The 71,666-nt window shown below is 45.2% G+C and overlaps 2 protein-coding genes across 2 annotated transcripts in view; both read right to left on the reverse strand.

Annotated features, from left to right (window-relative positions):
• NKX3-2 (NK3 homeobox 2) overlaps positions 1-3,985 on the reverse strand; it is a 7,074-nt gene extending 3,089 nt beyond the window's left edge. Inside the window, exon 1 of the mRNA XM_053402816.1 lies at positions 2,798-3,985. Coding sequence (XP_053258791.1) covers positions 2,798-3,317 — 520 coding nt within the window. The 5' untranslated portion in view covers positions 3,318-3,985. The remainder of the gene's footprint in view (positions 1-2,797) is intronic.
• A 16,367-nt stretch (positions 3,986-20,352) lies between these two features.
• On the reverse strand, positions 20,353-59,230 carry BOD1L1 (biorientation of chromosomes in cell division 1 like 1). The gene is made up of 25 exons (XM_053402134.1): positions 58,865-59,230; positions 55,407-55,531; positions 53,810-54,000; positions 51,763-52,389; positions 51,335-51,484; positions 49,009-49,178; positions 47,682-47,796; positions 47,359-47,503; positions 46,025-46,100; positions 40,092-45,678; positions 38,625-38,692; positions 37,291-37,360; positions 32,822-32,895; positions 32,396-32,480; positions 32,140-32,219; positions 31,256-31,340; positions 29,736-29,803; positions 28,903-28,978; positions 28,790-28,824; positions 27,146-27,194; positions 26,188-26,216; positions 24,723-24,807; positions 24,112-24,301; positions 21,757-21,897; positions 20,353-21,661 (listed from the first exon to the last, which is right to left on the reverse strand). The coding sequence occupies exons 1-25, from the start codon at positions 59,135-59,137 to the stop codon at positions 21,553-21,555; spliced, it is 8,703 nt and encodes a 2,900-aa protein (XP_053258109.1). The 5' UTR covers positions 59,138-59,230; the 3' UTR covers positions 20,353-21,552.
• Between the last annotated feature and the right edge of the window lie 12,436 nt (positions 59,231-71,666).

Consider the following 71,666-nt stretch of genomic DNA (forward strand, 5'->3'; position numbering starts at 1 on the left):
AATCGCCCGTCCCTCCCAGGGGACACCTGATTCCCGTCTCAGTGAGATACCTGTCCTCCGGCCCTGCACTCAAAACGGGGCTGGGGTGGGTGGGCTCCACCTACAGCGCCAAATAGAGGTCACCCCCCCCATCGAGTTCAGCGCAGGGCGGAGAAAGACTTTCTCTTTCACTCACGCAGGAAAGTCGGCAACTGGACTGTCGCGGAGTTAGGAGGGAAGCCCCAGTCCCGGCGACCCGGCAGGCAAGCCCAGTTGGCAAAGCAGGCAGGGAAAGGCTTCGGAGAGCCGAGCCCACTCAAGGCCACGCCACATCCGGCCACAGGCGTGAAAACCCCAAAAGAAGCAACGGCGGTGGGCCTAGAAGCATTTAGGAGGATCTGCGTCTGTGTTTTACACGGGAGTAAGCAGCACTATTGGGCTCGTCCCCAGGACAGAGAGCAAAATACTCTGGCACAAGCGGTTTCAATGGCTGCAGCTGAATTATTGTTTTGGTTGACCTTGCGAGTCTCAATACGGATTAACCGAAGTATTTAGAGCTCCGTTGATCTTAAAATCGTGCTCAGTACTACGTAGGGCTTAATGAGGTTGTGGATCGGACCGGCCAAAGTATCCCTTACATGAAATTTAATTCGCCTCACGTGACTGGAAATCCTGGAACCGTGCAACTGAAAAGGGATTTTAGCCGCCTCCCGCAAATAAATATCACTTGCTTGCTTTCCCACTAATCTACGGAGGCGGCTGCCCTCCCCTTCTCCCCGCGGCAATGGATCCTCATTCAGAGGCACGATCCTGCCTTATGAAAGCTGCACCTCAAAGCTTACATTAAAAAAACGAAAACAAAAATTCGGGACGCAAGGCGGCGAAGTTAAGCGCAGGAGTTCCACGCAAAAGTCTGAAGTATGCGCGCAACTCCGCTTAAGAACTGACTAGGCTCGAAAGCCCGCAGCTTGGGCTGGATCGCGGGGTTACTGCTCTTGTTTTTAGGGCTATTATTCCCGCCCTCGAGGCTGAAATAAACTTGCTTCTCCTCCGTTCCTGGACGTCCATGCCCGCGGGTCCTTTTGCTCCCAGACCTCGCCCGGCCTGCCAGCCTCGGTTCTTCCGCAATGGCCACCAGGCCAACAAGCGCCCTTGAAGGCTGGGAAACTGCCTGGAGTAAAACAGCCCTCTGCATGGTTTCCGGAGTAGGCCGGAAGGAACAAATTGACTTCTTTTTTGGGGTGGGGTGCGGCTCTCAGTAATGGCTCTGCCCCGAAGATGCTGCTTCTTCCCGCAGGAAAGGCGCCCTATAGCACGGCCCCCCCGGGCACGTGGACTAGGAACCGGGTCTCCATGTAAGTGGGTACCAGGCAGTGGGACTCCTCGCCCCGGATTTTGCCACCAAATTCGCATCCTTTGGATCGCATCCCGAAGTCTGCGTCCAGAGAAGCCGCCTTGGGGTTGAGGAAACGAGGAGAGTCGCCGCTTTCAAGCGAAAGTCTAAGAGGCTCTAGGCCAGTTGCTCTCTGGGACGGAGGGCCTGCAGCCTGCCTCCAGGTCCGGGGCCTACAGAATATGGCGAGCGGGTGATGGACTCACTGTCTAGCCTAATGCTGCAGTCTTATCTGTGCCCGCTTAACCCCACTGAACTGAACGGAAGCAATTTCTGTATAGGATTTCTGCCTAGGGTTGTGCTGTAGACGAATTAAGTGAAATGCTATGGATTAAAAAGAAACAGATTTCTATATAATAAAGTTGGGAGTGGAGTTCGGGAAGATGGGATTATAAAGGTCCGCATCACCGTAATTTTAGTGGAGATTAGCGCTTGTGTTTGCAGGACTGCAAGAGACACGGACAAAGTAAAAACGAAAATAAATAAGCTGCAACTTTATGCTCCAGTGTTTTAAAAGTGCTCCAGTGTTTTAAAAGCAACTGGCCCTAAGCTTTGAATAACCAAGGCGCTGAAAGGTTTCATTTAAAATGTAGCAAGGTGCGAGACCTGAAGATCGTGACCTATTTAATTAATATTTTTAAAGAGATTTCTCTTTTGGGCGGAGGGGGGTTGTGGCCTTGAACATCAATAGACTCTGCTTGTAACGTTGAGATGCACTATTTAAACAAAGGCAATCGTAAAATACACTTAAGCCTTCGGGACGAGAGCTACAGTAAAAACTTCTACTCGCCTATTGAGGACATGCACGGCGCTTTTTATGGAGAAAGCAGTAAAAAACACGACTCCCTGGGCCACAAGCTGGAAGGGTCCAGAATTCTGTGGCCTCAGCCCGAGTTTGTCCACCATGAGCAGCAGGAGAGAGCGAGACGCAGTCAGTAGTGCTAAATTCTCTTTCCCATTCGGGCAAACAACGCACTCTTACGCGCGGGCGTTCGGGACCAAGTCTAAGTGCACTGCAGTGGGCCTTAGATCCAGGTGTAAGTGTGCAAAGGACTGCAGCGTTAAAATAGGAGTTGGATCGTTCCCCCTACAGCATGTTTCCTAGGGCAGGGATCTTCTCGCTCAAAGTGGAACTCTAAAGCGGCCCTAACAGGCTAACTGGCGTCTCCCGATCAGTGGGGCAGATTCGTTCCTTTGGCACACGGAGAGTGCGTGTTTCTCTGTGTTAACACGCGATGATTTAGGGTGGATATTCTCATCCCCCCCGCCCCTGCCCTGCAATTCCAATTCGTGCTTAATAGGTGCCGCGGAACTGGCATTTCCGGGAATCAGCTCCTGCGAGCAAAGCGCCTTGGGTTGGCCATTTTAATCCGGATTTCAAAAGCGCAAACTCCACCCTGGGACTCCCGCGTAATCTCTGCGTACCTGAGATTCGGGCTGAGAGCTCAATGTCGCTGAGACCCTCCGGGGACCGTTCCTGGAGCTCCTGTCCCGGCGGCTCCCTGCCCGAGCCCTCCGACAGCGACCGGGCGCCGGAACCAGAGGACTGCCCTTCTCGTGGCCTCCGGGAGGCCGCGGGCGATTTGCTGCCGTCCTCGTCGTCGTCCTCTTCGTCGTCGTCGTCCTCCTCCTTGTCGCCCTCTTGCTCCTCGCTCAGGACCGAGTCGGAGTCCCAGACGGCGAGTCCGGGAGCCCTGGAAGCCGCGGGGGCCAAGGCGGAGGCAGGCTGGTGCTGCTGCAGCGCCGCGGCCAGCGCCGCGGCTTCGTCGCCGAAGAGCCTCCAGCAGCAGGCGGGCGCCACGTCGGGGCTGGCGGAGGCGCCCCCTGCGGGCGGCTGCAGTCGGCCTTGCAGGAAGCCCCGCGCACCCCGCTCTTCCTTTTTGTTGAGGATGGCCTGGATGGAGAAGGGCGTCGGGGCAGGGGTGCTGCTGCTGCGCACCGCCATCGGTCTCCGGCCCCCGCCCCTCGCCCGCTCCTAGGGCGCCTTCTCCAGCGGGAAGCCTCCCTTCAGCTGGGCGAGCGCATCGCCTCTCCTCGGGCTGCAGCAGCAGCGGCGGCGGCGCCGTCGGGGCCCCGGGGCGTCCTGCGCGCTCTTCCCATAAAGAGCCCGGCAGGCGTCGGGTCTGCCTGGGGCGCTCGCGCTCGCGCCCGCTCGGCGCGGCTCCTCAGGCTCCGGTCCCCCCTCGGCAGGCCCTCCCCGTCGTTCCCCTCCACCTCTGTTTCTTTCCTCTCCCCTCCTCGGCCTTTTTCAGGCGAGCCCAGCTGTCATTCCTCTCCCGTGAGTGACAGCTCCCGGGCCGGCCTTTCCCATTGGGCAGGGCTCTGCCCCGGGAGCCGCCTGATTGGCTCTCACCGCAGCCCGAAGAAGTTGTTAATTTTTTCCAGGCAAAGCGATCTGGGCGCGAGTTGGGGGTCCCGGACCAGCGCTGCCCGTTAACCCTTTCCCAGCCGAGGCACCGCGCGCTGGCTTCGCTGCCTTTCGCTCCGCGAGAAAACTATTAGCTGCAGCTCCCTGTGCTCACGATCCTGTACTCGCTCAACTTCAGGGAGACATACTTCTGAGTAAGCGGCGAAGGGACGCGGCTGTCAAACTGCGCCGAGGGAAATGTCTTTTGCAAAACGAACCAATCGCGCGCGGGGGGCGGGTGGGGAGGGGGCGAGATCTGCCTCGAACCTGGGGAAACTAATGGAAACCGTTTAATTTCCCCCTCCAGTCGAGTGCAACGTTTTTTCTAGGTTGCAAACATTTTCTCTCCCTGTGTAGCTTTGAAATGGTTGATTTAATGTATTTCTGTATAATCCCACCTCGGATATGCAGTTAGGTGCTTCGATATTAAGATGATGGGCCTTCAAATGTTTCCCTGTTAGGCAATTTTATCAGATGAGGTCAGTTTTGTCGTGGCGATGATGTTATATCAAAGATGAATTTCAGTGAATTATTTTTAATCAGTTTTGCGACAGCTATTTCCCCCGTCATGGATAGATGATAGATAGATCCTTCCAGCGTGGTATTCATTCGTTGCATCTGAAGCCCCTGCTAGCACAGTGAAAGAAAAAAATTACCATAGAGATGATTAACTGGACGCATCATTAGTAATCAGAGAGTGTCTTTGATTATTGATAATTCATGACAAGGCCAATAGAGAAGGAACAAATCTCGCTCTTCCTGCTTCCTGGAAGCATGGAAAGCGACTTCTGCAAGCCGATGAAAACTCCAAAGTCCTGCGGTACCTTAAAGGCCAACAAAGTCAGAGCGTGATCCGGATTCCAATGGGGAAACTTAAGAGCAACTTCTCACGCTGAAACCAACGGGACGCAACTTTGAGCTCGATTCTGAACCTGAGCTTTCATAATAAGAGCTTGTAAACCAATTAAAAAACAATAATTCTTAATGTAGCTCGTATGGCGATGGCTTTCCTTCTTTACACTCCCTGGAGACGCAGCTCTTCTGTTTCCCATTCGCAACCCGGGGCAGCTTGGCGACTCTCAGAGAACTTTCCAAGTGTGTCGAGTACACGCGTTACGAGAAAGCCAGGCGTTGAAATAAAGTGATCTGGTCCCGGGGGAAATGCTGGTTTCGCTCGCTTCAGCTGCCCAACATTTCTCAAAATGTGCAACCATTCTCCGACGCTTGTTGCATGCAAACAGATCTGCAAAGGAAAATCATTTTTGCGAGGTCTCTGCGGGGACGTGCAGGAAACAGACTCGAGGTGGAAGAAGCCCAGGGGAAGAAGGCACAATCGATAAAAGCCTGCGGGGGGGTGGAGAATGCAAAAAGTAGGGGCGACAGGGATGGGGGATGCGACTTTTGGGGTGTTTCAAAATGCTGCACGCCTAAGGAAAGTTGGGGGTCAGCTTGACCTTGGTGTGTGAGAGCAGCAGCAGCAAAAAAAAATGCTATTCGGGGGCTCCATCTAAAGGAGGGCAGGGAGCAGGCGAGGGGTGTAAATACGCACAAATAGGAGCAACTCCAACCAGGGGCGGGTCAAACTAAACTGCTTCACCCGCCCCGCGTCCATCTTGGACCTTAGGCGATCCACTCCAGAGCCGTCCTTCGGGCCTGTCCTGAGCCCTCGAAAGGCCTCCCAGAGGCGAGGCGCCAAGCGCCTTTTCCTTCCCGCTCAGGAGGGAGCTGCAGGCGGGACCCCGGGCGAGGCCAAGGTCCCGTGGAGCTAAGAGTCCGGCCCTTGTGAGGGGCCCGGGCAGCCCAGCCCCGAGGACAGGGCAGGCGACCGCCAGGCGGGCAGCGGAGCCCCAGGCCCAGCTTCACTCGCTCCTTCTCGCCGGGCGAGGCGGGGGCGCCATTTTGTCCGCGGGGCGCATGACAAGAGGGGAGCCTAACCGACCAGGTTCCGCGCCCTTTCCCTGCAGAGCGAACCGTCGCTTGAAGGTCGCCGCGGGCTGCCGGGGAAGGCGGGAGAGTCGCCCGAAGCCCCGGAGGCCGCGAGGAGAAGCCTGGCTGGCAGGCGGCGCGGTTCAGGGCTCAGGGAGGCCTCTCCTTCTCGTCCTCTGCCCGCCGCCTCTCGGTGGGCCTCGGCGGCTTCGGAACTCGCCCAAAGGCCCGGGCCCCGTTTGCGGAGGGCACCCAGTCAGTTATTCAGGGGGCTGGAACGACAACAGCGGCCAAAGCCTAAAGTGGGTGGGTGTTTCGCTCAGAGGTCAACAAGGTGGGGATGAGAAAAGGCCCGACTGAAACCCGCGAGGAAGAGATGGCCGAGCCATCCCGCCCTCGCCTGCTCCTCCTCAGCCGGCCTTGACGTGACCGGGGAAGGGGTCTCTGAGGTGAGGCGCAGGCCCCGAAAGAGACGGAGCCCGCCCGCCTCAGGAAAGGGAACACCTCGGCCAAGAGGCCGCCTCAGGCTCCTGGCGAAGCTGCGGCTCGCTCTCCGCTCTCGCGCTGGGCATGGTCGCCTCAGAAAGGCTCTTGCAGGGCAGGAAAAGGTTCCCAAAAGGGCAGCCCCAAAGATCGAGAGGCGCAGCCCTGACAGGAGAAGAGGCTTCTTTTAGTGTTTTGTTTAGTGGAAAAGGCGCGCGAGGGAGGTGTACAGAGCGAGTGGATGGGCGCGGAGCTCCCCGTCGCCGCCAGTGGATCCTCCTCGATCGCCCAGTGAAGCTGGATCATGCTGGGAGATTTAGGGCCGGAGAAGGGAAGCGCTCTCTCGGAACTCGGGCCCTTGTGAAAGGGAAAGGGCCGGCTTTGAGTCCCGAGGCCAGTCGCTGAGGAAAACCGCGCGAAGGGGCTGCGGGGCTCTCGGGTCCGGCCGGCGGGCGGGCTTCCCAGAGGCACCTGGATGGTGGTCAGCTGTGGGAAGCAGGCCGCCTCCCAAGAGGCCATGTTCTCTTCTGACCAGCCCCGTCGCCCGTCTCCGCCATTCCCTGCCAGCAGCCTAAGAAGGAGGGGGAAGAGTGGGGGGCATCGGGGCAGAGCCGGCAGAGGAAGATGGCCTCGCCCCACGCTTCGTGGCACTGGGCACGCGGGGACTTGCTCCCGAGAAAAACGTGCCTCGGATCGGGTCACCTTTGTTGGCCAAGTCGGGCGGGAGAAGGAAGATCAAGGCCTGCCGCGTGGAGAGGGCCCACCCCAAGGTCGCACCCACGACAGCCCAGAATTTAGGCAACCCAGACTCGCCTAAAAAGACACGCGAGCCAAACACGTTTGGATCCCCATTGATTTCAATGGGGGAAGACGCTCATCTGTACTCGAAAGAAAGCCATATAAGAAATGCAACTGGATGGATTTCCTTCGTTTTTGTAAACGGCTTTAAGAGGGTTTTTTAAAAAACAATCAAGCTGGGTATATATAAACAAATTTCTAGCCCGCCCTTCGTCACACACGTGATCCCAGGGCTGGGTTCATCAACTACAACATCTAGAACAGGCACCCCCAAACTCGGCCCTCCAGATACTTTGGGACTACAACTCCCATCATCCCTAGCTAACAGGACCAGTGGTCAGGGATGATGGGAATTGTAGTCCCAAAGCATCTGGAGGGCCGAGTTTGGGGATGCCTGATCTAGAACAAATAGAACAAGGGCTACTCCTGATTCCCAATGTTTGGTGACCCAGAATCCTCCTTCCGCCTTAGCAAGCGTTCATCACTGCAACCTTAAACGCCTACTCAGCTCTATCCTTGCAACCAACACCACCCGCAAGGCTTTAGTTTTGGCGTGTCCCAAATTTTGGTGTCAAAATCACACTCGCTAAATGCAAGGAGAAATCATTTCCCGGCAACAGGAGCAGGCGGTTCCAGCGATGCCTTTCTTCCACAGCTCAGCGATAGAGCAGGTCCCACCAAACCCAACCCCCAGCACCTCCTCTGGAGCCCCAAAGAGCCGCTGCTAGGTCGTGTAGACTTGTGCGGGGAACCTTTGGCCGGTCATCTGTTGCCAGACTCCAACTCCCATCAGCCTCAGCAAGCATGGCCATGGTCACAGATGATAGGAGTTGTAGTCCAGCAACGTCAGGCGGCCGAAAAGGTCCCCCACACCTGGTGCGTGTAGACAATACTGAACTAAATGGACCAGTGGTCTGACTTCCCTTGAGACGCACAGAGGTGTATCCGTTTTTGACCTTGTGGATTTGGCTGCTCCAGCATGACTTCGGACTGGGCTGTTATCAGGATGCTAATCCATAGCTAGAGGACGGAAGAGGAAGCTAGATCCGACCTGGGTGTCCGCCTCCAACCCTCCCCCTCTTTCTTTGAGCCAGGGATGCTCACATGGCAAGGGAGAAGGAGAGACATGTGGCCGTGAGCATCTAAGGCTGCACTCTACTCGCGCTTTTTTCATTGGAGACTCCCATTGACTTCAGAGAGATTTACTCCTGCGTAAAGGGGCATAGGAAGGATCCAGCTGCACAAGGTAGACTTGAAGGGAGAGGGGAAATCTCCCATCAGATTCCCCCCCTCCTTTTTTGTGAAGATCTAAAGCGGGAGGGTTCTTCTGGCACAGTAACCTGGTGGTTTAGGTACGGTGCTGGCATGGATGAGGGCCGGGCTGAAAGGGATGAGACCGTGGGTTAAAAATAGTCCTTGCTATCTGAGTCGGCAGGTAGAGTGAAAAGGTAGCTCTGTCTCCCCACCTCCCGGTCACTGGTCGCTAACTGCAGGGCTGGCAGGCGGAAGGCGCTGAAGTGCCTGGGCGTAGCTAAGGGGAGGCAGGGAGGGGTCGCTGCAACACCCCCCCCCAGTCAATAAAAAACACATAGCTATCTGAAGTTCTGCCCACCCGCAACAAAAATTCTGGCTATGCTCATGCTGAGGTGGGATGTGAAGCGCATGAATTGCTTCCCATGCAAGTAAGGAAGCACTTGATCTGTGTCCGTCCTCATATATTTCCATACCCTCCAACGTTTCCCCGATGAAAATAGGGACGTCCCATTCCAGAATGGTAATTTTAGTATTTATACCCTACGCATCTTACTGGGTTGCACCAGCCACTCTGGGCAGCTTCCAACACAAATGAAAACACAATAAAACACCACACATTAAAAAAAACATTCGCTTTACAGGATTGCCTTCAGACGGATCCAGGGTCGGATAACTCCATACCCTCCAACATTTCTCAAATGAAAATAGGGATGTCCTAAGGAAAAGCGGGACGTTCGAGAATCAGATCAGAAACCGGGAAATCAGGGACGCCCCTGGAAAATAGGGACACTTGGATGGGGGAATATCAACCGCGCATATAACTCAACTTGTTTCGGAAGATCAACCTTTTTAATCCGAGCAGACAGCCGAAACACTCAGTACCCAATGAGTGTATTTGGAAAAAAACAGCCCGTCCCCAATACATAGACACAAATAGATATTGTGCGCCACCTAGAGGCATATGGCTATCACTGCCTTCTGAAGCGGAGTGGGGCGAAGGATAACACTGGTCAACAACAAATTTGTTGTCTGCATTTTTTCAGCTGATTTAGGACGAATCTGATGCGCTGAATCAAAAAATCACATTGGTTTTGCTCAATCAGGTCAAGTTTTTGAGCTATAGCCACATGTCGGTTTTTTACGTTTTTGTTCACATGTACGCTTGTGTGGAGCATTTTAGAAGTTGGTGAAGGTAAAATGCCATGTCGAATAATTGTTTTGATTGGAAATGATTATTTTAATGACAAGAAGTATTCAGGTCCGATAGTTCTGGGTGATTATGTCAAAAAGGGATCAGTTTGAAGTCATAAAACCTCGAAATCTTCCATAAATTGGTGCTCAGCATTACACGAAGAAGGACTGGCCTGTGCAGGAGGAATTGGTGCCTTGCAGAAAAAGGAACGTCATCAACGACCCTCTGGTGGACAGAGACAGAATACTCTTCCCACCGCTGCACATCAAGCTCGGCTTAATCAAGCAGTTCACCAAGGCTCTGGACAAGGACGGTGACTGCTTCACTTACTTGTGCCAGGCTTTTCCAGGATTGACCATGGAGAAGTTGAAAGCTGGCATCTTTGACGGTCCTCAGATCTGTCAGCTCATCAGAGATCCAGAGTTCGGAAACTCAATGAACAAAGTGGAACTGGAAGCGTGGAAGGCATTTGTTCTGGTAGTGAAGAACTTTCTTGGCAACAATAAAGCCAGAAACTACGCAGAACATGTCAACAACATGCTGACTGCTTTCAGAAACCTGGGCTGCAACATGAGCATCAAGATGCACTACCTATTTTCACATATGGACCAGTTTCCTGAGAACCTGGGTTCAATGAGTGACGAGCAGGGGGAGAGATTCCATCAGGACATGAAAGAGATGGAGACCAGGTATCAGGGTCGCTGGGACGCAGTCATGATGGCTGACTACTGTTGGACTCTGAAGAGAGACCTCCCTGCCGCTGAGCATTCCAGGAGTTCCAAGAAACAGAAGTTCAAGCCCTGAAGTTTGAAAAATGGTGAAGCAACATGCAATTTACGTGTACTTACCTTTATCAATGCCCACCATTCAGTTTACAGTAATCAATGTTTCTATCAGGTAATCAATATATGTTGTTGGAAAAACATTTTTTTCTCTTAAAAACATATTTAGGATGATATTTGTTGACAAAAATAAGCTGATAATGCCACAAAAATGTAATCGATTTTGTCACAAGATCTGATTTTTTAAAAATCAACATAGCACAAAAACCTGACCTGATGGAGAGAAACGGATGCCATTTCCTGATTCAGCAGTGCAAAAATACCCTAAATCAGTTGTAGAGATCTAGACAACATTCAAAAAGTAAAAAATTGTTGCCCAGTGAATAGAATCACAGAACTGTAGAGTTTGAAAGGACCCCAAGGGTCATCTAGTCCAACCTTCTGCAATGCGGAAATCTCAACACACGGTCACCCACGCAATTTGACCCTACTTAGCTTTTGCAAAACATGCTAGCAGTTTTATTGCTGCACCACTAAGATGGGATATTACCTTGCAGCTGATAATTTCTATTTCAACAGCATTTTAGCTATTAAATAAAGGACTGGGAAAGTTCAATGTTCTTTTTCGTTCAACTGGCTGCTTAGTAGCAGAATCCTATCAGTGTCTGTCCCTGTGATGCTTCCTCTCAATTAAGAGACAGAACTTCAGTCTCCTGAGGAAATCAATGTGATTTAGAAGTTCTTAAATTTAGCTGGATTGTGCGCTTATTAGTTGGATTTTTAAATAACTTATTGGACTGATTGGACAATGTCAGTTGCTTAATCATCTGCCCTGAAACAGGTTAATTTATCAATTAGATTTAAATACAGCTGCATATTTGTCAACACAACCTTCTTGCACATTCACTATTGCTGACCAGAGTAAGCTCAGTTCTTTGGTATTCCAGGGAGCTGACAGCAATGAAGAAGTTGTGGGGACAATTGAATATCCAGCTTAATGTAGATTGTGGTTGCTTGTGGGGAAGACCTCAATACAAGTCTGACTGAACATGGGCAAAATCCCCTTGAAGGCAAGGCCAATCTTGTCATGATGATGACAACGGCAAAAAAGAATGCCAATAAAGGCTTATGGTACCTCAAAGACTACCAGATTTATTTGTTTTTTTAAAATAACACATTTTGTTATGGCAATTTATGTGGACAAGCATACACTTTATAAGATGCAAATAATGAAATTGGCATTTAAAGCGCCATGACATCTTTTGTTGTTTTTGCTGCAACAGACTAACACAGCTACTGCTCTGGGAACTGTTAGCCAAAAAGAAATACATCACCACCACTCCTGTGTCTGCTCTGTGCTGCCAAGTAGAGCTTTCCTGGATAGTGAGAAGCCTCCTATATTTAGAGCTCTTGGAGTGTGGTCTAGAACCCTTGGTAGCCTGCTGTGACTTGCTTGCTGAGCATTTTTCTAGAAATCACATCTGCTCTGACCTGGACTCTAGGTTAAATAGTAGCAATCCTTGTGTGTTGCCTGGAGGGAATGGGACAGGCTGTATAGCTCAGCGGTTCCATTCTAAACTGGCAGATTGCTTCCATGGTGCTGGAGATTTTCAACACTGTGCTATGATGTTCTACACGCTTCAGTTGTATCCATTATCCTTCATGCTTTTTAACATTTGTGTCAGGGGTCAGGAACCTTTGGTCTGCAGGCTCATGAATGGGTCCAATTTCACCCCAGTTCAAACCATGTTCATCTGCCCATCAGTTGACGTGAGGTTCAAAATTGTGTGGTGCACACCTGCTCCTTGCTTCCTAAAATGCTGAGCACAGGGCTGGTAATGTCCCCTGCACAGCAGCCCGCTTGCCATTGAAATGCTTTATAAATCCATCAAGGCTGTGTTCTGAGCAGGTAACTGGAGTCATTAACTGGATGGACAGGGACTAACAAATTTAAACTGACTCCAGTGGAAGATGGAGGTACTGTTTGGTCCTCCATAAAGATTTGTTTTATTTATTTTTATCAGGATGTTGGCCTCTGGGCCTTACAATATGGAAGCTGAAGAGTAACTAATGTTTCCAAGTAGTGGCATATTTCAATGGAGGCATTTGAACATTGTTGTCCTCGTTTATATAAAGAACACATCATTGGTACATATATGAAAATGAATATTTATTCATTATCATTGTTTCCCCCCAAAATGAACACCATCATTTATATTTTACAAATAACAATAATAAATTACAAAAGGAAAAAAACCTGACATTCAAAGATGGAAAGTCAATTTTGAGGAATCCATATTGTTCATTCATATTCAGATAGTTGAGATGTCCTGTAGCTCAGGACGTCTAAATGTCCTTTGCTGGTGTGGGTAAGGGGACCTGAAACATAAAAGTCCTGAAAGATTGCATAAAAATGTTCCACAGGTTCTTTTCCTTTATGACTCAGAGGTTGTGAGTTATTTTGTTGGCAATTGCTATGTACCAAACAAACGTTTTTATACCATAATCCAATAACTATTTGTTTGTTCATCTTCTACTATACCTTAATTTTTCAGCAATCACTATGGATTTGATTTGACTGCACCATAAATCCTTATTTAACTCCTCTAAATATTTCACTTTTCTTAATAGAACCATCCTGGCAGCTAACAACAGATATAGAATCAATTCTCTATCCAATCTGCCTCCATTTGGCCCATCTAATATCCCCAGTAATGCTAGTGAAGGGAACAGTATCAATGCTTGTTTTGTTGTTAAATTAATTTCTAGGAACACCATCTCCCAGAAAGCTGTAATTTAAATGATTTTTACCCTACTCTACAGGTGAAAAAGCAAGCAGAGTGGCTCAATTTAAAAAGTCTCTACTTTCAGGTTTACAGTCTGAAATATGCAAGACAAAAGGTAGAAGAGATGGAGTGAGAGAAAAAGCACCCATTTCATAGTTACAGCTACATTTCTTATAACAGTCCAGATGGAAGCAGTGGCGTAGCGTGGGGGGTGCCAGGGGTGCCGGCCGCACCGGGCGCAACATCTGGGGGGGCGCGAGTCCAGAGGGCCCAGCCGCGTCGTGCCCTCGGCCCGCCCCTATTGTCAGAGCGGCCGGCCAGCCTCCGCCTGCTCCTACCTTGCCCACCCGAGGACTGCGGCAGCGCCCGCCCCCGTGGCCACCTACCCCGCCCCGCCTCGCCCATTGGCTCGCCTCCCTCGGCCCCGCCTCTCTCCGATGGCCGCTGGGGGTGTCCTGCTCGGCGCCGGCACCTTTTTTCAGGAGGTAGGGAGGCTGGACGGGGAGGTGGGGTTGGAAGCGGGCAGAGAAGGAGGGGAGCTCGTAGCCAAAAGGGCTGCGCCGGCCGGCAAAGGGCCGGGGAAAGTTTGGAGAGGAGAAACGCACCGTCATGATTTCCCGGTGGAAGCGGCAAGATTAGGGATGGCGAAGCGTAATTACGCACGAATTTCGCTGGGTGAGAGCTTCGGGGATTGATCGGCGGAAATGGGAATCAATTGGAATATGAGAAAGAGAGAGAGAGAGAGGGACCATCATTCATAGGCATAGATTTGTAGGGTTAGGGGGCGCAAATCCACGGGTTAGGGGGCGCAAATTACTTGCCTTGCCCCGGGTGCTGACAACCCACGCTACGCCACTGGATGGAAGGGAAACACTCTGGGACTGAAATATTCAATAAAGGGCGGGTTATAAAACAAGCATCTCATGTAGCCAACCTACTAGAGTAGAAAGACTGCTGGTGTGTAATATGACAGTCCAAAGAAGAACTGATGGAATATCTGCCTAAAACAGGACGAGGGTGGTTCCACTGTGGCTCAACTGATCTAAATACTGACCACCCATAAATCCCTTATTTTAAGAAAGACAGAAATGACTGAATCAGCCATGGATCTCAGCTGTCCAGAGTCAGAGCTCTTACCGTGCAGAAGCCATAGAGAGAATCCTTCATTTTCTCCCACTGACACTAATGGCACTTGAAAGTACTGGATTGCTCCCTGTCTTCAAATGGTTAGAATATCAGGATTTCAATCTTTCTCTTCTTATTTTCCTTATTTTTTTAGGGAAAAGATCCTTGTTCATTTAAGAGCTGGGGACTCAAATACAAACATTCTTTATAGAGGTTTACAACCTCAGGGAAATAAATGTCTGAATTTTGCTGACTGTGCTGGATAAAACTGTTTTGTCATCTTTAAAAGCTTAAAGCCACAGCTGCTGGGAAGCAAAATAAAAGACATTTTTGTAACCTCATATCTGGAGCTAAAGATTGGGTTCTGGCACTTAGGATACTGAAATATATTCCAGCCAGCCAGCCCTGTAAATCCGCTTTAACACTCTTCTTTTTCAGCTCCCTCTCTCCTTCCATTCTCTTCAACTGAAATCTGATTAAAGGAAGTTGCCTATAGATGGCCATTTGGATTAGAAGTGGAGCACACATCATCATTGTCAGAAAGATGCATTTCCCAGAGGTGAATCATCTGCATCGTGGTGGTTTTCAACACCTTCATATTCTGAGTGTGTTTTCTATGTTTCATATGAAGCTACCATGCTTTGTGTCAGACGAGTCCATACAGTTTTGTCTCTTCTAGTTGGCAGTAGCCATTGGCCATGCTGCCAGGGCAGGGAATGCAGAAAGGCCTAGGTGAGGAGGGAGGGAGGGAGAGAGAACAGGCAAGGGCCAGGAAAGCCGTGGAGGACTGGGGAGGAGAACTTAGCAGCAAGCTAAGAGAGGCTGTAGCAGGGCAGTGGAGGCTGCCAGGGAATGAAATATGGGACTCAGTAGAAGGGAGCTTTCCAGAGGGAAATGACAGACAGAGAGAAGAGTCCAAGAAGGGGAAAGGGGGGCAGGGAGGAGGAGGAGGGGGAGAGAGACTGGTCAGAGAGAAAAGCGACACGCCGCAGAGGAGAGGCATCACATTCTGATTTCAGAAAAGCAGCCCAAACTCGGTCTGTAGGGTTTCTTCGTAAAACATACTCCACTCAGTTTCCACACCCCGGCAGGGTGATGAAAGCAGAACAACCTACTTTCCTTGCCTAGACTCATATTATATCACCCATGGGTGAGTGTGTGGGGCTCATGTCTCAGAATAATTTTTGTCACCAGCAAACAAGCCTTCCCCCCCTTTTTTAAAAAGATTCAAATAACCAATTTAGTCTCATTACTGGGAGAACTGAATTAAATAAGGATTCTGTTACTCAAGCATTCTGCACTTGTGTTTATATTTAAAGACATAATTGTCTCAAAAGAAAATCTTCCAGCTTTCTGCTTTCTTGGGGCATTGAGCCAGAATTATTTTTTTTAGACTTGAAAATGGTGACAGACTATTATGCATGTGATTGTTAACCATTACCCCTTTCCTGTATTTCTTCTTCCTCACTCACATTAATGAGCTTTGACATTTAGAGAGAAATTATTGCATCACATGTGTGACAAGTCACAATAAAACTCAAAACCTAATTGATCTGGCATTCCCCTGTAGTGTTCAATTGCTTCCTGGCACCTGGGACTGAAAAAAAGAAAGAAGGAAATGTAGATTGCCTGCACTGTTTAAGTGATGCGATACATATGTCTGAGCTTGGATAACCAGTCCTTTCAACTAATTTTCTCAACGGTGTTGAAAGGCAGGTTGTGGCTAAACTGTTTCCTCTCCAGGATAGGTGCATGGGGTATAGAGGACCCAAGTCAAGATACTTCAAAGTAAGACTGGTGATCTCTTTTTAAGTTGATCCGCCTTTTAACTGATTAGCCAATTAATTGAACTTCATGCAAAATGGTGGGCCATTAAAGTGATTTCCTTGTAGGCCTTGGTTGCTGCTTCTGTGGAATGTTCAAAACTGGAGGCGGAAACACATCCCTGTCAGTAACTGTCTGAAGACCTGCTCAGTTGCTGCTGACCTGGGAGCCAGTTACTTCCCTGAGTGCTGAGTTTCACCTGGCTCCACTCCTGCTATCCATGGCTCCTGCCAGGATGGCCCTCCTGCCTCTTCTCCCAATTGTTTGTCAGCGGTGGATTCCCCAAAATGAACTTTGCCTGTTTACATGTTACCAAAAATTCAACTCAAGTGCCTTTTTGAGATAAGTAAGCAACACAATAACAGCAAAAAACTACCCCCTCATTGTGGGGGGGGGGAAGCTGGGTATTGTTAATGCTTTATTTTTCATTCTCCTTCACTGTAACACACCAGAGCCATAAAGGTATGTGTGCCTTTAAGTCACAGGTAAACCAGCAGAATCCCTAATCAGTTCATATTCCCCAGCACCAGTTACAGACACGCTAGATGCCCACTCAAGTGGACAGAAAGCCCGGAGAGAGATGAATTTCCTACAGACTACAGCAACTCCCAACCCCTCCAACCCTCAAGCCTGCTCTGATGAAGGACTGAGTAACCTGAGGAGGCACAGCTGAGCAAGGCCAACCTTGTGGGAGATTGCAGTCAAACATAACTATGCAGGACTGCTAATTAGTGAATGAAGGGGTTAAGGACCACAGAGTTGTATTGCTAGACAGACTCAGCTAAGTCATGTTCCCTCTCCTCCAGAGAGGGAGGAAGTGAAGCCTTTCTCATTCCTCTCTTACTTTCTGCATCATGTAATCCATCAAGGAGGACATCTGTAAGCCTGCTCCCAAGCTTAGAGCATGTGTCTGGAACTATATACTGTATTTTTCTACCCAATAGAACTTTGCCTGTGTTTCTCCTTGCTACTAAATGACTGAAACTTTGAATCTGTAAGTAAAGCATTTTAAATTCACTTAACAGTGTGTGGCCTGCTCATTGCAAGAGGGGTGGAAAGAGGTGGGCTGCTGTGTGCAGCTGAATGGGACAGAAAGGTTTAACAACCTGCATTCTTAACACTTCACTGTACTGCTTATTTTTGTGTGTTTAATACTCTGCTACTGGGGCTCCCTGTGTGCAGGGACCCAGACATTTTTTTGTTCTCCCACACATGTGGGTCCACAGGGATTCGTGTATTTAATTCCCCACAAACCCCACCCTGCTTACCCACCCAGGTCTCAGTAACACATACCAGGTCAGTCTCCTTAACCACAATCAAATCGTGAACGAGAGAGCTCTTATTTAAAACCAACCTGGCATTCAAAAGAAGTATCGTCAGGGCTGAGGGCTGGCTAATACATCAATCACAACTCCTAGTTAGCGGCCACATATGGCACAACCCCCAACTGTGCTGTGTGCCCCTTGCTGGGTTTGCCCCTCTCATACCATACAGCCTTTTACCCAGGACCACTGCATTTGCCCACCCCCAGCCCCCGCTTTCTCTGGCTAATCCCATCCCAGAGGCAGAAAGCACTGCAGATGTAGGATAGACCAGTGAGAAGGTAGAGGCTGAGGCTGCAACAGATTCACAGGAGCCTGCGGGTCATACTGTATTCAGATTCCCTCCTCCCTTGTCTCGATCACACAGGGCAGTGCATGTAGCAGAGCAAAGAGCACAGGGCCCTCCTCCCCAATGGAGCTCAAGACTGCTGGGGAAACAGCCGGCCGGGGAGGAGACTTAGGGGGAAGTGAGAGGCACAGATCGTCAGTTCTGTCAACTGCTTTACTGGGGTCAGTCTTGCCCGTAGGTTTCTCTGTTTGTATTTCCTTGAATAAAGAATCAACTTTACTGCTCAAGTCTCTGTGCTGACTTGCATCAGAACCAGCCCAAATCCTGCCATACAATGCAGCATTTGAGTGCCCTGTCCCAAGAGACAGGAGCATGCAGCAGCTCTAGGTCATCTCTAAGAGGCCAAACAACTTAGGCACCTGGAGTTTCAGCAGAAGAACAAGAAACAGCAGGCCAGTAGGCAAAAGATGGTAAAGCTCACTTAGTGAAGCTCACCTGGGTAGCTGATGTGCTCATTTCCCCGTCTTACTGGGGGCAGGGTTACTTTGTGGCTTTCTACTTGCTTTGCATGTGCATGTATATGTCGGCTCCAGGAAACAGTGCTCAGAAATATGCTGGGTCAGATGTTACTTCCCCCAAACTGGTGTGTGGAGGATCTCCTAGCATCTGAACCAATCAAAGGATTAGCAGGGGGAGTGATAGATAAGGCCAAGCTGAAAACTGCAGGACTGTCTTAGTCTGAGACTGAGGATGAAACCTGTGGCTGCTCCCCATAATGTCACTAATCATCTTTATCTGCCATTTTTTTTATTAACAGTGCCGAAGAATCTATGACCATGATGCTCTCTGTTCTCGTCTGTTTGTGCATTTTTACAATAATCTACACATTAAGGGCACAAACCATCCAACACTAAGTGCCACTGAGTCCCTGTGATTTCAACTGAGGAGGAACACCTTGTGCTTCTCAATTTCCCAATTTTAAAGAGAGTTAAATGTCATTTGGATAGTGTCCTTTGAACATACCGTACTTTTCTCTCTATAACACACAGGTTTTTTCTCCTAAAAAGTAATGGGAAATGTCTGTGCATGTTATTGAGCGAATGTGTGGTCCCTGGAGCTGACTGGCCTGAGTGCAGGGGCAAAAATCAGGCAAAAATCCAATCGCGCGTCAGGGAGGAGAGACGCCTGAAGAGAGGAAGCTGTTGCTTTCCTGCATTCTGCCTCAGGGTCTTACTGCCCACCCACTTCTGTTTCGGTTGCTGTTTGCTCAAACGGAACAAAGAGCAGGGAAATCCCCTCCCCTCCAGGCAAGCAGAGGGAAAAGGAAAGGATCGCGTCCTTCCTTCTAATTCCACTCCGTGCTCCGGTGCTGCTGTGTCCAGGGAAGCATTTTAGGGACTTGCAGGCAGCCGGAAAACATTCAGGTGGGAGAGAGAGAGGGCTGGCTTGGGTGGGTGGGAGGAAACTTTTGCCTTCCTTTCCTCCCTCTCGTTTAATCCCTCTCCTGCATTCTTAGCCAGCTGCTTCTCTGCACACCCCTCTCGTGCTCCTTGTCCCTTCTGTGTTTTTCCTTCCCTCCCCACTTAAAACGTGGTTACAAAGCACGGATCCACAAGGATCCTCAGGCTCTTTGCATTGGGTCACCCCAAATTCATCATCAGATCACATTACATGTCCATGGCTACAGCCTGCACCAAAAAAATCACGCACCCACTGTTGCCTGGGGCAGCAATGGTGCAAAAACGTGGTTACAAAGCACGGATCCACATGGATCCCCAGGCTCTTTGCATTGGGTCACCCCAAATTCATCATCAGATCACATTACATGTCCATGGCTATAGCCTGCACCAAAAAAATCACGCACCCACTGTTGCCTGGGGCAGCAATGGTGCAAAAACGTGGTTACAAAGCATGGATCCACATGGATCCTCAGGCTGTTTGCATTGGGTCACCCCAAATTCACCATCAGATCACATAGCATGTCCATGGCTACAGCCTGCACCAAAAAAATCACGCACCCACTGTTGCCTTGGGCTGCAATGGTGCAAAAACATGGTTACAAAGCATGGATCCACATGAATCCTCAGGATCTTTGCATTGGGTCACCCCAAATTCACCATCAGATCACATAGCATGTCCATGGCTACAGCCTGCACCAAAAAAATCACGCACCCACTGTTGCCTTGGGCTGCAATGGTGCAAAAACATGGTTACAAAGCACAGATTCACAGGGATCCTCAGGATCTTTGCATTGGGCCACCCCAAATTCACCATCAGATCACATAGCATGTCCATGGCTACAGCCTGCACCAAAAAAATCACGCACCCACTGTTGCCTTGGGCTGCAATGGTGCAAAAACATGGTTACAAAGAATGGATCCACATGGATCCTCAGGATCTTTGCATTGGGTCACCCCAAATTCACCATCAGATCACATAGCATGTCCATGGCTACAGCCTGCACTAAAAAAATCACGCACCCACTGTTGCCTGGGGCCGCAATGGTGCAAAAACGTGGTTACAAAGCACAGATTCACAGGGATTCTCAGGATTTTTGCATTGGGTCACCCCAAATTCACCATCAGATCACATGTCTGTGGCCACAGCACGAGGCACAAAAATGATACATCCACTGTTTCATTCAGAATTCCCCCCCCCTTGTTTTCCTCCTCTGAAAACGATGTGTGTGTTATGGTCAGGTGCGTGTTATAGAGCGAAAAATACGGGTAACAAAATTTTCTTACCCATTGAAAAAGTTAATCCAGCGACTTAAAAAAAATACAGGACTCTAGTTTTGGGAAACGTTTTATAATTTATATATAAAAATTCAGTAAGAAACGAAGTAGAATATTTGACAGAAAAAATCACATTACAACAATAAAAGTCCCCAAAACGAAAAGAAAACAAATTAAAAAACATAGAATGCTGAATTTGGTTATAAAACATGAATATGAACATTTTAAAATAATCTCAGGTTATTTGGCAACTTACCACATCCTTGCAAGAGACAAATTCTGATAATAATTAAAAAAAACCCCAAAACTTTACATGAAACTGAACTTGAAGATTTGTTCTTGTGAGCGTAAAATGTAAGTATACTAATGATTCTGGCAGCAGGGCCAGGCTACATTCTCTTTTAATACTAGTATATAAAGTGTGAGATAAATGGTGAAGATCTTTAAATCCTGAAGGTGATACTTTAATTTCAGTGTTTCAATTGAAAAAGAGAAATACTGAGAGAAAAACATTTAGAAGCTTCAAAATGAGACAGTTTCCACTGTTTCAGCTGAAGGGGTCTAGTTCTATCTGAATGAACTCTAACTACTTTGACGCTGGGATAAAATTTACAGATGATAATATATTTCCAAGTGAATAGGGTGCATTTACTAAGCACTGTAAATGCAGTTTTTAAACTTTTACCATACAGAAAGCCACGAGTGTGAGGAAAGAAAGTAAAGTCTCCCCCTTATACTAATTCTACTTGACTTGAATACATGCAGGGAAGTACTTTGCCAGTTAATCAGAGATTTGTTGAGTTCACTGAAAAGGAGTCCCTTCCCGCGCCCTAGACAATGCTAATGATGGCTGCACAACATTTAAGAATCCAGTTAAAATGACCAACGTAAGATAACATCAGAACAGCCCGCAGAACAGTCTTTGCTGTTTGATTAAGTTCATACGCAGTAAAATACATTCTTCTTTAAAATATGTGGCTTATGTACAAAGGGTGTCATTAAGAGGCCACTGGTGATGAACAGATTGGAAGCATCAGCGAGTCACTCTCGACCATCCTGACTTGAGGTTCAAAGTAAACTTTTGCAATGCTTATAGACTTCTGCATAAACAAATAGTGTATAAAGCTGTTTAAATATGTTACATAGGTAACATGTTATACCTTGGAAACAAGCGCATGCAAAGCCTCTTTGTTTTACAAAGAAGCAGAGGAGAGTTTGTTTGTTTTCCCTTCCCCATTTGTCTGGCGTGGGGCAAAACTATCGCTTGGACTTCTTCGCCTCAGGTTCATCACCCCTCTGGTGACTTTTCTTAGGCGACACCATGGGACTGGCTTCTCTTTTGCGCTTGGTGGGCTGTAACCTTGAACTGAAAAACAAACCAAAAAGCACGGTGAAATTACTCTGGAGAAGACGGCGTAGAGATATTCACAAGCTAGAAGTGGCTTTCATTTCCATACTTACTGTGCCCCAGGAGATTTACTGGATTTTGCAACGGCAGGTGACTGCTTTCTCCCTGCTAACTTTCGATGGTTTGGAGGAGGAACTGCACCAGGGCTTTGATTTTTAGATGTGGCTCGTGTTGTGGGCTTGCTGGGCTGCTTTCTGAAAAAATGAGCAGATAAGCATATGTAAACAGGACGGGTTACCTAACAAATATAATAAAGTAGCACAAAAATTAAAAATGAATCTGTGCTTTCAGAGACACTCTTACACTGGCCATTCAAAAGCAAGTAGCAATACTCGGCAGTCTCATGTTGGGATTGAGGTATTCTGCTTTCTGAAGTTAAATGTGCCAGTCGGACTGCTAAGTCTCTGTTTTGATCACAAGCAAGGACCTGAATCCTAGCAGAGGGAGAAAGAGGGCGGTGGTGGTTTGGAGTGGGGAAGTGGTAGGCAGGCAGAGTTGAGCTTGCACAGCCCTCTGCTTCTAAATTGGTCCCTTATGCTAACATAGGAAGCTGCCTTAAACAGATTCCATCCACTAGTCCATTTACTGTATTTTTCGCCCTATAGGGCGCACCGGCCCATAGGACGCACCTAGTTTTTTTTGGGGGGGGGGAATAAAGGGGGGAAAATTATTCCCCCCCCAGGCGTGGGGCTGGGGCACGGGAAGCCCGAGCTTCCCCCGACCCCAGCCCCCAGAACAGGCAGCTCTCCGCAAGCCGTGGGAGCCCAGCGCTGGGCTCCCACGGCTTGCGGAGAGCTGCGCGAAGCCTGGAGAGCGAGAGGGGTCGGTGCGCACCGACCCCTCTCGCTCTCCAGGCTTCAGCGAAAGCCTGCACTCGCCCCATAGGACGCACACACATTTCCCCTTCATTTTTGGATAGGAAAAAGTGCGTCCTATAGGGCACGGTAACTCAGTACAGGCACTGACTCTCTCAGGTCTGAGCTGAGCTGACCATCTTGGCTATAAGTCCTGGAAGACCGGATTCCTGCCTTGCTGGCCCTTTTCCCACCTGGCCTGGGAAGGCAGGGCCCGGACTGACTCTAGCTGCAAAAGCTGAGACTGCTGAACAGACTGTTGGGCTGGGGTATTGTTTAGGGGGCTTCTGTTGCTGTTATTGATATTATTTTTAGTATCTTTATTTTTAGACCTGATGATTTATGTGAAAATGGCTTGATTTTATTGTGTACTTTTTGATGTTTTTTGTTTACGACTCCTTTTGTAACTGTAAATATTTTCATGTTGTAAGCTGCCTTGAGCATGGTTTTAACTATGGAAAGATGGCATACAAATAAAATGATGATTGCGACTTTGTAAGCCTTGTTGCTAGATATCCTTTTAACTGAAGCTGCTGGGGCCTGAGCCTGAGACCTTCAGGTGCAAAGGGTGTGATCTCCAGGCCTTTTCTTTTGACCTAACAGAACTGCCATCAGTGTTTGGTTATATAAATTTCCTATTATACAACATGGTCCATTCCTACTGTGGAGTAGGAATGATTTTAATGTGGAACTGCTGATACTGGGCACCACAATTTAAGAAGGATATTGATAAGCTGGAATGTGTGCAGAGGAGGGCAACCAAGATGAACAGGGGTCTGGAAACCAAGCCTTATGAGGAACGGTTGATGGAGCTGAGTATGTTTAGCCTTGATATATTTGAAGATGGTGATCGTATCTCCTCTCAGTCTCCTCTAATCACGGGCTGTCACATAAGAGATGGAACAAAGCTTGTTTTCTCCTGCTCTGGAGGGTAGGCCCCCAAACAATGGCTTCAAGTTATAAGAAAAGGAGATTCTAACTAAACATCAGGAAGAACTTTCTGACGGTAAGCACTGTTCGAAAGTGGAACGAACTCTCTCGGGAGGTGTGGGCTCTCATTCACTGGAGGTTTTTAAGCAGAGATTGGATGCTTTGGTAGAGATTCCTGGATTGCAGGGCTTGGACTAGATGGCCCTTGGGTCCCTTAGCTAATGTATCCTCCAGTGTGTGCATCCACACATGTGAGTGAGACAGAGAGGTGGGGAAAGAGACACATTATTAGTCAAAAACTAATAATGTGGCAAAACCTCTCCCAGGGAGTCAGTTTCTGCAATAAAGTTTGGATTGCTAGACGTGAAGCCTTCATGGGTCTAGAATACATTTATTTATTTCAAAAAAATTATACACCACTTAACTGTAAAAATATATGCACCCAAGATGCTACGAGATCACCAAGGGAGGGAAGGTTGTAAGACAAATTTGCTTCCTGAAGAAGCAGGCTGGCTAGAATAATTTAGCAATAAAATAAAAGTATGAATATGGAATACATAGAAAGTCTCATCATTTTTTCCATAAGCAACAGCTGAGCAAAAGTCTCTGCAGAGCCAACGTTACCTTTGTGCTTCCAATCTTGAGGCTGACCGTGTTGTGGCCCCTGAATGCATTTCGTCAGCATCATCACTGTTGTCACTGTCCTCCTCTCCGTTATCGCCACTCTCCTTGTTTTCATCTTTGTCTTTTGTCTCCTCTTCAACAGCAAGTGTTAGTTTCAGACGTTTTTTGTCTGGCTCAAGTGTGTCCTTCCCTACAAAATTTTATAAACACACTCAAATTTCCACCCAAGCCTCCAGAAGGGATATGGATACTTACTTTAGAAGGTGAATTCTAAATGGACCCCGTGAGTGGAGTAAGTAATTTTCCATTTCCGTAGCATTTTAATGCATACTTGTTTAAAATCTCTCCAAAAACATTTACAATAGTTTACTTCTTTAGTTCACAGCCAGAATTCATAGAAAACCCAAGAGGTTGTAGGCAAGCAGCTGGGATGTACCACTCCTGACATAAGATTACAGCAATTTGCACATTTCCCCATAATATTTACTTTAGCCATAACCCAATGATTTTCCCCTCGACGAATAAAGGATAATAAAACTGATATTTGTATAAGCTAACATGCACCTTAAACAATAGAAAAAGTTAAGAGAAGCAGAACCTCCATGTTTTACCTGTTTCCTCTGATGGAATTAGAGGTCGTTTGGGCTTCCTTCCCCTTCGACGCACAGCCACCTCTGCCTCCCCTTCTTTAGCTTCCTAATAGTTGGAAGTAAAGGGGGAAACAGTAAAGAAATTGAAAGCATACAGGGCTTCTGGCTGAGGAAAAAAAGACAAGGGGAACTCATAAGAGGGCTTATAAATTTATTGACAGTACAGAGAGGAGAGGAACATATTGCAGCACACTCTATTTATGTACTTGTTCACAAAATACATACGTCACTTAGGGGAAACATGCAACAAGATGCGGATTTTTAATTTGTGTTTTTTAAGAATTAGAAAAGCTCATAGATGACAAACTGCTGAATAACTGCTACCCATGATCAGGCGTATCAGGCATATAGTGGTACCTTGGTACTCAAACGCCTTGGTTCCCAAATGCCAAAAACCCGGAAGTAAGCATTCTGGTTGCAAACGTTTTTCGGAAGCCAAACATCTAATGCGGCTGTCGGCTACTGTTTCTGGGGAGCCTGCACCAATCAAAAGCTGCGCCTTGGTTTTCAAACATTTCACAAGTCAAACGCACTTCCAGACTGGATTAAATTTGGCGCTCTTGTTTTTGCTATTTGTTTTGAGTTTTGGTTTCTGAGGCTTTTTTGGTTAATTTGTTTTTGTGACTGTGTGGAACCCAGTTCAGCTACTGATCGATTGCGTGATTGCGGAAATGAATAAAAGCCCCCCCCCCCCCAACAATGACTATCATCAGTGCAGGTAAGAAAAAATTGTAATTTAAATTTTTATCAACTACAATACTGTCTTATTTATTTTATAGTACAGTACACTGATTATTGCTTTCATTTTATGGATCCACGGTCTCGTTAAGATGGTAAAATTCATGTTAAATTGCTCTTTTAGGGGTTGTTTTAAAAGTCTGGAACAGATTAATCCATTTTGCATTACTTTATATTGGAAAGCTTGTCTTGGTTTTGGAACGGACTTCCGGAATGGATTAAGTTTGAGAACCAAGGTGCCACTGTATTACAAAACCTAGGAACGAGCAAGATTTTCTAGGAGCAAGGTAAAAGAAATGTTGTCTCCTGATCTCCAAGGAACCAAGACTCCATTTGCCTCATCTATATTTTTTCAGGTGTCAGTGTGAGCACTGATATTGCCAGCAACTTAATTTGAGCCTTTACATTCAGACGCAATGTATCAAGGATTGAAAAATTCTAAGGACTGAGGATGGAGGATGCCTTCCTTTTATGCCCTACTCATAAGCACCCAGAGGCATATTGTTTCATTATGCTGGAAGACAGAAACCTGGAAACGATGGGCCTTGGTTTCATTCAGTAACTCAATTCCAATGAAACAGTTTTCATTAGAGAAATGACCCTAAGGTAAATTATACAACTCCACAAAAATCAAACATTTTTAGGATCAAAGTGGAAAACAATTTGCACTAAAAGATCTTGAACTTACTTTGTTTCTCTCATTCAATGAACCTTTGACTAAAAAAGGAAGAAAAAAATGTGTTAAGAACTCTACATAAATTGCAACTCTGAACACACAAACTGTTATAACCATCACTTTTCGTATGAAGTTTAAATTAAACTTAAATGACCAAGGAACTAAAAAAAAAAAAAAAAGGATTTCTTTCTAAAATTCGCCACAGCATAATAAAGCAAAAATTAAGTTATTTCTGGCAGAGATGTCAACCAATGGCGAACGGAAGGCAGCTCAAGATTTTGAAATGCTTGATGTTAGTTGTAAATGCTACAATCTGGTAAAAAGGTGGATGCAATTGGTTACTTCCCATGCCAGCAGCCTGAGTAAATCATGCAGTTGCTTCGCTTCAAAATCTTACTGGAACAGTGTATGAAGCAGTGAGTCACCAGGGTTACTTTGCCATTTGACCCAAGCGCCCTAAACTGCCCTACTCACAGAAGTGGGAAATCTCTGGCATCCATGTCAATGCCACTGAAATCAGTCCACTTGGAAGCTGGACAAAGTGTTTTACTCACCTTTGAAATAGACAGGGGAAGGTCTTTGCATGCACCATTGTTTTGTAGATCCACAAGAGTTTATAGAGTGGTACCTCTGGTTACGAATGCTTCAGGTTATGCAGTCTGCTAACCCGGAAGTAGCTGCTCCTGGTTGCCAACTTTGCCCCAGGATACGAACGGAAATTGCGTGCTGGACGTACGCACACAGCGGGAGGCCCCATTAGCGAAAGCATGCCTCAGGATAAGAACGGTTTCAGCTTAAGAACGGACCTTTGGAATGAATTAAGTTCGTAACCAGAGGTACCACTGTATAAGGCTATATCTGAATTTTTCGAGTAGTAACTCTTTCAAGAAAAATGGCTGAGTTACAGATGCACCTCATCCTTTCCACTCTTTCTTCCTTTCCAAAGAGAATTTTTTTTTGGAATAATTACCTTTTGGAGTAATCATCTGTCTACTGCTAGAACCTGAAGACTGCTGCATCTAATTAAAAACAAAAATAGCAGTATATTTCTATAGTGCAGGATTAGAAAAATTAAAACACGTTCAGGCCCTGTTTAGGTCTTATCACCCAAAGAGAAAACACCACTGAATAGGGTTGTGAGGACAGATGTTTCTCCCACCCCACCCCAAATGAAGCCACATGTCTCCTGACTCCTTCAGACATTGACAGTGCATTTCTGCAGCACAGAGCTTTGCAGATCTATGGAGGCTCCTTGCAAGAGTGGGAACCCTGGAAGATCAAGATTCCTAGTCCCATGAGTGGCCTCCGCAGATATGCAAGGCTCTCTACTGTGTGAAAGTGCCAAAAAACTCAGGTGCCTCTGGGTGGGGGCAGGGTGAATGGTGCGTATTTGAATTTAATCTCCACATGCGTTCTCTCTTAAGGTGATAAGTCCTGAAGAGGGCTATGCTGTTTCTTCAGTTAATGCAAATAAAAATAAAATAATCTAATATGCACAAGCACATTCTTTGTTATGGTCCAAAGACCCGCAAAAATCTAATATGCAGTACATTTTACAACTCAAGACCATTTCTCAGATCACACAACAACAAACCTGGCTTTGCCATGAAATCTACAGTTGACTTTTCTGTAAGCTGGCAAACATTTTAAAACCACTGCTTTCAATGAAGCTCACACGTTCAGCTGCCAATCACTAAGTGCTGCAGTGATCCAGTATATGACATGTTCTGGGCCAATTCATACCCCCAGTTTAAAAGTTCTTTTATGCAGTAGCAGTTATGCCTTCCTCCCACAGAGATTTCATGCCTTATGGCAAACAGGCAAACACGGCGTTGGTGCCTCCACTGGGGGCTGACCATGTCAGTGCCCATTTGTGGACTGCCCTGCCGAGTGAGGTTTCTCCTTCTTCCTCATTACTGGCTTTCAGGAGGAATTTAAAAACATTCCTGTTTTCCCAGCCATTTGGTGGATGAAAGATACTGGCAACCCTGAAATAATGGAGTGAGAGAACCTGATTGCTTTTCAACTGTTTTTAATGATATTGTTACTGATGTGTTGGGTGCCTTTGGGAGAAAGTGAGGGATATAAAAATAATAGCATGAAGAAAATACAAAATTGTCCAGGTTGTCACATGATACCTAATTTGATGACTAGTACATTGAAATGAATATGACATATGAGTGCACAGATTAATACACACACACACACACACACATATATGCGTTTTACAAAGGAAAGGGCTCTGATCCATAGAACTACTTAAGATTCAGGCAAGGTATTTCATCTAGTTATTTATATGCTGCCTTCCTGGCCTGACAACAGACCTCCAAGGCAGGTGACAAAAAAAGGAAATCTGCACCAACCCACTGGAAATCTCGAGTTATCTGAATATCACAACTATTTTTGAAGGTCCCCTCCATTTAAAAAATAATCCGCTATAGTGTGGGAGAAAACAAGGGTAATGCCTTGAGCTCAGGGAACCAGCTTAATAGCCCATGGGATCCTGGCCAATGTTGTGCTATTGCCATTGAAAAAAGTATAAAACTGTTCCACAGAGAGCCAGCAATCCCACAATATGTGAGCATCCAAACAGAATATCCATCCAAATGCTTACATTTCCAGTTCTTGAGTCAGCTTCTGAAACTTGACCTGAAAGGAAGAAGAAACCTCCTGAGTTTAATGAAATGCTGAAGTACATTTTCCATGGTGACGCAGCACTGTACTTACCAAGCAGTGCCATTATTTCAATAGGATATTTACGGGGTCTTCCTCTTTTCCGCTTAACTGGTACTTGCTTTTTTTCCTAAACAAAAGGACAAACAAATGTTGTTTAAGTCAACTCAAAGTGTCCACTAAGGCAATTGGATTATGAACAAAGAGTCTTGTGTTACATTAAAGGATTAACCAGTTTATTGCTGTGTAAGATTTCACTGACTAGTGCTCACAAAACTAACACAACATGCCCAGAAATAGTGATTCTTCACATAATAGTTGCATTGTGATAGCGTGTCTTTCCCAACCGCTCTCACACACCATAGACTAAGTCAAACATTTTCTTTTAAGTTTTGCTATTTCAGTGGAGAGTTACAAATCCGCTAAAGTCTCCTCTCCCATTGAAATCAAAACCTTTGGCTGGGATGGATTCTTAATAGCCAAGGAAAGTTAAACCATTTATAAGCTCCGGTGTGCACTAACATTATTCACAATGATAATAATTACTTAGTATTTGTGTCAAGGTCAACCAGTGGAGCTATTCTGAGTGGTTTGCAGTTTATTACAGCCCCCAGTAGCCTGCTTGGACCAATTAGTGAGGCACTTTCCAGATAAAAGTGCTCACGACCATTCCAACATGCACTTCAGAATATATACAGAATACAGGATTAGTTCTGGTTGAAGCAACTCGGCTTACTGGGTACTTCTCTCAGAATTCAGCAAATTCTCTCCTCCCTTTCTTCTCCCAGCCTCCCATCCTGGGAGATCTTCCCTTCCCTTCCCTTCACCAGCCATCCATCAGGAAAGTATACTTTCAAATAACTATCAGAATAGGCCATGTTACTTGCCTCAACAGGATTTACACTGGATTTCTCATCTGACTTTTCACAGATATCCGCTTTGCCAACAATCTCATCTGCAGGAAAAAACGTTTTTTAATTTTTTAAAAAAACACAAATTAAATCCCCACCATCATTTTTGAGCAATTGCTTAAACCAGTGACTTCCTCTGAATTGTACATCGCCTGGTTTTCACTTGCAGCACACCCCATCATTTCGACTTCTTTGACAATCTAGATAAACATCAACGAATATGCAGCTGCTATAACCTATCCTACAGTTTGCTGCATCATGTATCACTGTATACACCTGTGCTTCTATGGCAGGGATCAGCAACCTTTTTCAGCCGTGGGTCAGTCCACCATCCGTCAGACCATGTGGTGGGCTGGATTTCATATATGGGGAATTCCTATGCCCCACAAATAACCCAGAGAGGCATTTTAAATAAAATGACACATTCTACTCATGTAAAAACACGCTGATTCCCGAACCGTCCAGGGGCCGGATTGAGAAGGCAAATGGGCTGCATCCGGCCCCCGGGCCTTAGGTTGCCTACTCCTGTTCTACGGGGTAGGTATGCAAGGGAACAGGATATTTGCTTAATATAGTGGAACCTCAGTTTTTCAACGTAATCCGTTCTGGAAGTCCATTCGACTTCCAAAACATTTGAAAACCGAGGCTCAAAGGGGCGCCAGCAAGTTCAATGGGGAAAATTGAGAAACATGCCTTGGAAGCTGTTTGGCTTTTGAGGGGCATTAGAAAACGGAAGCATTCACTTCCGGGATTTTGGCGTTAGGCTTCCAAAATGTTCGGCAGCTGAGACATCCGAAAACCGAGGTCTGACTGTACACAGGAGCAGCAGTTCTACTTATTCACTAGACTGTAGTCCAGACACGGGTGGACTATTCTCCATTCAGCAGGAAGGAGGTTCTTTGGAGCTGGGGTTGTCTGTTTTCTGAAAAGGGAACTGCATAACAAGGTGGACCAGGAGATGTTTGTGAGGTCTGTAAAACTTGAGTACTGTTAATCAGAATGTTGCAAATGTGTAAAGACAGGATGACTAAGTTATACTGGAAAAAATATGATTTAAAATTATGATTAATGATTTATATGGATTGATAAAGGAAGATTAACTCTATTTGATTAATTAGGAAAATAGAGAAAAGTTTAAGCAGAAATTGAACATGCACAGTCGATGGAAATAGGAATGGATGGAAAAGTATTAGAAATTAAGAAAAAGCATTTTACTGTGAGTAGCAAAGGCCATAGGGAAATTCGTCTTGCGAAGCAACTCTAAAAACGAAAAACTCTTTCATCTTGCGAGTTTTTCGTCTTACGAGGCATTCGTCTTGCGAGGTACCACTGTAGTTTGTTAAAAATTTGGAAAACTTATAAAAATTAATTGGCCAAAAAAGAGAAAAGAACTGGGGTTGCCAACCCAACACCAACAAAGGCTTTCATTGGTCCCTCCCAAAAAATGAAAGGTGTCTTCTAACCCTTTCAGGAAAATTCTGTAACTCTGATGTTACCTTTTCCTTTTACAGTTTCTGATGAAGGTTGCAGAGACTTGGCATCACCTTCAAGGGTATCTTCTGAGTCCCTGGAAGTTGTTTCCTATGAAATTATAAAACATGTTAAAATACTGCGTGCTGTAGTACCAACAGAACGGCATTGTGAACTACTACATTTAAAGGTCGCCACCACAATAGTTACGTAAATTATTCTGACAGAAATAACTGATAAGCCGTTTCTCCTTCCAAAAAGCTTCCAAAAGGTGTAATTAAGTGGTGACTTGACAGCAAAGTTTATCTGTCCTTCTTCTCTCTGCGTAACACATGCAACATGGGATTAATTCCTCCTACATGCTCTGGGTGGATTGTTAGCTGATGTGGAATCGAGAAAGCCTATCAGATGGGTGAGCGACTGGAGTGGGAGAAACTATAGCTTGCCCAAGCACCATGGAAATTAATCTCTAGAGAAAATACCAGCTGCACGGTCTTTAATTATCTCTGAAACTACTATAAATCACGAAAGAATTTAAAGAAAATGCTCATCTGTCAGTAAATATGTCAATCCAAACTACGACCCTAAAGCTGGTTTGAAAAGAGACGTCATGGAAAAGGCTGAAGGTAAAACTGTCTTCTAGGAAGCACATTTGCAGTTTACTTTGAGGAAAGCTACAACAAGGCAGCTGTCTATAAGGGACGAGAGATTCTCTGAGAAGTGCTTATGTTGTTGTTTTGTTACATTTTCGATCCTACGTTCCACGACTGATTGCATTGACAGTAATGAGAATTAATGGATGCTGTTGCCCCCGTTATGGGGAATGTGGCTAGGGCTGTGTTGACTTTGAGCAAGCATTTCAAGCAGTATGTTGAGAAGTAATATATCTGTAAACAGATTTAAAGTATACCGTATTAGATTCTGCTCTGGCTTCAAAATACTGGCTTTCTTCAGCTTCTTCTCCCAAAATCTGACACACTGGACCATGACCTGCAAAATAAATTTAACCCTTTTAAAAAAAATTCTGAAGACTTAGTCTTCAGTGCTGAGTGCTGAAACCTTGTACGTATTTTTTTTCTAAATCAGATTGGCCTGCGAACCATCTCATGCAAACTAGTCAAATGTTTGCCAGAGACAACAAGGTAGGAGAGTTTATTTGTAACTACCTGATTCACCCTCTTCGATACCAGGATGTCTGTCTGTTTCTGGCATGAAGCTCTCTTCCTTCTGATCAGGTATTTCTACCTGCAACTAAGAGGAGGAGAGGAAATAGATGAGAAAGTAAATATTTCCATGTTGGATCAAGACTGAAAGTGGAACTAGTCCAGCATTCTGTTCTGAACAGCAGCCAGCCGAGATGCGTCAGAGAAGATGCCAAGCAGAGCATCAAAGTTACAGCTGTCCCTGGTTGCTTGCCTCCATTGTCTGCTATTAAGAGCGATACTGCCCTGGAACAAGGCGGTTTCATTTAGCTATTCCAACATAGAAATCATGCCTTTGATAGACATGCTCCTAAAAAACTGTATTTTTTTTAAAAAAAAGAAAGAAAAAATCTTCAGTAAAGAAAAGTAAAACAAGAAAGAAATGCAAACCTCTAATGATTTCTCTCTAGAAACTTGGACTTCTACTGCTTCTGTTACGACTGAAGTGTCTGTTGTTTCAAGTGCTAAAAAACAAAAGCAGAAAGGCAGAAAAAAGGACTATTAATAGCACTGAGCATTCAAAGTGCTTTACAAAGCAGTGTCTCAATGTGTATGCTCTTTGCAATAAGCACCCTCTGCTCACTCAGAGAGATATTTACAGTTCTTTATTTTACATATGTACAAGCAGCACATTACAATCATGCGTCCGAATTGTCCGGTTCAGATTCGGGGAGCGGTCTTCTCCGGCTTCTCCTCCAACAGAAAAGGCGGGGACGTCTCTGATCCGTGTTTTACCCCTCTCCTTTCCTGTGCAGACGGCACAGGCACAGGCTCTCCATCTGTTCCTCAACTTCCTGTGAGGTGCTGGGCCTCTACTTCAGCATCGGAGAGCCTTCCTGCCTCTGGGCTCTCTCCCTCTTCCCCATCCTTCACTTCCTCTCTATCTCCCTCTGACTGTTCCCGCTCCTCAAAGGCGTTCCCTGGCAGCCCTGTGACACTCAATCATTTCATGAATCTGTAAGGTCAACCAATTATCTCTATATTGTAGGTGCAGACCGCTTCCTAGAGACTTCTGGCAGATATGAGATTCCTGATTTATACTTACATTTCCTTAACAGTATGTTAACCACAAGCCCAAGATGGATTTTAAGAACTACTATGAAGTGCTCTCAGAACTATGCAAACAAGTTTCAGCTAGAACAGGGGTAGGCAACCTAAGGCCAGTGGGCTGGATGCAGCCCATTCACCTTCTAAATCCAGCCTGCGGACGGTCCGGGAATCAGCGTGTTTTTACATGAGTAGAATGTGTGCTTTTATTTAAAATGCATCTCTGGGTTATTTGTGGGACATAGGAATTCATTCATATTTTTTCTTCAAAATATAGTCCGGCCCACTACATGATCTGAGGGACGGTGGACCGGCCCACAGCTGAAAAAGGTTGCTGACCCGAGCTAGAAGCTTGTACAGAACAATAATATTTCTACGCAAGGGCACGGGAAGCAGTCCTCAGGCAGATCTTACTACTCACCCCCCCACCCCAATCCATGGGCTTCAGTCCAGAGGTGCTGTGCCTACTGCAGGCATGGCCAAACTTGGCCCTCCAGATGTTTTGGGACTACAATTCTCATCATCCCTGATGACTGGTCCTGTTAGCTAGGGGTGATGGGAGCTGTAGTCCCAAAACAGCTGGAGGGCCAAATTTGGCCACGCCTGGCCTACTGCATCCCAATGCATATGCATTTTATCCCCATTAGCTATAAATTTGCTCATGTGGATTTCAGCAGCAGTAATGAAATGCTCCCACTTAAAAAAAATCAAACCCCCATTATGCTATTATTTATAGGTTAGCCTTATTTCAGAGCAAACTTTTCTGGGACTACAGCAGCTACACTCTGTGCTCAGGAATCTGCTTTTTCTCCTGCTTTGTAACAGTTTGCACCCCCACCCAATAACCAAATTCTCATTGGCCACTTCACGGGCAGCATCCCGTAGTACCAATTCTAATTCTTTCACATTGCAATACAGTAATGTGGAGGAGACCAACCAGGTTTCCTCTTCCGATGTCACTTGTCAGGAAAGGGATTCAAGTGTCAGATGTGCATAAGCCTCTAGTCTGTTCCCTGTCTTGACTCGCTTTCCAGCAGTCAGGAGGCAGTAAAAGGGCTCCTCAACCCCTCCTTTCCATCATGAGCAGCAGCAAAGGCTTTCAAAGAGCCCTCTCTTTCTTACGCAGGTCGGCTGCTCGCTCCCAGGCACTGCAGAGTGAGAGGCCTCTTGGGGTTGAAGGATTATGCTGAGCAATAGGCAGGAAGCCTGCGCCTCCCAGCTGCTTATTCCAACTTTAAAATGTTTAAAATTCTGATTTACTGGAACTTCCTGTTGTAAACGTAGACTATAGCTAGCTACTGGTATTAATCCAAGAAGCCCTTCCAAAAACAATGCTCTTTCTCTAAACCACTGAAAACACGTACACGGTTCCTTTCATTGATACTACATTAAACTACAAGAGAACATTTCAGTTGTTAAATATACTGTCAAAGACAGAGTTGGATCTTAGTTTCTCAAACAGCAATGGGGTGTTTACATTCCTTGCAGTTTCAAACTATGAAATTCACTGTCTGCTGTGCACACTCAGCCCTGACAGAAGACATGATTATTTTATAAACAACTTCCTTTTACCTAGGTAGAATAATCTCAAACAAAGCAGAGGGAGTGCTCTAAAAATGTCTCTAATAAAAGTTTTGCAAATTTAACATTTGCCTTATATAACAAGAATTACATATCAAAGCAAAAGGACTCCCTTGTAAATATCTTAGAAATTGTGAAATACTTTACCAAGGCAGTAGTTCCATATGCACAACAACACCCTGTACCCATGGCCTCTCTGCACCCTTCCCAAATTTGCACTTGGGGGGGGGGAAACACCCAGAACAGATTTAGGGGGCACACAGGGAGAGGGAGGGGACATTCCATTGCACAGCCGGAAGTCCTTGTACTGATGGAACTACCGTATTTTTCGCCCTATAGGACGTACTTTTTCCCCTCCAAAAATGAAGGGGAAATGTGTGTGTGTCCTATGGGGCGAATGCAGGCTTTCGCTGAAGCCTGGAGAGCGAGAGGGGTCGGTGCGCACCGACCCCTCTCGCTCTCCAGGCTTCAGGAAGCTATCCGCAAGTCTTGCAAGCCCGGCGGGAGGTCCCGCGGGCTCGCAAGGCTTGCGGGCAGCAGCCTGCAGCCCAAAAGCTCGGGGGACAGCGGGGAGGCGCAGTGCCACCACCCCCCTATTCCCCGACCTGATCTGGAGAAGGAAGCTTGCTTCTCCCCCCCGCCAGCCCCACAAACTCGGGGGACAGCGGGGCAAGCCGCTGCCCCACGGAGGCTAGAGAGGCTGTCCCTGAAGGCAGAAGAGGGAGACGGAGCGCTCCGTCTCCCTCTTCTAGCTTGTGGATGGCTGCGCAAACCTGGGGGAAAAATAAATTCCCCCCCCTTGATTTCCCCCCCAAAAAACTAGGTGCGTCCTATGGGCCGGTGCGTCCTATAGGGCGAAAAATACGGTACTTCGCTGTATACAACCCTCACAAGGGTTAAATTTGAGTTACACTAAATTTACTTAAACTGAAATGAGGATTTAAGATCTCTCTCTCCAATGCTGAAACAGCTAGTGCAGCGGAATAGTTTTTCAGACATTTACTTTTAGTTCAGTTTAGTACACTTAACACTATGGAAAGGGTGGGGAACCACTTTTGTTCAGCCTTCTGGGGGCTGCTTCTGACGCCCACCTGTCAACTGCCTGACCTTGTATAACCTTTGATAGATCTGGACGGCAAACGGTGCAAGATGGCGGCGGGGCTGTTGCGGGTGGGGCTGGGCAGACCCCACGGCGGGGAGTCGCTGGTTCCAAGGCTGCTTCTCTGCACTGGACTGGTGAGTGAGCAGTCAGTGGCCTCCTGCTTGGGCTCCTGCCTGCAGCTTACCTGAATCCTGGACCAACCATGGACTACTCATTGGCTGCCACTCTCACACTCCATGGTCACTGGGGCCTTGGGCAAACAGTAACTGACTACGTCCATGGAGAGACATCTATTAAACTGGCCAACACTGGCCTCTACCTGCTCTCAGCACTCACCTTTGCTGGCCTCTGCTACTTCTATTACCACGATGTGGGCATTTATAGGGCTGTGGCCATGCTGTGGAGCCTCTGAGGCACAATACGTCACCTACCAGCAACATTCAACGATTGTTCACCGCTGCCTCTGCTTCATTGTATGAGGGAGAAATAGCAGCAGGGGTCCCCACGCTGCATATAGCAGAATGACTTGGAGAAAGAGGCATCCAAATATGGGTCAGCAGCCACAGCCATTCAACAAAATGTGGGGATCTCTCGTTGAGAAAAGAGCTAGGCTTGAGACAGGCTAGAGAGCTCACAAAGTTCTGATGCTAATGCAGAGGGCAAACTATTAGTGATTGTAGTGGCAGCCTTTTCTGTATGGCTGACCCCTTTCCTCTGTCAAATGGCAGCTTGGTTTCAACAGGTGCAGCAGAACTGGTCTTGAATTCCAGTCACTTGGTTTTTTGTGGCCCTGATATTGCAGTTAGTGGATTGTGTACACGGCATGGTGCTCAGGCTGGGCCCTAAGCAGTTGCTGTGCAAAAGGGAATTTTTCTTTTCGTTTTGCTTCACTGATGTACAATAAAGAATTTACAGAACCCTAAAAAAAAAAAAATCTGATCGATCTGCACCCACTTAAATTAAGCTGCACTAAATGCAAGTCTCACTCCCCAGGAAAAACTGGGGCTGCATGACTAACCTCCTGATGTGGATCAGATGTTTTATGAAATGTAATATTTAATTCTATTGATTCATCCCGAAGATTATAACCTGCAACAGTTTATCATTGCCGTTAGAAACAGGAATTTACCTTTGGAAATCAATTCTGGTTGAATCTCTTCAGAGACGTTTTCTTCTTCCATGCTTCTACATTGTGGGTCCTATGAAGTGAAGGGAAGGAAAATCTTTCAGGACTCCAAAAATTAGTAGTTAGGGCATGCTCAGTTTGTTAAATTATCCAGTACTTACACTAAAAGTGGATAATCATTATTTCACAGGCATGGAAATGTCTGTATGGAAAACCTGAATATTCTGGTAATAAAATCCAGAAAAGTTCCTTTGAGAGTCTGAAATTTGACATGCAGTATCAACATAAACAGCTAAGGGGTGTTCTAAAAGTTAGAAAGCTATTTTCAACCTTCCATCCCTTTGATGAAAGTGCTGGCTGCAAAGTGAAACTGTGGGAAAAGAATAAGGTCTGGAGATAAGAAGACAGGAGACTCAAGCTTTTAAGGCAGAGACTATAAACCTTAAAGTGGAGAGTGAGTTGTCAATAAGACCAAGAACACTCAATATGGCAAAAACACTGTTGGACACCCCATTGACTGTTGGCATCATACAGCAATTACTGGATGAGCAACTAAAATAGATCCGAACTGAGATGGATAAGGTGGTGAATGAAAATGGTCAAGAGAAAGATGAGGTTAAAGACACAGAAGCTTTGGAGAAAAATATTGTCAGAACAAGGCCTGCCAGAAGAAGAGAGTGGAATGATAAAGCTGGAGCCAGTTGATGATGGAATGGAGAGGACCTTTACACAGGTGCCTGGAGAAGTAAAATAGTCTTGCAGTGGAATTATGTTGTTGGAGAAGTGGAATGGAACCATGGATGGAGAGGTTATGGAATATTCTGAGCTGGCAGAGACAGAGCTGAGAAAGGATTCTGTGTACAATTTGGAGTGAATTTAGAGAAAAAAACATTTTTAAAAATTCCTGCTTCTTTTTCTTCTTGTTTCTTTTTTTGAGTGGTTTCTACTCTGGATCACTGAGGAGACTGTACGCACATGATGGAGATGGCTGGCTGGTGAATGACCCTGCATGAAAGGCTGGAAAGGGAAGATCTCCCAGGGTGGAAGAAGAAAGGGAAGCTCCTGGGTGAGAGCTGGGAGGGTCCAGCACTTTCTGTGTGACACAAATGACTCTGTGTGATCTACCTCTGAAAGATGGCTTTGTATTTACTTTGCTTTCCCTTTCCTTATTTATTTTCAGTTAGTTTGTTTTATATTGTACTGCAGGATGTAAAAGTTTCACTATAAATTTATTGGGATAGGGGGAAGAATTCAAATAAATTAACTTTTCTCCCTAATTAAGTCCAGAAACTAAATCAAAGGTATAAGGAATAAAATATTTTAAAACACCATAATACCTCAATAGCTGTCTTCCTGGTCCTTTGTTCCAGCTCTTCAGTCACAATTGGATGAATTTCTTTGCTGTCTAACAAAAGCAATTTAAATGTTTATATTCATTTGATTATACTCCTTGCAATGTTATTGCTGTCTTGCAATATTTGATGTCATCTATTAACTGCATTCCTTCATAGAGTCCTTTGTCTAGAACCCCAAGCACCACTCTATTAATATATTATTTTAACAGCAAGCTCAGTATTCAGCATGTTCTTACAAGGACCTAGCATATGAATCGACAGTGTCTCTATGCTTTCTGCTCTTTGACAGAAGCAGGCGCCCTCAAACTACATTCCTCTTGGGGGATGAAATGGGCATACAGTGTCCTTTGGCTCTCTTCAGTAAAGATTTTACAATTAAACTTACTTGCAAGATTCCTTATTCTCTGTTGCATTTTATATCTAGGCAAAAGCAAGCTAATCTCTCTCTCCATTCAAGGCTATGCTACAAGATTATTAAAGATAGAAGCTTCTGGTGCAGGTAACTGTTCCTTTCTCTGTGTTTCATTAGGAACTGGTGGGTTTAAAATAACTTAGCCTTCCATGGCTTGGCTTCAGAGGATATCCCAGTTAGAAAGTTAAACGTGAACTTTATTGTCTGTTCCACAAAACAGAACAGTTCTAGAAATTCCTAACTCTTCCACATATTGCCAAATCCAGCACAACCCTAGTGACGAAAGAATATAACATTTACACACCATGATTTCAAAGGTGTAGGATTGTAAGACAATTTTCAGTTTTATAAAGGCTTTGATTCTTTGCACTACTTCATACTTTATACTGCAAGTTACTGCTTCAAAGTGCCCCACTATCTGAAGTCAGATGTGGCAGCTAAAGAGTGTGGGTGGTATTCAAGTACATTTTACTCAGTTTAAATTACCCATTGAAGTTATTATACCTGACTTAGTTATGTTCATTCATTTCAATGGGTAATACCACATAAAACTTACCTGCCGGATACCTAAACCAATATATTTCGGGCAGCAGGCAGACAGACCTTTCGTTCCCCAAGAATTTTAACCTCAGGTGCATATTCTCTCTGCTGTGGTTTTAGCACCATGATTTACTGAATTTTATTCATCATTGCCACCTTTCTTGGAAATTTGATTTCAGGGGTTTCATAGAAATGTTGTAAATAAAACTGCTTAGAGTGGTATATAAATTTTGCTGAATAACAAAAAAATATGAAGGTTTCGTGCTAGCCAATAATCTAGCTGCTATCCTTAAAAGTCTAAAGTTGACCCTAATCCTGTTCTTAACTATATTAAATAGGAACATCTCAACTTTGTTTACTATATTATTTCTTTGTATACTTGATCAACTGCAGGCAGTTTGCTTATTTATGCTAACTGGCTCCTAAGTCTAACTTCCTACACACCCCAATCATTAAATTCCGAAGTCTCAAAATACTGCAGTACATAAGGAACTTACCAGACTGATATGCTGCACTCCCTTGAGAAAACGCTTCCTCTTCATTCTGGCCATCCGCTTTAGCATTTATGTCAGCCAAGTGACTACCCTGAACCGTTCCTCCTCCAAGTGCTCTGTCCTTGGAATTTCCCCCCAATTCGACAAGTAATGAAGTTGAGCATTTCCTGTTGGGGAGATCCATTGTTTCACCAAGGTCAGTTTCTAATACTGGCTTGTGACTAATATTGTCTACTGCTAAATTTACATCCCCACTTTTCTGTTCCAGTGGCATACCAGATGGAACTTCGGTATGTTGCCCACTCTCTTGGGTTCTGCATTCATTCACGCGGTCTTCAGTGGATGTTCCATCACTGACAGAAGGGTTCAAAATTTCTGTGCCAAGGCTTTCTCCTATGCTATCAGATTGCACTGTATTTTCAGGCATTTCTGGGCTTGTGGTGTCACCTGTGGTTAATTCTTCCACAGCACCCTCAGGTTCCCCCTGATGGAATCTTTGGCTTTCTTTTTGAAGCACATGTTCATCTTCAACTTCTTTGCTTGAAAATTCAAGTGGAGTTTTCTCTGAGACAGCAACAGTAGAGACACTGTCACATTCTTCCACTATTCCAGCTGCTATACTATCCTCCGGCATGTCTGCACTCAAGGCAACCAACTCTTTGTCAGGTTTAGCAGTGGCAACACTAAGTCCAAGAGCATCATACTCTCCTCTCTTCTGAACCAAAATTACAGCACTCTGGTTGTTTTCTTCAGTGTTTTGAACCACAAATTCAATCTCTTGGCTTGTGGCTTCCTGAACATGTTCTGCTCCATCTGTGGAAACTCCAGCACCCGTAGTTCTTTCTTTAGCTTCTACTGGCACAAATGCACCATGGATGGTTTTGTCACATCCTTCCGTAGTAGAGATAGTGGAAGTCTCAAACCTTCCTTGGGTTCTACAGACCTGATCAATCTCTTGTGTCTCAACAGGAGACACAGAAGTCTCAAACGGTTCTACTGAGCTTGTTGAGATCATAGCTGTGTCTGCAGTTTGTTCCAATCTTAAGGGGAAATGTTCATCTGCATCTTCAGTTCTTTCCTGGGAAATGGAAGTCTCTAACTCTTCAACTATGCTTGTGGAAATCATAGTGCATTCATCCCTTTCCTCTTTGCTATGAACTTCATCAGCACTTCCAGCTGACATACTGGGCATGGGAATAGCGTCCATTTCCACAGTAGTGGTCTTTTCTGCAGCTTGTATAGTAAAAAATGCACTTTTGCCATCTTCTATTGTTGCACTTGGCATAGGGGCTTCAAATTCTTCCAAGATACTTGTAGAAACGTTATTTTGTTTACTAGCAGTTCCATCCTGATTCATATACTCAACAGCTGTGCTAGGCGTAGGGGTGTTGAAATCTTCCGTACTGATGAGGCTTGGGGTTTTCTCAAGGTTTTCAACTGCTTTTGCAACAAGTGGTGTTTGATCAATATGCTTAGCAGAAGACTGTGCAGAGTTAGGGCACACTTTGACCACACTTGTAGAGATGGTCTCACCTTCACTTCTCTCATCTTCATTAGCAGATGCTGAGAGAATAGCTACTTTCTTTGAGCCTATCCTAAACGGGCCTTCAGATTTCCTGATATCTATGAAATATGTGGCATCCTCATTCTTCTCTTCCACAGCAGACTCTTGATCCCCACCTTGCTTTGAGGTTGCACTAATCACATCACATTCATAATTCTCAGTAAACTGAGACTCTTTTTTTGCACCAAATGCCATAAGATTTTCACTGGCCACACCAACACTAGTGGTGCTACTTTCAACTACTCCCTTTGTACTGTTGTGGATATCATCAATTTCCAAGTCTTTCTCTAAGCCTGTCATGCTGTCAACAGCACCTTTATCGACATCTGAGGTCAGCTCACCCAAGTCAGTTCTAAGCTGGCCTGCAGCAAGGCAGATGGAGGAACTTCCACTTTCTTTGGCTCCAACACAAATCAGAACCCTTTCACTTTCTTCTGTTCCTGTACAGGTCAAAGTCTGTTCCGCTTCTTCGTTCCCTCTCCCTGTACTAGTAACAAAATTTTCACCTTCTTCATCATCTTCTTTTGCACCAGTGCTAGTCACACAACCTTCATCATCATAGGAACCTTGACTGACATCAACGATGTTCGTTTCCGCTCTAGCTGCTGTACTGTCTGTGGCAAACTCGTATTTTTCTTGTGTATCTGAAGCTGCTGCAAAACCTTCATTGCTGTCCTCCAAACCAGTGCACGCAGCTGCAGCTTCAGGGCCATCTTCTGCTGTTATGCCTGTGCTGGTGACGGCACTCTCACCATTCACAATGTCTTCACTCTTGTCAGCGTGCGGCCCAGTTGCCACATTGTTCGCCGCCTGAGCACACACGCCAGTCACAGCACGCTCATCTTGAGAGTCAGTACCAGTCACTGAACAGATGGCAGAGCCAGGACTTCCTCTTTCGGCAGCCGTACAAGTCACAGCACCCTCAGCAGCTTTAGCATGCTCACTTCCAGCTGCAGTATTCCGAAATTCATCTGGATTTTCACTTGTCACAGGTCTATCCTTCGCTTCAGTACCTGCACTGGTAACAGCACCATCACTTTCTACTTCACTGAGGCAGGTAGTAGCGCTGTCAAAGTTGCTTGTACCGCTACAGACGGAAGCCACACACCTTTCTTCAGAACCTGCACTGGTTACAGCATCATCTTTCTCTTCTGCTTCAACACTATTCACGGTCTGTTCAAGTTCTACCCTAGTTTCATTGATTAATTGTTTAGAATGTTCTTCTGCATAATTCACAATGCATTCTCCACTTTCTTCCTCCTTGGTTGAAGAACTTTCACACACGCTAAGTCCTTCAGTGCCAACACCACTTTCTTCAGTCGCTGTGACGGGACATTCTGATATGGAATGAGCCCCTTCCTTATTTGGGGTCCAACATCCCACAGTGAAACCTTCGTCTGCTTCTATGCTTGTACAGCTCAAAGCAGTCTCACTTTTTTCTTCTGAGCAAGTAATAGTGGCATCGCCTTCTCTTTGCAAATGGACTGATGGACCTTCTTCACTTTGGCTTCCTCCAGTGCTAGTAGCTGTTACGGCACTCCCAGTAGTTCTCTCTGTGCTGGTCCCGATAACAGTCACATCCGTCTCCATGCTATTGCTGATGCTAACACAACTGCTGCTTCCTACACTGCTGCCTACCACATTGTTTTCATTTTTATCTTCAGTGACTCTTCTTAAATCACCTCCTCGTTTACTAGCCACCACGGACATTTCACCAATTTCTTCTGGAGTGTTCTTGGGCACTGACCCTGAAGACAATTCTATTACAGCACTGACAGTATGGTTTTGATTTGTTTTGCCTTTGTTTGCACATACCTCTGTATATACTATAGTTGGGCTGGTCATCTGATCACTCTTTATACTGCCAGTTAAAGCAATTCCAGCAATCTTTTGCATAGTACCTTCTTGAATGCATATAAAACCACTCATTTTCTCTTCAGTCACTTCTTTAAAACTTAGGTGCCCTTTGTCACCTGCGTTAGAAATTTCCATGTCAGTGATATCACTCTCTTTTATGTTACCATCGAATACAATGCTACCATGCTGTTCCGTTTTAGCAGTATGTGCTTCATTGTATGAAATGGTATCTTTATTAGCTGGCCTATCCAAATTAAGAGATTCCTCCATAGATACATCACTCAAAGGGTTTTTGACTTCTGCAACAGTCATATCCATAGATTTTTGATGGACAACACCTTCATTTGACAGCTGCTTGGTTGGAGAACTGCTTTCTTCACTATTAAAGGCATCACTTGGCACATCCATTTCCTTCGTAGGAGTCTTTTCAAACTTTTGTTTGGGGTTATTGAAACCGGAAGGGGAAGATTTTGAGATTTCCTTTGTAGGCAAAGTTTTATTCAACTCATGCAATGAATTATGATGCATTTGGTCTTTGGCATTGTTTTTAAATTTAGTTTCTTGTTGTGAATTATTACTGATTTCTTCTTTAGGTTGAGTTATTTGATGCTCTGCATTACTGTCCCTTTGTTCTGACTGTATGTCCATTGGCTCTTGGCATTCTTCAGAATGTAACATGTGCCCACTAGTCCAGACTGACATTTCTGCTGATGATTTTTCTTCTCCTTTATCTATTTCTTGGAATGAAAAACTTCCCTTTCTGCTTTCACTAGCTGATTTTTTAGTTGTTCTTTTATCTGTGAGCAGATTTTCTTGCAACTTTGCATGAGTCTCTACTTGTTTAACAGCTTTGTCATCTGGTTTGTTGTCATCTTCTCTCTTTTTCATGTCCTTACTATTATGCTTCAAACTTCTGCTCTTGTGACCTTCAGCTGACATTTTCCTTTCCAGTCTTGAACTACTCAAATCTTTATCACTTTTATTTCTCTCTTTTGCAGATGATTTTTCTACTGACTGTGACTTAACTCGATGACTGAAGTCTTTTTGAGAACTACTAACTGAATGTGCTCCACTGTCAGGGTCCAATTCTACAGAATTTTCTTCAAAACCTTTAATTTCAGTTTTGGATTTACACTGCTTATCTGGATCACTCTCTTCTGAATTAGGCCCGGATTTCTGTCCTGATTCCTGCTTGGAGGAACTTTCTTGTAGTTCAGGTTCAGGTATTTTGCCTTGCTTGCTGTGGCTCTTGGACCTGGACTTTAACAGTAACTTCTCTTCCAAAGCATTCTTTGATTTCCGCCTGTCTTTGTGTATACTATCACCTTGCTTTAAAGTGTTATCAGAGTTTGTCGATTCTGCATGTTTGTCTTCTGAATAACCTTCCCCTTTCCTTGATGTTACAAAACTATGTTGCTTTGATGTACCCTGAGACTCTTTCTGTGGCCTTAAATCACTTGACAATCTTTTAGACTTGTGGTCTGCTCTGGATTTATCTATAGAACCCTGTCTGTCTTTTCTGTTTTCTTTACGTGAACTTTCTTCATTTTTCAAAGCATGTTCAGAAACACTCTTCAGATCTTTGCTGTTTGCTGATGTTTTCCTTTCACTTCTGTGCTTATTCTTCCGTTCAGCTTTGTCATCTGAAAAAGATTTTGTTAGCTGGCTATGCTTCTGAAGATTCTCCTCGCTTTTCAGCCCTTTCTCAGATGGCAAATTTTCAGCCTCATCACCTGTTTTATGAAACACGTCTCCTTTACATTTATGCTTAATTAATAATTTATCTTCAGAAATACTTTTCTCTTTTTCATTTTTATCTTTTGATGATCTAGCCTCTTTCCTGGGTGCACTTCTAAAACTTTGGATTTCTGAATCATCCTTTTTAACATGCTTTTCATTTTTAAGTATGCTTTTCTGCTTTTGAGGTTCTTCTGAGCTGGTCTCTGCTCTATCAATCTGAGATTTGGGATCTCGGGGCTCAGTATCTTGCTGCATTCCTTCCAGCTGGAGAGAAGTAGATGGTCTTCTTTTGTGTTCTTTTTCTACCTTGGAATCATTTCTGTTTTCATCAACTGAATGCACCGTCTCTGAAAGTCTTCTCACGAGTTTACTTGCTTCATTTTTGCCTTGACTGGCCTTCACTTCTTTTGGGGAGGGCTTTTCAACACCCTACAATATAAAAATGTAAGTATGATTTCTTTGTGCGAAAGGCTATTTTCACCTGAATTATGTCAAAGCCCATGCTCATTGTCTGAACTGAAATCCTTGAATTTAATTGGAAGAATTAACTGCATTGTGCAGCATGTAATTTTGTGTATTAAATCATTTTTAAAAGGTTAATAGTAATCTAACTTAAATCTTAGTAGTTAAGATTTTCTTCATTATACTAATGGCTTAAAACCTATAAAACAGTACTGAAGTGCAGACAATACTAATCATATATTTGAATTTTAAAGGTGCAGCTCAAGCTTACAGTCTTACAGAACAAGAAAAAAAGTTTAAATGAGGGACTTACTTCAGTAATCTTCTGAGGTTCTCCAGGATCCTTCTCAAGCTGCTCACATTTTTTCTTCTTGCCTTCTTCTTCATGCCTGAAAGAATAATAAAAAAAGAGATGTCTTGGGCTACAACTCCCATCATCACCTATCAGTGCAGCAAGTGGTCATGGTTTATGGGGTGCCCCACAGGGGGGGGCAATTTGATTTTTAAGGGAAGTAATTTGGAAGCTTGTGTAGACCAAGTTAATGGCCTCTTAGGCTTCCTCCATGTGAACAGGAGTTCACTTTTTGACTAATAAGAATTATATGTCACGGGGGGCGGGCAGCAGGATTTTAGAGATGCTTAGGTGGGGCATGGCCAAAAAAAAAGTTGGGAACCACTGGCCTAAAACATCTAGAGGACACCAGGTTGGGGAAGGCTGTAAAGCCTAGTGCAAGTATGGACACAAGTCCCTGTAGCAGCTCTACAAATTTATTCAAGTGGAGCTGTGTCCCCAAAGCTGCAGACGCAGCAGATACTCTAATCGTGTCCACCAGGATATACTTTAGAATTTCCACACTGCTGGTGGACTAAATGAGAGTAATATACTCTAAGGAAAATATTGCTCCTGGAATCTTCCCCTCACCTAGAAGAGTATTTAAAGGTAATAATGAGGGCCTTATATTTTCACAAGGGCTTAGTATGATCCAAAGAGAACTCAAGTGCACAACACACAAGAACAAGATTGACTTGGATAAAGGGGAGACCAATCCTTGACGTTAATGTATGGTTGAATATTAGGGATAAAATATAGGTCTGGACAAAAAGAATGCTCTATTTTTGAAATATACACAACTAGGTTTTGTTTTTTAAAAAAGATAAAGCTCCTGTTTGCACTGGGGACTGCTACAAACGGGGGGGGGGGGGGGGGCAAATTAGAGCCTTAAATGGAAAGACCCCTGAAAACCCTGTGGAGACGCCTGGAGGGTGAGAGATGCACCAAGGGTGAAGGAAGCCGGCATGGAGGAACCCCCCTCACACTAGTGGGTTTGCTGAAAAGATGGCTTCCCATACTTTCATTAATGCTAGAAAAGGGCTAAAACAGAATGCAGCCTGACATCTCAGCTGTCCTTCAAAAATAGACGTCATTAACTGAAGCTCTCTGGGATGAACTTTCCTGCAAGGTGCTCGCTTAAAAGACTGCCGCCTGCTACTAAACTTATCTTGGATGGGTGAACTGTGAACAGCAGCCCAGAGGTTTGTGAACCTTAGAGGGGGTTCAAACTATTTCAAACTGTATCTATACTACTTTCAAAGGATTTGCACTTTGTAGTATGCAAAATGTACTAATTTTATGTCCTCTGCAAGTACCTTGACTCTCTCTTTCTTTTCCTGCTGAGGGCTACCTTCTTTTCTAAAAACCTTTGTTCTTTCAGCACATCCTTGATGCTGGCACCGCTGGCTTTCAATTCAAGTCCTCTGGCAGGAGTTTCTTCCAGGTTTTGAGTGCTTTTACCTAGAACGACACAGTAAAGTCTCAAGCTGCAATTTCAGATATAGTTATTTTGGATGCAAAATGAAATAAATTGTTTGGTGAGTACTAAATTAAGTATACACTCTCTTGTGCAAAAAAGCAACTAACTCGCAAATAGAAAACAGCACAAGAAATGTTTGTCTGAAGTACAGCCCAGCACCTTGATTTGCACTTTTCAGTGTTTTCGTTTTTTCTGCAGCTTTCTGTTTCCGCTTTTCTTCAAGTTTTTCTCTGTTAAGCCTTCTCCTTAACAGTCTCTCTTCTTTTTCTCTAGCCTGAAGATAAGAAAATGGGAGTTCATATGATGGGATCCAAAGCATGTTTTCACTACCCCGCTTCCAGCAGCAGCCTCTATGTCTCCCCAGAAAGCTTCCCTGAAGGCTAGAAGAGTATCTTCAGTGACACTCAATGAGGTAAGAAGGACTGCCGCAAGAAAGCAAAACCTGAAAACCCTATTCCTGTCATGCAAAGGCTTCTCTAGATGCTGGCCATAACTGTTTTTGTTTTATTGAAATAAACCCACAATATGTTTTTAAAAACCTAATAACCCTTTCGATTGTACTTTCTTGTCTGCAAAGTAAACCCCCTCCCCCCAGAAATTGTAATCAAGCAAAGTAACTCAGTTTGGACACAATACCAATCTATTCTGAAATGCAAAACAAAACCCTCTCCAATGGATCAATGCTGGCAGTAATTTTGTGTATCAAACAGAAATTCATCTGATAAAGAAATTAAGAGTTCCTCAAGACATGAAACCTTTATTAATATTCTTCAGTTTTCCCTCCATTAAGACTACTGGACATAAGCACACCAAGGCCAAGTCTCCAGAAATGCTTCTTGAAAAGACTGGAGGTCAGAAGAGGTATCATCAGGAATGGCTGACTGCCACATTAATTGATATAAGCAAGAGGCTTGAGAATGGCACAACACTGGTCCAAACTGTACTAGTTTGTGTTCCAAGCATTCCAAAATAGGTCAGAACAAAGGAGAGAAGCTTGACAACCATATGTCAGGAGTGCTCTGATGGTGTTTCCTGCTTGGCAGGGGGTTGGACTCGATGGCCCTTGTGGTCTATTCCAACTCTTATTATTCTATGATTCTATGAGAAGCAGTTTCTTATCCCTGAAATGTCTACACATGTATTGTGTTTGTACAGTGGTACCTCGCAAGACGAATGCCTCGCAAGACGAAAAACGCGCAAGACGAAAGAGTTTTTCATTTCGTGAGTTGCTTCGAAAGACGAATTTCCCTATGGGCTTGCTTTGCAAGACGAAAACGTCTTGTGAGTTCTTGCGAGTTTGTTTCCTTTTTCTTAAAGCCGTTAATACCGTTAATAGCCGTGCTTCGCAAGACGGAAAATCCGCAAGACGAAGAAACTTGCAGAACGAATTAATTTTGTCTTGCGAGGCACCACTGTAGTTTCGATTGTTTACTTGTTCTCATTTCTTTGCTAAATAATTTTTAAAAAATAAATAACCCAAACTTACAACAGACTGGCGGCGTTGCTCCACAGTCCCTTCATCATCAGAATCACTATAATACTTGGAGTAGAGGTAAGGCTTATGGACGTAAGCGTGTCGCCCAGATTTTGTTTTTTTATTGCTGGCCCAATCAGCCTCTGGCTTTGTTTTAACCTGATTATGTTCTTCTTCGTCATCTAGAGAAACATAGAGACAGTGAAGGTTACTAAACAGAATGGATAAGGAATCTGGTGCCATGCAAGATGTCAATGAACTCCAACTCCCATCAGCAAAGGCGAAGTTCAGGAATAATAGGAACTGGAGCCCAACAAACATCTGGAAGTACACAAGTACCCCACCCCAACCTTAACAGAAAGATGTTTTTAAAAGCCAGATCTAGGTTGGGATGAAAGGGAAAGGCAAAATGTTCCATGTGAACAAAAGAACCTTTCTGCCTTCTTCCTACTGTAGCTCCTTGTGTTCCACCTCAAAATCTGATACTGGCAGTCAGGGGACCTACTGGAGAAGCGCTCAATGCAGAAGCTGAAAGTGAAAAATCAGCCACCCAAGGCAAGCTTCCCCACCGCCCCCTGGCCAGTTGACAAACATTCTGTGCTTGCACAGATCTCTTCAAATTCTTCCCTTGTTTTCCGACACATCTAAAACTAAGGGACAGCTTAAATCCCCAAAATCTGTTGGGGTTAATGTTTGTTTGTTTATTAATAAACAGCAACATAGAGCACTTAGCACCCAGGTGCTACAAGGCAAGTTGGCAAGGATTCTGGAAATTGAAATATTGCAACAGGATTGTAGAATACCTAGCTGTCTCACCAACAATTTCTTGAAGGTATGCATTGGTTTAAATTTGTGATGTAGCACAGGCATATCCACTAAAATCAGAAAATGTATTAGCATTTGAATAGATGGCCTGATGAGCCCTAGGCTGAGCACTGGATTTAGATGAGGCCCAAGCCAAATGGGGCTTATTTGGAGCACTCAGACAACTCGAGTACACAGCCATGAATTGCTCTGAGTCAGGCTGCCTTGGTCCAGACAAATTTGTTGCTGTCAGAGGATGGGACAGCAGGCAGAAGTAGAGGCAGATAAACTGGGCCAGACTGGACCAGGCCAGAAAACTGTGCAATACCTCCAAGACTTACTTGGCTGACAGCTGTCTTCTGGGAGAAAGTAGGCCCAATGCCATGAGTCTCCTTCCTGCCTTGATGCCCCACAAAATTGATGCAACAGCTGTTGAGCAGAGGCATTGATTCCATGGGCAGTGGGTGCTGCACTGCAAGATTTCCTGCAGGAAAGCCACTTGCAAAGCAGCACCAGACAGGATCCTATTCTGCACAGTTATGGTGCACTCCCATCCCTGGACATTTTAAAGCCCCATTAAAAATGGTACTCCAACCCCCCACTTGTTTGGGGGGCAGCTCCCAGGTGGTCCCCAGGTGGCACAGGGCATATCAGCCTGATCCACGGGCCACAGATTTCAGTCACCGGGTGGATTAGGGGCCTGTGTACAGCCCTAACTGAACACCCCATTTAGATTATACTGTACTCTCAACTAACAGATTACATGGGATTAATGAGATGATAAAGACAAGCCTAGCATTTGGCTGCAGATTAATTTAAGAGTTTTGTGCCCACAGCTATGCAATTTTCAAACTGCACAGAGCACAGCAAATTTAACCCTGTGATGAAAATAGGTTGTCTATGTGATGGCATGTAACATCTCTGCTACTGAACTGTATGCTCAATTCATTTTTGACCAATTTCAAAAAAATGGATGATTTCATGTCAATACTGATGAAAAATATTTTTCCTGTGTTGTACCTAGATATCAGTGTGTACGTTGGTGCGAGCGTGCATGAATGCTCCCGTGTGTGCATTTAGGGCAGATAGTAGCAGGTGGCAAAGTGGTGTGGTCTCCTAATCAAGTCACTATTGGTAGCTAAGAGGGGCAAATCAGCAGGGAGGTTCCTGCACTGCAGACCCAGCAAAGGGAGCATTTGATTGGCTCCACTGCAGCACCTGCATTAACCTCCCTCCTGCCTCGCCCCTGAACCTCATGATTACTGGTAGCGACACCCGTATTGAGAGGCCAGGGAAGTAACAGCACCCCTCACTGCCAGCCACTACTGCCATCAGATGTTATTAAACTCTGTATCAACATCAGTATAACACATTATTTCTCAAACTTGGGTCCCCCAGCTGTTGGGACAACTCCCAGCATCCCTAGCTACTAGGACTAGCGGTCAAAGATGCATATTTGAAGATAAATGTTGACATTTTGCTTTCTCCTGGCTAGGGAATTAAATCCAGTGCAGATTCAGGACTGTGACCTTACCATCAGAAACGATCTCTCCTTCTTCTGTGCTGTCTGAAAGTGCAACTTCCTCTTCACTTTGTTCTTCAAAGGAAGAAAGATCACTGGTGTGCACAGAGCTAACAGTGATATCGCTGAGTATGTCAACATCAGAATCCTCCAAAACTAGTTCTGAAAGAAAGGAAGATCTTTTAAAACATGGGCCCAGAGTTCCACATGCAAGTGGAAATGGCTTACATGAATGCCTGGGGGAGGCTTGCCAATTTACATCCTTCAAACATCACATGGAAAGCTGCAATGGCACTCTAAGTACACATAAGCAACAAAATGCTGTTGCAAATATTTGCTTTCTAACACTACAGAGCGTCCTACATAAATTAGAACTTTCTTATCAACCCCAATAGCCCCACCCCACCCTCATATTGCATGGCCACCTGTGGTTTTTTTACCTTCTTTTGTACTTTCAATTGCTTTGTGCTTACTGCTGTTCTTCTCCAGAGCTGAATATTTGGTTGATTCTGCCTCTCTATCTTTCAGGGACTTCTCTTCTTTAGCCTTTAGATCATCACCACTCTTTTTCAAGCGGTCCAACTTTTTCTCAGATTTTTCTTTCTTCTCCTTTTTCCTCTCTCCTTTCTCCATGCTCTCTATTTTCCTATCACTTTGGGCCATCAGTTTACTTTTCTGCTCATCACTTTCCTGTACAGCTTCCTTGCTTGGGTTAACCAAACTGTTAATTTCTTTTGACAGACTTTTCCCTTCTTCACTTGAAGAAAATAAGTTATTTACATCTTCTGAGTTGGATACTGGTTCAGAGCTTTCTTCTGCAGTCTCACAAAGCAATTTCTCTCCATCTACCAGATCTTCTGAATTCTCTACACCACCGTCTTTCTCTATGCCGCCATCTGTGCTCTGCTGAGACAGGAGTTTTTTTGGGACTCTGTCATTAGTCTTTGAATTTGTTGCTTCCGTGGATGCCCTGGCTGCACTTGCTTCTTGGTTTAGAGAAGTGATTGTTTCCAAAATGGACATAGCATCATTAGCTACATTTGTGCTTGGAGTGGAAGCAGGAACACCTTCAAAGGAGTTAAGTAAAGAACAAATGTCATCCATTAGTCAGAAAAATCTGCTCTTACATCTATGTCTCATATATTAAAGCAAAAAAGAAACCTGAAGAATTGGGGGGAGGGGATATTGCAGGTTTCACGCATACAGTCATACCTCATGTTACGTTTTTTTCAGGTTGTGCGTTTTCAGGTTGTGTCCTGCAGTGACCCGGAAGTACCGGAAAGGGTTACTTCTGGGTTTTGCCGCTCGTGCATGCACAGACGCGCAAAATGCCGTCAAGCACATGTGCAGAAGCGGCGAATTGCAACCCGCACGTGTGCAGGCGCGGGGTGCGTTCTTTTCAGGTTGCGAATGGGCCTCTGGAATGGATCCCGTTCGCAACCAGAGGTACCACTGTATATGGTGAACGTCCAATGTGATCAAAGATTTTTCTGGGGCGGGGGGATCCTCCAGTTTGCATTTCTTAGCACAGAAAGTACTGATCTGATGTGTAGAGATCTTTCCTATTCTAATTAATTCAAGAGAAAATTAAAAAATTCCTTCCAGTAGCACCTTAGAGATCAGCTGAAGATCTGAAGGAGTGTGCATGCACACTAAAGCTCATACCAATAACTAACTTAGTTCGTCTCTAAGATGCTACTGGAAGGATTTTTTTTTATTTTGTTTCGACTACAGCAGACCAACACAGTTACCTACCTGCAACTAATTCAAGAGAGTTGTGGAAGCTTCTCTGTGTGAAAGAAACACATGATGTTTGGGTTATTCCTTCAGAGCAGCTGAGTACAGCAGGCTTAAACTGATTCTGTTATCTTTTTCTGTCAAGGTCATGCTGACTCTAATAGCAAGGCCAAAAGGAACCTGCGTTTCACTCTCTTCTTCATCTCTCTTTCCATCTGTGTGGTGTTTTGTATATAGAAAGTTTAGTGTTAAGGTTTAGTCTTATTATAAGTTATTGCAAGTTTGAGTTAAGTCTGCTGCAACTGGACTTCTTATGGACAGTGCCAATCCTGAATGTATTGGATTTGTGACCATTATACTCAATTTTCTTCAGCAGCAGTAAAGCTCTGCTGGATGAAATACAATTGCCTCTGGTCTATTTTTGGGGAATCCTGCAACGTGTTTAAGTTTTTACTCTGCTAACTATACACTGGAGTTCTGCTCTGGATCAATATGAGTAGAATAAATGACAGAATCATCCTACATATAATTGATCCTTGGAGGAAATCATGATAATTAATTAGGACTCAACTCAATTTCAGACCAACTCCTATACTGGTAAGATTGCACCATGAACACTTACTAAGAAGTTGGGAGGCTAAACTTCAACTTCCCTTCCTTGATACCTTTCCATCTGCTTACACAGTCACCAAGCTCCAAATTAAGACTTCATAGCACATCAGTTCTGCCAGGAGCAATGGACATAAATACCTTGCATCAGAACAGAAGTGTCTGGTTTTTCCTCAGGTGCAGCTGCAATGGGACTGGCCTCCTCTTTGTGGCTTAATGTGGCTAAAAATTCATGGACAGCTTTCTCTACTTGCGGCCTGAATATGTGATTGATCTTTGGATCGACAACTTGAGAAATTATTCTGTCGATTCCAGATTCTAGCATTCCAGATCTGAAACAAAACAACAACATAAAATAGCATACTTTTGTCTAGGAAGTTCGCCTCATATTGGTCCTGCAATAACAGGAAGATGATGATGATAACAAGAGCTTATTTCAGTTGTGCAAAGACTTCATCATATATATTCTTGGGGTTCCCAACAGCCTAATAAGATATTCCAGATTAACCTGCATATTACAAAGCATGCATGTATATGATAGTGACAAAGAGTCACTAGCCTAACAACACATATGAATTTTACTGCAGTGTTTGAAATTGGATCTTCCTGGTTGATAGGTCACACTTAGCCACTACCCTACCCCAGCTCTCTTATAATAATGCACTATAACAATAAAGCTTCAAACTTGTTTACTTCTTGGGGAGGAGCAGGGGGAAAATACTTGGCTGCCCATTATGGGGATAACAGTGCTGAAGCACACACAGTGAATACACTTGCCAAAAAGTAATACTTTATTTTTGCTTCAATCCAATAGAAATACTCTTTTTAATCTTGTAATTCAGTCAATCAAATTTTCATTGTTTGTAGACTATGGTCATTACAATACAGGCACACACACACACACACACACACACACACAGAGAGAGAGAGAGAGAAAGAGACAGTTAAAAAGTTAAAGTATTACCAATTTTCAAAACGGTTTTAGGTAAAAATGTAGCCCCAGTCCCCATTAAGGCTCCCCCACTAAAGATTTCTTATGTTCTGCAAGTCTGGGGAGACGCCACAAGCCTGCTGATAACACCCACTTGTGTCATTTTGGCTACAGAAGGCTCCACGCTCGGAGAATGAGTTTGGTATTAACTCATAGGACACTTAAGCATTTAATGAACCTAAATTGTACGTTCTGAGACTGTATAAAAGCTCTATTTCCCTTTAATGCTTGGTTGGTAATCGTGGTAAACTGTACCCCAATGATGCTGATAGTAAATATCTGGCTTTCAAAATAATATAATAACCTGATATGGAAATAAATATGAATTTATTTTTATTTAAACATAGCAAAGCCTACACCTGTAATATCCTCAAGTTGAAACATGGTAATCTATTAAACACTACTCCCTAAATTGCTCTTGAAACTAGTGCTTTTTCTATGTTAAAAAAATGGAGAAGATCCAATTTCTTCGGTTAAGCAGTGTAAGTGATAAATACAATACATATGATTTCTTATATTTCTGTGAACTTCCTACTAAATTCAGAGACTAGTAAGTTGTCACAATGACTCAAACAGCAGTCTTCCCACTCCCACCCCTGTCAAACTGGTCATGAAATGAAGGATGTTTTAATTTATGATGTGTCAGCAGCTATCTGAACACATCTGAAAAAAAAGCTTTTGTTGGACCCCTGTACTCTCCAATGCAACTACATTAGGCATTGCTGCATTTTAAGGAGTGAAACTTACTTGAGAACCTGTTGTCTAATATTGTTTCTCAGTTGGTTCTTGTTCAGGTGAGGACTCCATGTATGAGTTGCTAGATGGTTGGAAACAAAGTTGTCCACCCGCTGCCTCAAATTCTGATAAGCAGGCTAAAAGGAAAAATGAGAAATGCTCTGTGAAACTTCTTATTAGCATATCCGTGGCATTCATGAGATTGGACACGATGGAAGGTACTCAGCTAAGTTTAACTCAGTGTAGACCCATTGAAATTAATGGGTTTAACTTATATTTACTAATCTCAATGGGTCTACTCTGAGTAAAACTTAACTGAATACCACCCAATCAATTTAAGATCTATGGGTGGGATCTCACTTATTCATACACAGTAGAAGTCTCACTGAAATCCATGGATTTAACCGTCACTAACTAAGCCAATTGATTTTAATGTGTCTAGTCTATTAGTTTGATAACACACCATAGCTTAAAGTGACTCAATTAAAAAGGGGGAGGGAATACATAATACACACCAGCCTTCTCTAACTGGGGCAGAGGAACAAATGTTTTAATTTAAGGAAAATTTCCCTGCCAAGAGGTCTTAAGCCAGGAGTGGGTATCTCACTTGCTTAAGCCTTCCATATTGGCTGAAATTGGCCGCATTTACATATAACACTAACCATAGTTTTGACATTGAAATTCTACTCAGTATTGATCCAGAGCAGATTCCAATGTATAGTTAGCAGAGTAAAAACTTACACACAGCAGGATTCCCCAAATATTAGAGCAGAGGCAATTGTATTTCATTCAGCAGAGCTTTACTGCTACTTAAGAAAAATGAGCATAATGGACACAAATCCAATACATTCAGGATTGGCCCTGTCCATAAGAAATCCAGTTGCAGCAGACTTAACTTAAACTTGCAATAACTTACACAGTGGTACCTCGGGTTAAGTACTTAATTCGTTCCAGAGGTCCGTTCTTAACCTGAAACTGTTCTTAACCTGAAGCACCACTTTAGCTAATGGGGCCTCCTGCTGCCGCCGCACCACTGCTGCACAATTTCTGTTTTTATCCTGAAGCAAAGTTCTTAACCCGAGGTACTATTTCTGGGTTAGGGGAGTCTGTAACCTGAAGCATATGTAACCCGAGGTACCACTGTAATAAGACTAAACCTTAACTAAGCATGCTATGTACAGAACACCACACTAGAAGCAAAAGATATAGAAAGAGAAAGTGAAACCCAGGCTCCTTCTGGCTTCTTATTATAGTATAGTTAGCATAACCTTGAGGAGAAGAGAATCAGTTTAAGCCAGCTGTACTCAGCTTCTCTGAAGGAATAACACAAACATCATGAACCTTCTGTTTGTTTCTTTCACACAGAGAAGCTTCCAGAACTCTCTTGAATTAAGTAGAACAGGAAAGATCTCTACGCATCAGATTAATACTTTCTGCACTATGAAATCCAAACTGACAGGTTTAGCACTATGTTGAAAAGCCTGAATGAGTCCAATCTAACTGTCAGGCTTGCATACCACACAGAAAAAGTTTTGTTTCAATCAAATCCCTGCTTGGTTTTATATTCAACCTGAGGATTCTGGTTTACACAAGGGTAATTTTAAGGAGCCAGACATGGCTTGAAATTGGCTTGTTATGAAATTTAGCATAATTTGTTTTAAACCAAGATCTCATGGCTTTTTTTCAGGTGGGCGCCATTGTGAGAGAACAAGGGTGAGTTCCTACACCTGCCTGGAAAAACAGCACTAAGTACTCTCTTGCACTTGCAGTATAGATGCAGACATCCTCACCCACTACTGTTACTTGAAATTTTAGCTGCCTTTCAACAATAAATCTGCACTCAATGCATACTACAATAGCCTAGTTCTCCTCAACATCTAATTCTCTATGCACAAAGCATGTTTTTGAATTGCAAATCATTCTATCATATGAGCCTGCACCTTCAGTCCGAAGTGGTACAGCCCCCCCACAAATTTCCTACCACAGTGAGATCTATGTCACTAAGATACTAGCCTATGGAAGAGGAAAACAGGAGATGAATGAGTATTCACAATAGGGGTCAGGTGAGGGCAGAGCTTTGGTATCTTTCTCAATTGCCTGGCAACTAGGATTGCAAAGGTCTTCTGTTTGACCTGACACCTCATGCTTTCGACTTTCACCTTAAAAATTCTGGTTAAGGAGCAAATTCACAGCACAAAGGTGGAGAATTAAAGGAAAAGAGATGTTTTATACTTATATCTGTTTTCACTTTTGGGTAAAAAACCACATCCATTAAGCCACACACCCCAAACTGCCAGGCACAGCCAGGCTCTGCCTAGTAGTCTGCCGGCAGCCCATCCCAACCCAAAGCTTCTACTCCACACCTCAAGCCACAGCAGCACAGGAAGCTACCTCAAAACAAGTCTAGCTCCATATTGCTTGCACTGACTGGCAGCAGGTTTGGGGCTTCACACAGAGGAGCCTTCTCAGGGGTGGCTCCTCCCAGGCAACTTTGGAATTTCTTACCTAGAGATGCTAGGCAGGCTCGCTGTCCTTTCCAACAGGCCTTTAGGAACTGACTGCTTTTAATGGGAGGGGCTGGTGCCCTGCTGTTTTCCTTACTGTAATTATTTGCATGGTTTTAACAGATCTCTGTTTCTCAAACTCAGGTCTCCAAAATACGACGCCCATCACCCCTGCTAGTTAGGGATGATGAGTGTTGTAGTCTGACAACAGCTGGAGACCCAAATTTGAGAAACACACACCAACTCTAGGGGGCAGAGGCGTCTTTGGCCCCTCAAAGTCTCTTGGATGGTCACTGCCTCTGCCGCACCTCCCAGTCCTGCCTCTGGGGCCTAGTGGTCCTGCCAAGTGGGGACTACAAGTCCCATCCCGACTGCCCCCTCTGCGTAGCTCACTTTGCCCACAGGGCCAGCCGGGGAGAGACCAGCGGCCAAGCACAACGACATGCTGCACGGCTGGGCTCTGCACTGGGCTTCCTCCTGATTCAACAGTTGCACGTGCAACTGCACAACATCACACGGCCCTCGCCCCAATGTCAGGCAAAACGTAGATGGACGCTTTTAAGTCTATTAAAGTTTCCTCCTTCTTCTACGTTTTCAGCAGTTCTTATTCTCGTCCTTCAAACGCCTCCAGTCCCTCTTGTAGGGGGGGGGGAGGCAGGGCGTATGTGTGTGTAAATAAACCTAAAAGCAATGACGTTAATACCAAGGACAGGGCTCTGGACCAAGAAGCACAGGCTCTACCCCCGAGCTGCAGCCCTTCGCCGCGACGCCTCTGGCAGGCAGGCAGGCAGGCACTCAACAGGCAGAGCTTCTGCTATCCGACCGGGGGGGCGTTTCCAGAAGCGCCTCCTGCCCCCGCCGCCAGTCCAGGTGTGGGCGTGGCGGGAGGGCGCGAGTCTCTGGGCAAACGGGGCTCCGAAGGGCCCCCTCCCCGCCCCCCGCAGGACCCGAGCCGCGTCCCCTCACCTTGGTGTCCACGTCGGCCAGGCAGTCGCGGCGGAACTGGTCGAAGAGGCCTTGGCTCTTGAGGCGGTTGAGGATGAGGGAGACCAGCTCGGGCTCGGCGGCGGCCGAGGAGGTCCCGGGGAGCGGCGGCGGAGGCTGCGGCTGAGGCGGCGGCGGGGGAGGCGGGGGTGGCGGCGGCGGCGGCTGGGCGGGAGGCGAGGCTGCTGTCGCCGCCGAGGCCGCCGCTGCTGCTGGTGCTGCTGTTGCGGCGACGGTGCTGCCGCTGCTGGACATGGCGCTTCCTGACACGGCGGCTGGTTACCGAGGAAGCGGCAGCGGCAGCAGCGGCGGCGCCCGCGACGCTCCACCCTCTCCGCCCCAACCCGGAAGCAGAAAAGGACGGCGCCGGAAGTGCAAGACAACGAAACGCAAGGGGGAAAGAGGGGCACCGTCGGCCCATAAGGCGAGCGGGGTGGCGGGGCTATTTCGCCCGCTAAAGTACGCCTGCGCGCAGCAGCAGCGGCAGGGCAAACAAAACAGACGCGCGACGACGTTCTGCAGGCCACGCCCCTTGCTCTTGGCTCCGCCCCTGGGAATGTGGCGCGGTCTGTGATTGGCTGCTCTTGTTTCTTTGCTGGAAGCCTTCTGGTTTCTGTTTGGGGAAAAGGCGGGGAATGAAATGGAATACAGTGGAATGGAATAGAATAGAACACACAATGCAATAGAATGGAATGGAATAAAACAGAACAGAACAGAATAGAATGGAATAGAATAGAATGGGATACTGTAGAATGGAATGGAATGGAATATAGACGACGCACCATCTTGAGGCTTCTATTATCTACGCTGACTTGGAGCCGGTGTCCCGGGTTTCAGGCATGATTCTTCCTCCATCCTACCTGGAGATGCCAAGAACTGAAGCTGCGAACCTAATGAATGATAGGATTGAACATGCAAAATGCGTTCTACTCAGTACTTTTTTCTAAAAAAAATGTCTAGGGGTACTCTCATTTTGACTCAAGAAAATCACCATTTTATAGTTCAAATTGGGAAAAATAAACACAGTAAATGGACCAAAGTGCAAAGATTCACAAAATGTTTAGGGGTATGCGTACCACTGCGTTCTCCCAGAAAAAGAAGCACTGGGTCTACTATGTTTAGTACAGAACCTGCGTTTTCCTCCTTTGGGGGATAATAGAAGGGCCAGCCTGTTGGTGAGGTGGACAGAGGCAGCCTCCTTGGGCGGCAGAATCCCAAGGGATGGCGCCCCGCCTGTCCCTGCAGAAGTGAGGAGAAATGGCTGCAGCTTCTACAGAGCTACCCCAGAGTTGCTGTGGCTGCAGCCCAGCCCCCTGCCACTGGAGAAGACGTGGCTGCAGTGGCAGCTTCTGAGTCACAGCAAGATCTTGTGGGGCTCTCATGAGATTTTGTGTGCTTACCCTTTTGGCATTCCCTCACTTACTGGCACACAACTGCGTCTACGTGTGGCATCGAGAAATAATTAAGTAATTCAATTCAAACCTGGAAATGGCAGGAGAGAACATGACTCACAAGGAGACCCTTCCTGAAGCCCGAAGAGGACATCAGGGCGGAGAAAGCCCTGAAGAGACCAGAGGCTTTTCAAAATGCTGCTCAGCCTCCCCACCTAGCAGCTCATGTGGAGGGTAGTGCTTATCCTATGCACCCTCCAGTCTCTTGCCAGCCCCAGAGCTTCAGTTCTAGATGCGGATATTTTTGGATGCAGTGTTTTTTGTATCTATAGAAGAGAAAGTGGCAGAGAGAGTGTTTAAAGGGTGTTTAGATGGTTCTTCCACACTTTATGTGCGCAGGGGTCCAGAGTGTAATCGCTGCATAAGTGAGGAGTCGCCTGCATATGAGTCAGAACACCCAGCCATGGATCTCGTACATCACATCTGATTTGCTCCTCATATAAGCAGCTTTTAAAGTACCAGGTGCTCAGATCCAAACATGAACAAATACTGTGGGAGGCAGCAGGCCAGCTGGCTAAAAGCCCAGAGACAAGTGCCCTCACTGACAATTTACCCAGACCAAGGAAAGTCAGCAGAATTCTTGTGTTTTTATAGCTCTTCAACGGCACATCGCTTCCTCCTTGATTACAGGCGATTATGTTAAAAATCTCATCTGGAATTGTCTGCATCTTCTTCCACCATCTCATCTCAGTGATTCCAGGGGACAGATGAAATTTAGCCCAAGCTTTGGGATTAATTATCAGTTGCAGTGGGAGTGGAACTCTAATTGGGAGTGGACCGAAAGCAAATCTCACTCAGCCTGAACTCTGCCCCACCCCCGGCCTCTGAATCTTGAGCCACAAGTTCTCACAGGCGAATGTTTGGCCCAGCACTACATAAATGGGGTCTGGGCTGCCATTCACATGTTGAATTCGTTCTTTACCCTACTTTCAATTCAAAAATAGCCTCCACTTAAAATTGTTTGTGATTAGAGGTGTGCATGCATCACTTAGTTTAGAAAATTGGGTGAACCCCACACCAATTTTATTTTATTAATGTTTAATTTTATTAATGTTCTGAAACTCAGAAACATATCAGTGAATGTGGACCGCTACCCAAATGCCTGAAAAGTGGGGGCGGGAGATCAGTGTTAACTGTTGGGTTGAAATTGTAGAGTTGATATCTTCAACACCAGGAAGAACTTTCTGACAGTAAGAGCTGTTCGACTGTGGAACAGTCTTCCTAGGGAGGTTGTGAACTCTGCTTCTTGGAGGTTTTTAAGCAGAGGGGTTGGACTAGATGACCCTCGGGGTCCCTGTTATGTACTGAAGTTCTCACCCTGGGCCAGCAGGGGGGTACTGTAGATAGTTATGCAAATAAGGGATCGAAAGTGACGTTCAGTGATTGGATAGTTTTAGAAAATTGTTACAGTTACGTTGTACTGGAGCTCTATATAAGCAGGCTGACTGAACCCTTCAGTTCAGTTCTGTTCTGGCCTGTGAATAAACAAGAGCTGTTGAAGAATCGCTGTGTCGTCTGATATGTTCACCACAACTTAACAGTCCCTTCCAACTCTACAATTCTACGGTTCTATTATTCACTGGGTGATGTCTACAATTGAACAGGTGCACAGTTCAGATGACCACAGGTATCCAGATATTCCTTTCTTACGCTGCTTTATGCACCCTCTTTACATGCTGTCTGCCATATGGACCATGCATTCAGTGTTTGCCTGCAGAATGCCACAGGGGAGGTGACAATTGGCTTCAGCCTGCCACCCAAAGGGTCAAGAACCCCTGTCAGCTGCTGCATGTTTGCTCACATCAGCTGCTTTGTATAAAAGAGAGTGATCTCTCTCCCCCGCGCCCCCCCCAAATCACTGAATGGCGCTCTTTGGTTTAGATGGGTTAGGCAAGACAAATAAAGCCTTTGTTCTATATTTGCTTATGTAAATCTGTGCTTGTTTACACATGCTGTTAAAGCATTCTGCCAGCAGGTGGCAATGTCTTACCTTTGAAAAACTCTGCTCCTTCATGGTGCGTTGGAGTCTTTGAGGCCAACCAGCAATGCCCACCTCCAGCCTGCGCCTTTTGAACTTCATACAGTACTGCATGGGCTATGCCTCCATGGCAAACAACTTGAGATCTCAGGCTAGAACTCATCTGTAATATTTAGATGCTTGCTTCAGCAGTTTGCTTTAAAAATAGGTTTGGAAAGGACTCCCTCAGAAGGTGGCGGACTCTCCTTCCTTGCAGGTTTTTAAACAGAGGCTGGATGGCCACCTGTCATGGATGCTCTGGCTGAGATTCCCACATTGCAGAGGGTTGGACTAGATGACAATTATTATTATTATTATTATTATTATTATTATTATTATTATTATTATTATTGTTATTATTTATACCCCGCCCTCCCCAGCCAAGGCTGGGCACAGAGCGGCTTACAAGCAATAATAAAAACAAGTTAAATGATTACAACTTAAAAACAAAATTAAAAAATACAACATTAAAATACTGAAACATTAAAATATTGAAATGTAGCCTCATCGCAGAAGGAAAAGGAAAAGAAAAAAGAAAGAGAGGGAGGGAATCAAATTGGCTCCAAGCCAAAGGCCAGGCGAAACAACTCTGTCTTACAGGCCCCGAGGAAAGAAATCAGATCCTGCAGGGCCCTGGTCTCATGAGGCAGAGCGTTCCACCAGGCCGGAGCCAGAGGTGAAAAGGCCCTGGCTCTGGTTGAGGCCAATCTAACTTCCTTAGGGCCCGGGACCACTAGGGTGTTGTTATTTATGGACCTTGAGGCTCTCCGTGGGGCATACCAGGAGAGGCGGTCCCGTAGGTACGAGGGTCCTAGGCCATGAAGGGCTTTAAAGGTTAAAAGCAGCACCTTAAGTCTGATCCTGTACTCCACTGGGAGCCAGTGCAGCTTGAAAAGCACTGGGTGAATATGCTCCCATGGCAGAGACCCCGTGAGGAGCCTCGCTGCAGCATTCTGCACTTCCTGGAGTTTCTGGGACAGCTTCAAGGGCAGCCCCGCGTAGAGCGAATTACAGTAGTCAAGCCTGGAGATGACCGTCGCATGGATCACTGTGGCCAGGTCGGGGCGGGAAAGGTAAGGGACCAACTGCTTGATGCGGCGAAAGTGGAAAAATGTCGCCTTGGCTGTTGCTGTAACTTGCGCCTCCCTGGAAAGGGAGGCGTCAAGGATTACACCCAAACTCTTAACGGAAGGCAATGGCACTAATTGGGCCCCCGCAAGAGAAGGGAGTTGGTCCCTCATCCCGACCTAGCCATAGGACCTCTGTCTTTGAAGGATTTAGTTTCAATCGGCTCCCACGAAACCATCCAGCCACAGCTTCCAAGCATCAGGTCAGTGTGTTCGGGGCCGAGTCGGTGTGGCCGTCCATCAGCAGATAGAGCTGAGTGTCATCAGCATATTGGTGACAGCCCAGCCCAAAGCTCTGGATAATCTGGGCAAGGGGGCGCATAAAGATGTTAAAAAGCATTGGGGAGAGAATTGCGCCCTGCGGCACTCCACACACCAAGGAGTGGCGCGACGACATTTCCCTCCCTAGTGCCACCCTCTGTCCCCGACCAGAGATAAAAGAGCACAACCAGTTACGGGCTATGCCCTGTATCCCCACGTCTGCAAGGCGGTGGTCCAGAAGATCATGATCAACCATGTCAAAGGCTGCTGACAAATCTGAAAGGATCACCAGTCCTGACCCGCCTCGATCCAGCTGTCTACGGACATCGTCTGTTAGGGCAACCAGAGCCGTCTCGGTCCCAAAACCAGGACGGAAACCGGACTGAAATGGATCTAAAGCCGATGTTTCCTCCAGAAACCTACCAAGCTGTTCAGCAACCGCTCTCTCAATTACCTTACCCAGATATGGAAGATTTGAAACTGGGCAGTAATTGGATAGGTCTAAGGGATCTAATGAAGTTTTCCTTAAGAGTGGACACACCACTGCTTCCTTCAGTTCCCCTGGGAATGTCCCCGTGTCAAGGGACAAATTGATAATTTCAACCAGGGTGGTCCGCGCAACATCTGGACACTCCCTAATCAGCCAAGACGGGCACGGATCAAGGAGGCAGGTGGTGGGTCTACCAACTTGCAGGGTTGGACTAGATGACATTTGGAGTCTCTTCCAGCTCTACAATTCTGTGATATGGATACATTTGTTGTATTGGAGGTTACTATTCCAATTGCCTGCTGGTTTTAAAGAAACTCATCATATGTACACATTTAAGTGCAGGGAATTAATGTGCTAAAACAAAACTTAGTTATATTTAATCTAAGCTTCCCACACAGCATGCAAGTGTATATGAATGAATGAAAGCCATCCTGGGGCATGACCCTTCTGTGTTTTATTGTTCAAGTGATCAACCCTACTTGGCTAAAATTGCTCATGCAATGCATTCAGGAAGTCATTGTCTCTTTAGGTTTTATTTCCCCTTAGTGACACCAGCATATAGATACCCTGAATTGGCTTCATAGTGTCACCACACCCAGCATGTGAACCCTGACTGGCTGGGTTTATTTGAGGAGGATAAAATAGAGAAAAATGGCTAACAGTGCAGCTGCACATTGAGAGGAAATAGTATTGTGGACAACAGCTGTTTCTTTAAAAAACAAAAACAAACAAACAAACAAACAAAGTGAAAAGCCATAAAAGTAAGATAAAGGTCTTTGGGGATGAAGTACCCATCACCACGTGGCAATCAAATCTGGAGAAGATGTTCTGCTAAAGAATAATCCTAAATGTCGATGTTATGAGCCATTTAGCTCGTCTCCCAGAAAATCCACATTAAAGGTATCCCCCAACCTATCTGTTTGGCAGGCTTCTTACCTGGGGCAAATCTCTTCCACAGTAGGAGATGCTGATTTCTTTTTTCCCCATCTCAAAACTGGAATAGCTCTTCCCCAGCAGCCATCCATATGAGATTGGGCAGGATTCATGTCCTCCCCTGCCTTGCCTGCAAACTTCATCCACTTCTACCCCCAAATAAAATAACTTTCTTTGTTTTGATGTTCTTCAGAATAACAATCTAGGGCCCCAAATGTATTTGATTTAGTTCAAGAAGTGACCCAGGCTAGCTTATTTTGGACCTGGAAGAGGTTGAGGTTCCCAGCCAAACATTTACCTATGTCCATTGATTTCTGGGAGAGCTGATTGAATGGTGGCGGCACAGCACATGTGTCTAGGCATGTCACGGTGTCCCGTTGCATCAGAAGCGGTTTAGTCATTCTGGCCACATGACCCGGAAAGCTGTCTGTGGACAAATGCCGGCTCCCTTGGCCTGAAGCAAGATGAGCGCCGCACCCCATGGTCGCCTTTGACTGGACTCAACCGCCCACGGGTCCTTTACCTTTCTCCTTTACCATTTTGAAGCAAGTCCTATAGAATTCCATGGGTCTCCTTCCCAAGGAAGTGGGATTAGGATTGCAGCCAGCCGGCAGCTCCATGTTTTTCCACTTCGTTTCTTTTACCTGTACCTGAATGCTCATATATTCCATTCTTATGAAACATTTGTGTGATCGGATTTGCTTTTGGTTTTTCTGAATTAAACGGTCTAAACTTTTGTCAGATAAATAAACACATTTCCCAAGAGTGTGATACTTTTAGATACAGATATGGCTCCCCATTTGTGCAATGATCTCCCTGGTGAGGTCTGCCTGGTGCCTTCTCTGACATCTTTTTGGTGCCAGGTAAACACGTATCTCTCTCCCTGCTCCCACAAACCCGGCTTTTATGGACTGAGCAGATTTTCTTCTGCCGTTAGTGTGCTGCCAGAGTTTCCTATGGTTGCTGTTGGGTGGGATGAGGGGAGTTGCTTTTGTATATGTGTGATTATATGAACTGCAGGCCTTTGTATAAGAATGTTAGATTTTTATATGAATTTTTAGTGGTATGATGTATTTATGTTTACAGACCCTCCAAGTGTCCCTATTTTTCAGGGACAGTCCTGGATTTACAGAAGCTGTCCTGGTTTCTGATTTGATCCCGGAATGGCCCCCTTTTTATTAGGACGTCCCTATTTTCATTGGAGAAATGTTGGAGGGTATGAACCAAGGAGATAAATGACTATACAATGCTTAGAAGACATCTGAAGGCAGCCTTCTATAGGGAAGTATATGTTTTGCTGTATGTTGGAAGCCTCCCAGAGAAGCTGGGGCAACTCAGTCAGATGAGTGGAGTATAAATAATAAAATTATTATTAAGTATTGTCCCTGTTATACCCAATTGCAAATACAAATGTATCCCTATCATGTTTTATGACTTCCCTATAATGTTTTATGATTGTATGCGAGCTGGAACTGGTCTGTGACTGAAATAATAAAGTCATCCATTCAAATTATTATTAATATTATGGAATAGGACCTCCCTATTTTCATCAGAGAAAAGTTGGAGGGTATGTGTTTATGTTTTAAACACAAATTGCTTGGGGACTTTGATAACAAGTCAGTAATAAATATAATAAAATGACAACAGCAATACCTTTCCTGGAAGATTTTTTTCTTTTAAAACCAAACCATCAATAGCCTCAACCTGCAATGACTTCATTTTGTAAAAAGAAAACCCAAACAGCAAACTGGGATAGCATATATACTTTATTTCACCTTAAAGCTCAAGAAGAAGTTTGAATTGCACAACGGTAATAACAAAGTGTGCTGAAGTATACTGTTGACCTGAGATTGCCATAAACCCTGCAATCTCTCTGCAGTTACGGCATCAGGAATTGCAAGGAGCAGGTTGTAATGTAGTACAGCTCCTGGGAACTATTGTCAGAATTTAATGAGTCTGCATTTATGGCTCAAGGACAGGCATGCATGGAATAATGTCTTATGTTATTGCAGTCCTCTCAAGCTATATAGTGTCCCAACACAGTTCCTGGTTGCAGCAACCAGCTAGGAAGTGTCACCTTTTAATTTTTAGACCTTCTTCACAAGCAGAGTGGGCAAGAGCGTAAGGAACCTTGCAGACATGCTAATGGATGCATATAGCATTCTTCATGAGATGTCCTATTGTGGCAGGAGCCCGTGGACTAAAAGGGGGTCCATAGAGGTAGACTTAGTGGCAGGTAGTCAAAAGGATGGTCAATATATCTGTGCTATTGACCTAGATAAGACCACCCAATCTCACTGGGACCCCAAGGCATAATATGAGAAAGCGTAACCACCACAAGGTAGTTCAAAAGCCCATCCTCCTACTGTACTATCAAATCTCTATCAAATCATAACCACAATATTATAATTGAATCATTTCTGTTGCTCATAGATAAAATCCTACTAGCAAGTTCATCATACTATAATATGATGATTCTTCCCTAAAGCACTTGCCATTAGATTCTCTTAATTTTGCTGTTAATTTTGCCAGTTCTGCATAGTCCCATGCAGAACTTCTTCCTTCCATTTCTACGCATATAAAATCCTAGCTGCTCTCGCTTGGGGGGATTTCTGCCCCTGTAATCCCTAACAGAAACGTTTTGGGCTTTTTGATATACTCATTCGAAACATGTTTTTTATCTCTTCATGTATCATTTCCCAAAATACCCTCTCTTTCTTGCAAGTCCCATCACATATGGGGAAAAAAATCATCTACCTGTTTACACTTTCCTCACTGTTTCATAAATTCATGGCATACAGTGTTTTTTTAAAATGTGTGACACTGAACTTGCAATAAAAAAAAAACTTTTATCATTTCTGACAGCTAGGAACTTCCCTTCTAGAAAAGCCCCATAAAACGCCTTAAGCAGACCAGGATTGCTGTGCCCCGATTTCAAGATGCTAGCTTGACCTCAGAGCATGTGCAGCATCTACTTTCTGCTGAACGGCAAGTGGGGTCTTAGTGGGAAGGTCTGCATTGGTGGGGTGGGCTGTGGCCTTTTTTGCTCATGTTTTATTTGTTTTGGAATGTGTGTAGGTGTTTTGTCTGGTTTGGGGAGGTGGTTGTGAGCACTGGCAGTCCCTGCCTGCTGCAAGATGTGTATTTTGTGGGGCCAAGGATGGTTCTTTGGAACTCTAAATGTGCCCCAAAGTAGTATATAATTGTTATGTACTGAGCTTGGATCCTAGAACAATAGGCAAGTAGGATCCTAGAAGGCAGCATCCTGATTGGTCTGCAGGAGCCGCCCAATCAGGCTCCAGGAGGAAGTGAATCAGCAGCCTGATTGGCCTGTAGCAGCAGCCCAATCAGGCTTCAGGAAGGGAGTTGAATCAGCCAATCATGTGGGACCCATTGTGTAAATAATGTCTATATAGCCAGAGGTTTTTGGGAAGACTGACTTCCTGTTTGCCATGAGCTGAAATAAAGAGCATGAAATCCACACTTGACTCTGAGTATATTTCAATAATCATGACTGTTCATGAATGAACCTGCGTTCCTAAATGCTTTGAGCTGTGACCTGTTGTCATGGTCCTGTGCTGCCAGTCACGGCAGAGCTCAGTGGAGGGAGAAGCCAGCCAAGCAGCCAAGTCTCAGGGGGGTACTTGCCTGGAGGCAGAGTCCGTATACAAGGTCCAGTCCTAAGGTCAGGAACATCTCAGTTCGCGTAGTCAGAGGGTCCAGGGGTCAAGAAAGCTGAGGGTCCAAGGTCACAAGAAGCAAGAAGCAGCAAGGTCTGGTCAGGAATGACAAATGTTCCCAGCTGGAAACCCTGCTTAAGCCAGTTCTCATCAGGGGCAAGAAGACTGATCAGCAGCAGATGGAATCACTTCGCCTTCTGCTCCTTCAGGCTGCTGCTCAACAGGTGAAGCCGACTCCTGACCCATGACACATAGTTGACACTATGAGTGTTATGTACTGAAGTTCTCACCCTGGGCCAGCAGGGGGATACTGCAGATAGTTTTCACTCAGGTCCACATATGCAAATAAGGGATTGAAAGTGACGTTCAGTGATTGGATAGTTACAGAAAATGATTACTGTTGCGTTCTAGTGGAGCTCTATATAAGCAGGTTGGCTGAACCCTTCAGTTCAGTTCTGTTCTGGCCTGTGAAAAAACTAGAGCTGTTTGAAGAATTGCTGTGTCGTCTGATATGTTCACCCACAACTTAACAATGAGGAACAAGTTTCTCCTTTTTGTATTCTTTCTGGTTTTGGTGCTTCCATCCTGGCTTATTTCTGATTTACCTTATGTGCCACTGACAGGGCCGGTGCTGCCACGAAGTGGAGGAACAAGGTTGCCGCCTTAGGCGACAGGAAGAAACGGCAAGGTGTTAAAGAACAGAGCTACGTTTGCCACACCACCTGCTGTCTACCCCTAAGCTAGTATGCTCCACTCAGGGAGGGTGGAAGTCTGTTCTGTCATTAGTGTTGCAGATGAAATTCCCAGTCTACTTACCTTCTGTACATGGAACAAGGGGTGCCATTCTGTCCATGGGAAAATGTCTTAGGCCAGTCCTGACCACCCCTAAGCTCCAGTGTGCTCAGCCAGACCTTGTACAGTGATAGATACTGAAGCAAGTGACATGGCAAGACGTGGCTTTTACAACACTTTCCAGGCCAGCTGGTACCCAGCCCCAGTGCCAACAATGCCTTGCTTTGTTCCCACTCCGTGTTGCTTTTACCTCATGTCAACAGCCCCTCAGTGCACCCACCCCTCCCTTGCTTCCAGGACCTTGCATAAGCTAAGCCTGGTCCTCATATCAAATCTCTGGAAGATCTTTATGGTTATTTTCTTCCATGGGTCATGCTTCTCATTTGGATCTCTGGTGTTTGGGGTGTCATCCAGTTCTCTAGAAAAACGGTGGACTAACCATCTTGTGGATGAGTAGATGGGGAGGAACAAAGGTTTCGCTTCTCCACTGCCGTGCATGCAAAGGAAAGGAAAAGCAAGATTGGGCCCAAACGACAGAAGATGTTGACTGTGCTTCCCGCTGACTCTTCCCCAAGTCTCATTCACTTGCTTCCTGGAGAATTGCACCCAGATCTTTTGTGCTCTCTGAAATAGCCGGACGAGCACTTTCACAGAGCTGGATAACTTCACAGCCAAGGTGAAAACTTACTTTCAAGAACAGCAGTAAAACTCCAAAAAGCCTCTTGGACTCATCAGAGTGTGGCTGGAATCCAAATTCCCTTTTCTTTCTTCCCTACCTAGCGAGCTTTATCTCCTGGACGACTTCCAACCTTCTAAAAGTTTTATACATAATACGTTTCTTTACATCCTGGTTTCTCAACTAATCTTATTTATTGGTGTATCATTTTTCAAGAGAGGACTCTGCTCTTTTATAGAGCTATCTTGCAGTTCTATATAATATATTAGCTACCTGGTGGAAGAGCTGTTAACTCCAAAATGCTGTTGGTTGTTTGCTTGGTTAGTTGGAACAATGTTTTTTCCTCCTCTGCCATCTTTCAGTCTATAATACGATTGAAACTAGCAGTGTGTATGCGCCTAAATCCCCAGTGCTCGGTGCAGATACAGCTGTCTCTAAAAACGTACAGTGGTATCTCGGGTTACAGACGCTTCAGGTTACAGACTCCACTAACCCAGAAATAGTACCTCGGGTTAAGAACTTTGCTTCAGGATCAGAACAGAAATCGTGCTCTGGCGCTGTGGTGGCAGCGGGAGGCCCCATTAGCTAAAGTGGTGCTTCAGGTTAAGAACAGTTTCAGGTTAAGAACAGACCTCCGGAAAAAGTTCTTAACCCGAGGTACCACTGTACTATTTTCTGCGTTCTAGAAAATAAGACCAATTCCCATCCACCATTTGGACGGGGATGGAAGTCTAACTGCAGTAACAGCATTAGGAATAATAGCTAATGCTATTCCAGGCTGCACCCAAAGCAGTCTAGTGTCCATATCAAGGAACGCATAGGCGCCAACTCCTAGGGGCCCAGATCCCTTCGCCCCACATAAAATATTTGGGCCCCCTCCCCCAAGCTGATGGGCATCATTGCCTTCTTTGTCCTTGTTTGGACTTCATTTTCCAAGGAGCCCTGTAAAGGAACTTGTAGAAGGGTTCCTGGAGGGCAAGGGAGATGGGATTGGGCAAAGACCTCTGACTTCATTTCTTATGGTCCTTGTGATTGGAGCTGGAAGGGCTGGGGGTGGGGAGTGAGCAGAGGAAATCCTCAACTTCAAAACAAGAAGAAACTGAGATTTGCATTCCCTGGCTCCTTCTGCAAAGTGTGTGTGTGTGTGTTGCACAGTCTGTCTGCCACATGCACTTCTAACAGCAAGTGAAGCTCCCATTGACAGTCCCAGTCCTCTCAGTTAACTCCCTCACAGAATCACTATTTCAACCACATAAGACACGCTGTAAGAGCCAGGGGTGGAGGGAGAGGGGGAGGAGGGACACTGCTCATAGCTTCACCATTTACTTTCAAGTTTCTTTTCTGCATTCCCTTCTTT

The sequence above is a fragment of the Podarcis raffonei genome, chromosome 9 (genome assembly GCF_027172205.1).
Source record: "Podarcis raffonei isolate rPodRaf1 chromosome 9, rPodRaf1.pri, whole genome shotgun sequence".
Classification (NCBI taxonomy): domain Eukaryota; kingdom Metazoa; phylum Chordata; class Lepidosauria; order Squamata; family Lacertidae; genus Podarcis; species Podarcis raffonei.

Coding starts and splice junctions, on each gene's coding strand:
- BOD1L1 (XM_053402134.1), bottom strand. CDS start 59,137: ATGTCCAGCAGCGGCAGCACCGTCGCCGCAACAGCAGCACCAGCAGCA. Junction 28,825..28,902: donor TGAAATAATGGCACTGCTTG/GTAAGTACAGTG, acceptor TCTTCCTTTCAG/GTCAAGTTTCAGAAGCTGAC. Junction 26,217..27,145: donor ACAGATGATTACTCCAAAAG/GTAATTATTCCA, acceptor TTCCTTTTTTAG/TCAAAGGTTCATTGAATGAG.